Consider the following 60,948-nt stretch of genomic DNA (forward strand, 5'->3'; position numbering starts at 1 on the left):
GAAGTGCTTTCTGGGGGCAAAGGGAATAAGATTGGATGTTGGAAGAAGAGAGTTATTAATACTAGTTATTACTAATGAGAACTTGAAGAAACAAAGACTATAATCTGTAATTGTCATGAGTATTTCTTCTTCATTTTATTATGAATATATCGAAATATCAACAATCAGAGTGAACATTAACCCAGGATTTTGTATCTCTTTTGGCAGAAGGATAACCATTTTTTGGCTGTATGTATCATGTTAAGTGGATTTGTGTCTTTGTTATTACTGTTACTTGGAGATCAGTAGGGCTAAGGAAATTAGCATGGTTATCAAGTTGATAAAGAATGGACTGACAGCTAGTTTTATGTCAACATGTCCAGGCTATAGTGGCCGGCCAGCTATCAAACAATAACCTAGGCATTGTTTTGAGATACTCTGTAGAAGTGATTAACATCTAAAATCAATAAGTTTTAAGTAAAGGAGATCACCCTGTATAAGGTGGATCTCAACCAATTAGATGGAAGCACTTACAAGCAAAACAGAAGTTTTCCTGAGGAAGAAATTCTGCCTCAAGGTAACTTCTTCCTGAGAGTTTCAAAATCAACAGTGAGAAATGAACTAACCAACCTAGTTAGCAAATGTACCAAATACTTAAATAGATTTTTTATTACTTAAAGGAATATACAGAAGTCAAATAATTGCATAAGAGATGCTCACCACCATCTGTTATTAAAATATAAATTGAGAGAGGACAAGATGGCGGAGGAGTAGGGAGACACGCTCGCCCTCTCCCACAAACACAACAAAAAAAGCACATCTACAGAATAAATGACTCGCACAGAACAGCAACCAATCGCTGGCAGAGGAACCTAAACTCCAAAAACGGCAAGAAGTTCATGACATTATTGGGCAGAATGGGAGAAAAGAGGAGAGTGAGAGAAGGTGAATCTGAGAGGGACGAGCGCTCCTGAAAGGGAACTGCGGAGGAGAAAGGGTTCCCACACCCTGGAAAGTCACCTACCGGGGAAAGATCAAACAAACCGGAGAAATCTCCAGATGCAGAGAAGAGTGTAGCAGTAAATCGGAGTACGGAAAAGCCGATCAAGAACCCAACGGGCCATCTGAACTACGGGCACAGTCACCAAAAATTGAGATGCCTGGGTGGGGGCTGGGCACCGAGACCTCAGCTCCAGAGGTTAGTCCCCGGGCTGGGGGGGGCGGGGTAGAGCGGAAACTGCTTGGGAGGTCTAGAAACCATTTGACCCGGCAGAGACTGCCTGGGAGACTAGAAAACAAAGCTGTCACAGACGAAGGGAGCAATACTCTGGGAGCGGGGAAGTGGAAAGCCGCATCAGAGGGAACCTGGGAGAAGAGCCTGGTCTGCGCCCGTGCTGGGGAGGGGAGAGAAGAAGGGGTGGGTCCCCATAGAATACCCCCCACACCACAGCAAGCTTACAGGCCCGCTAGCTAGCTGAAAGCTGTGCTTGCCAGTGCATCCCCTCCCCCCACCCCCGCCACTCCCTAAGGTCTCACCAGACCTGGGGCTGCCTGCCATCCAGGAGGGCTGGCCTCAACAATTGCCTGAAGCCTACCACCACAGGGGCTGTCCCTGCACAGGCCTGCTTGCCCTTTGGAGGGGATACACTTCCACAGAGCAGCACCAAACACCACCAGCCCCCGAGAAAAGGCCTGCAGCCCAGAAAAGCTAGAACAAGCTTAGCCAGGCTGTGAATAGATCGGCCTAATTCTCGGACGGTTTTTCTGAGTTGGGTTGCCCCGGGGAGGAGCCTCTTGGGCTTCCAACGGCCCTGCTCCTGCCCAAGCCCCCAGGAGGTACTCTAGTGTATCAGCTGCATAGGACTGCCAGCTCCAGGCAGGACCCCCTGCAGCCCAGAAAAGCTGCAACAAGCTCGGCCAGACTGTGAAAAGATCCACCTACATTCTCAGGCTGTCCTTCTGAGTTGGGCTACCCTAGGGAAGAGCCCCTTAGGTTCTCAGTGACCCAGATAGCTGCTCCAGCCCCCAGGGGGTGATGCACTCCTGAGGAGCAGCTGCCCAACACTGCCAACCCCCTGCAAGAACCCCACAGCCTAAAAACACCAGAGCAAGCTCTGCATGACCAAGTGAAATCTGCTACCATCGTGGAGTGGACCTCCCAGTCCTGTCTGCCCTCAGGAAGTCCTCCTTTTCTTCAAAGAAACACTGTTAGCCCCATCAACACTCCAGAAAAGCCACACTGCCTCAAAAAAGATTGACCAACAACGCCAGCCCTCAGGAAACATTCCTCGGCAGTGACAAGGCAAACACTGCCTGATAACAGAGAGTACAACTCCCTCAGGAGAAAGAAAACAACAAGCAAGATGAAGAAGCTGATAAACCACCCCCAGTCAAACCAACAGGAGAACTCACCTAAAACAGTCAACAATGAAACAGATCTCTGCAGTCAGACAGACCTGGAGTTCAAAAGAGAAATAGTGAAAATACTGAAGGAATTAAGAGAAGATATGAACAGTAATGCAGATACCCTCAGAAAGGAACTAGAAAATATAAGGAGGAGCCAAGAAAAACTAGAACATTCATTTGCAGAGATGCAAACTGAACTAGGGGCAGTAAAAACCAGAATGAATAATGCAGAAGGACGAATCAGTGATATGGAAGATAGAATAATGGAAATCACTCAATCTGGTCAACAGACAGAAAACCGAATCAAAAAACTGGAAAGCAATATAAGAGACCTATGGGATAATATAAAGTGGGCCAACCTATACATAATAGGAATTCCAGAAGGAGTAGAAAAAGATAAGGGGATGGAAAATATATTTGAAGAAATTATCGATGGAAACTTCCCAAATCTAAAGGATACTGGGTTCAAGATACAAGAAGCACAGAGGGCCCCAAACAAACTGAACCCAAACAGACCCACACCAACACACAGCATAATAAAAATGGCAAAAGTTAGTGATAAAGAGAGGATCCTAAAGGCAGCAAGGGAAAAACAGAATGTTACCTACAAGGGAACCCCCATAAGAATATCAGCTGATTTCTCTACAGAAACACTACAGGCCAGGAGGGAATGGCAAGAGATATTTAAAGTGCTAACAGGAAAAAATATGCAACCTAGAATACTCTATCCAGCAAGAATATCATTTAAAATAGAAGGGGAAATAAAAATTTTTCCCGACAAACAAAAACTTAAAGAATACAGCAACACAAAACCCAGGTTAAAGGAAATATTGAAAGGGCTTTTCAAAACCAAAAAGAAAGGAAGGAAACGGAAGAAAAAAGAAAAGAAAAAAAAGAAGAAGAGGAAGAACTAGGACTGAGGAAACCGCAATAAGAGAGCAGTCACTCAAATAAGCCAACATAAAGATTTAATCATGAACATGCTTCAAACAAAATAAAATTAAAAAGAATAAAATAAAAAAGAGTCATCAAAACCATAAAATGTGGGCAAGGGATGTTAGGAAGTAAATAACCCATTTTGTTTGTTTGTATGTCTCTCTTCTTAATTTTAGTATAGTAATGAAGTGTTTGAACTTACAGGACCGTCAGGCTAAAACACACAATTATGGGAAGGGGTTAGCATACTTAAAAAACAGGGCAACCACAAGCCAAAACCAAATATCGCATTTTCAAAAAATGAAAAAAAAAATACAGTCAAGCAGATAATAACAGGAGACCATCAACCAAAAAAAAAAAAAAAAAAAAAAAGAAAGGAAGAATGGAGAACCATAGAATCAACTGGAACACAAGGTTCAAATGGCAATAAATAATCATCTATCAATTATCACCTTAAATGTCAATGGACTGAATGCCCCAATCAAAAGACACAGAGTGGCTGAATGGATAAAAAGGAAAAAACCTTCAATATACTGCCTACAAGAAACTCACCTTAGGACAAAAGATACATATAGATTGAAAGTGAAAGGGTGGGGAAAAATATTTCACGCCAACAGACATGACAGAAAAGCAGGAGTCACAACGCTCATATCAGACAAAATAGACTTTAAAACAAAAGACATAAAGAAAGACAAAGGAGGACACTACTTAATGATTAAGGGATCCATCCAAGGAGAGGATGTTACTATCATCAACATATATGCCCCAAATATAGGAGCACCCAGATACATACAACAAATATTAACAGACATAAAGGGAGATATTGATGAGAATACAATCATAGTAGGAGACCTAAATACCCCCCTCACATCAATGGACAGATCCTCTAGACAGAAAACCAATAAAGCAACAGAGATCTTGAAGGAAACAATAGAAAAGTTAGACTTCATTGATATCTTCAGGACACTACATCCAAAAAAAGCAGAACACACATTCTTCTCAAATGCACATCGAACATTCTCAAGAATCCACCACATATTGGGACACAAAGCGAATCTCAATAAATTTAGGAGCATAGAAATTATCTCAAGTATCTTCTCTGACCACAATGCCATGAAATTAGAAATCAACCATGGGAAAAGGAAAGAGAAAAAACCTACTACATGGAGACTAAACAACATGCTACTAGAAAACCAATGGGTCAATGAGGAAATCAAGAAGGAAATTAAAAACTACCTTGAAACAAATGATAATGAAGACACAACCTCTCAAAATCTATGGGATGCTGCGAAAGCAGTGCTCAGAGGGAAATTTATAGCAATACAGGCCTTTCTCAAAACAGAAGAAAGATCCCAAATTGACAACTTAACCCTCCACCTAAATGAATTAGAAAAAGAAGAACAAAAAAGTCCTAAAGTCAGCAGAAGGAAGGAAATTATGAAGATCAAAGAAGAAATCAATAAAATAGAGACTCAAAAATCAATAGAGAAAATGAATAAAACCAAGAGTTGGTTCTTTGAAAAGGTGAACAAAATTGACAAACCCCTGGCCAGACTCACTAAAAAGAGGAGAGAAAGAACCCAAATAACCAAAATTATAAATGAAAAAGGAGAAATCACAACGGATACAGCAGAAATACAAAAAAACATAAGAGAATACTATGAACAACTATACAGCAACACGTTTGACAATCTGGAAGAAATGGACAATTTTCTAGAATCTTACAGCCTGCCAAAACTGAATCAAGCAGAAACAGACCAACTGAACAGACCAATCACTAGAAATGAAATTGAAGAGGTCATAAAATCACTCCCTACAAATAAAAGTCCAGGACCAGATGGCTTCACAGGTGAATTCTATCAAACATATAAAGAGGAATTGGTGCTCATCCTCCTTAAACTCTTTCAAAAGGTTGAAGAAGAAGGAATACTCCCAAAGACATTCTATGAGGCCACCATCACCCTCATTCCAAAACCAGACAGAGATACCACCAAAAAAGAAAACTATCGCCCAATACCATTGATGAATATAGATGCAAAAATTCTCAACAACATCTTAGCCAACCGAATCCAACAACATACCAAAAAAATTATACACCATGACCAGGTTGGGTTCATCCCAGGTGCACAAGGATGGTTCAACATAGGCAAATCAATCAGCATTATACACCACATTAACAAAAAGAAAAGTCAAAAATCATATGATCATCTCAATAGATGCAGAAAAAGCATTTGACAAAGTTCAACATCCATTCATGATCAAGACCCTCGCCAAAGTGGGTATAGAGGGAACATTCCTGAATATAATCAAAGCCTTTTATGATAAACCCACAGCAAATATAATCCTCAATGGGGAAAAACTGAAAGCCTTCTCACTCAAATCTGGAACAAGACAGGGATGCCCACTCTCACCACTGCTCTTCGACATAGTTTTGGAAGTCTTAGCCACAGCAATTAGACAAACAAAAGAAATAAAAGGCATCCATATAGGAAGAGAAGAGATCAAACTGTCACTGTATGCAGATGACATGATACTATACCTAGAAAACCCTAAGGACTCAACCCCAAAGCTCCTTGAACTGATTAATAAATTCAGCAAAGTGGCAGGATATAAGATTAACATTCAGAAGTCAGTTGCATTTCTGTATACCAGCAATGAAACTTTAGAAAAGGAATACAAAAATACGATACCTTTTAAAATTGTACCTCACAAAACCAAATACCTCGGAATACACCTGACCAAAGAGGTAAAGGACCTATATGCTGAGAACTATAAAACTTTAATCAAAGAAATCAAAGAAGATGTAAAGAAATGGAAAGATATTCCATGTTCATGGATTGGAAAAATCAATATTGTAAAAATGGCCATACTACCCAAAGCAATCTACAGATTCAATGCAATCCCTATCAAATTACCCATGACAGTGTTCACACAACTAGAACAAACAATCCAAACATTTATATGGAACCACAAAAGACCCAGAATTGCCAAAGCAATCCTGAGAAACAAAAACCAAGCAGGAGGCATAACTCTCCCAGACTTCAAGAAATACTACAAAGCCACAGTCATCAAAATGGTGTACTACTGGTATCAAAACAGACAGACAGACCAATGGAACAGAATAGAGAATCCGGAAATAAACCCTGACACCTATGGTCAATTAATCTTTGACAAGGGAGGCAAGAACATAAAATGGGAAAAAAGAAAGTCTATTCAGCAAGCACTGCTGGGAAACCTGGACAGCTGCATGCAAAGCAATGAAACTAGAACACACCCTCACACCATGCACAAAAATACACTCCAAATGGCTGAAAGACTTAAATATACGACAGGACACCATCAAACTCCTAGAAGAAAACTTAGGCAAAACACTCTCTGACATCAACATCATGAATATTTTCTCAGGTCAGTCTCCCAAAGCAATAGAAATTAGAGCAAAATTAAACCCATGGGACCTCATCAAACTGAAAAGCTTTTGCACAGCAAAGGAAACCCAAAAGAAAACAAAAAGACAACTTACAGAATGGGAGAAAACAGTTTCAAATGATGCAACTGACAAGGGCTTAATCTCTAGAATATATAAGCAGCTTATACAACTCAACAGCAAAAAAACCAATCAATCAATGGAAAAATGGGCAAAAGACCTGAATAGACATTTCTCCAAAGAAGATATTCAGATGGCCAGCAAACACATCAAAAAATGCTCAACATCGCTGATTATAAGAGAAATGCAAATCAAAACTACCATGAGATATCACCTCACACCAGTCAGAATGGCCATCATTAATAAATCCACAAAGAACAAGTGCTGGAGGGGCTGTGGAAAAAAGGGAACCCTCCTGCACTGCTGGTGGGAATGTAAACTGGTACAGCCACTATGGAGAACAGTTTGGAGATACCTTAGAAATCTATACATAGAACTTCCATACGACCCCACAATCCCACTCTTGGGCATCTATCCAGACAAAACTCTACTTAAAAGAGACACATGCACCCGCATGTTCATTGCAGCACTATTCACAATAGCCAGGACATGGAAACAATCCAAATGTCCATTGACAGATGATTGGATTCAGAAGAGGTGGTATATATACACAATGGAATACTACTCAGCCATAAAAAGGATGACATCATGCCATTTGCAGCAACATGGATGGAACTAGAGAATCTCATCCTGAGTGAAATGAGCCAGAAAAACAAAGACAAATACCATATGATATCACTTATAACTGGAATCTAATATCCAGCGCAAATGAACATCTCCTCAGAAAAGAAAATCATGGACTTGGAGAAGAGACTTGTGGTTGCCTGATGGGAGGGGAGGGAGTGGGAGGGATCGGGAGCTTGGGCTTATCAGACACAACTTAGAATAGATTTACACAGAGATCCTGCTGAATAGCATTGAGAACTATGTCTAGATACTCATGTTGCAACAGAAGAAAGGGTGGGGGGAAAACTGTAATTGTAATGTATACATGTAAGGATAACCTGACCCCCTTGCTGTACAGTGGGAAAAAAAAAAATTATGTGGCGTTTTTATAGACTTTATATTGGAAAACACAGTTTTAAAAATTAAATAGCATCCCAAATATTGAGTGATCAGATCATTAATTTTGTTTATGATAAAATAGATTAAATAGAAAGACAAAGACATTGCTATCACTTGAAAAAAAAACCCAATTTTTCCCTCAAGTTGTCTTACATGACTTACGAAATATATACTTGTGCAATAATATTAATTTGTAATTGATTATAATATAAAATAGAATGAGGAGGTGAGGTGAAAATCATCTCAATTGGAAGAAGGAAATTAATGACACAGTCAAACATAAATTCAGATTTTGCATTTTGAGTTTCAGATGACTAGCAAAATTACAATCATATCTTCAGAAACAAAGAATATGATAATCCATAACAGAAAATGGAGACTAAGTAGTTTTTTTTCTTAAAATACATTTAATAATAATGAAAAATATACTTCACATTTTACAAGTAGAGCAATTATAGGTTTTGTTTTTATACAAAAGTTGAAACACTGTAAAGAATATAATCCTGTTTTACATAAGAAAATAAGGGCCAATGAAAGTGGAATAAAAGTAGAGCAGATTAAATCATTCCCATAGATGAAATATGAAGAAATGGAAGCAGAGAAAAATGTGACCACAGTGATGCAATTTGTACTCCAGGGATTTTCTGACCTTCCAAACCTCCAAGGGTTACTCTTTGCAGTGTTCTCCATCACTTATGTCATTATCTTAATTGGAAATAGACTCATAATAGTAATAACTAGGCTTGATGCTACACTCCAGAAACCCATGTATTTTTTCCTGGCAAATTTTTCCTCTTTGGAAATCTGCTGTGTGTCTGTCACTCTCCTTAGGATTCTAGTTAACATTTGCACTCAGGATAGAAGCATTTCTATGCTGGCCTGTGCCTCTCATATGTGCTTCTTCCTTATACTGGGAGCCACTGAATGTTTCTTCTTGGCTGTGATGGCCTATGACTACTATGTGGTCATTAGTAACCCTCTGCACTATTCTCTAGTCATGAACCACAAGATATGCATCCAACTGGCTGTTGGTTCCTGGATCAGTGGAATCCCCATGCAGATAGGACAAACCTGCCAGATTTTCTCTCTGCACTTCTGTCATTCTAACCAAATAAATCACTTTTTCTGTGACATTCCCCCCATTCTGAATCTTGCATGTGGAGACACTTCTGTGCACAACTTGCCAGTCTATGTAGTGGCCCTGTTGTTTGTTTCTGGCCCTTTCATGTTGGTACTTGGCTCTTACAGCAAAATCATTTCCACTATTCTGAGGTTTCCAATAGCCAGAGGTCAGACCAAAGCCTTCTCCACATGTTCTTCTCACCTGCTGTTTGTGTTCTTATTTTTTGTATCTGCTACTATTACCTACTTAAGGCCCAAATCCAGTCACTCTGCAGGAATTGACAAACTGCTCTCTCTTTTCTACACCACTATGACTCCAATGTTTAATCCCATGATATGCAGTCTTAGGAACAAGGATGTGATTGCAGCATTCAGAAAAGTATTACTTAATAAATATTTGATGAATTTATTCATAAATGTTTTAAGATACTTTTTTTAAAAAAAAAAATTGTGTGTCTATTTAGGGCCACATCCACAGCATATGGAAGTTTTCAGACTAGGGGTTGAATTGGAACTGCAAATGTTGTCCTACGATGCAGCCATGGCAATGCCAGATCTGAGCTGCATCTGTGATCTACACCACATGTCAGGGCAACACTTGATCCTTAAGCCACTGAGCAATGCCAAGGATCAAACCTGCATCCTCATGGATACTAGACACATTCTTAACTCTCTGAGTCACAACAAGAAATCCTTAAGATACTTTTAAATACGTATCCAAAATTTACTGTGCTTAAGTATTTATTAAAAAAGTATCTGTACTACTCTATGCCTACATGATAATCCTGTCTTATGAATAAATCAAGATGTGCATCATATTTTCATTAAAAAAACACAATTCAATCTGCTAAGATCTTTGTATTAAATTGTACCTAAACTATTGCCTATATCTTCATACTTGTATTTATTGACATTCTTTGATTCTATAACATGAAAACTGGCCAAAAGCTGTAAAAGTAATGAATGTTTGAGGGAGGGATTGAATGAGTGTATGGGCAGATGAATATTGCTATCACCTACCTCAGGATCCGGAAAAAATATCTAGGGCTTTCAGAGAACTAATAAATATTGGGAGCATGTTTATTTAGCCCACTGTATACTCATGTGGAATTACTCAAATCACAATACCAAAAGAAAAGCTTTCAGGTACTTAGTTCTCTTCCTAAGTGAATGTTATACCAGAATCTTCCACCTTCCACCTGTCTCAACCTATTTACTCTGCACATATCTCTATGCTCCACCTAGCAATTTTGGCCCCATATGAATTTATTTTGAATCTTTTCATCTTTTTCACCACTGCACTACAAACTATGCTATGCCAATTTATAATTTTAAAAAAATCTATTAATTTAAAAATATAGAAATGTTAGAAATTATTTTTAATGACCCAATCCACACAATTGCTTTACATTAATGTGTCTTATTCTCCCATGTCTTTAACCCTTTCCATAGGGTTTAAAATATTTAAATTTTTGAACTGATATTATCAATGAAAATTGATCATTTTCAATTAGAATTATCAATACTCTTCTTCCCCATTTCATTCTAAAGGACTGTGGTCATCTCCAGAACTTGAGAATGATGTTTGACTGGCAGCAAACAAGGAAACAAGGTCTTCAGTGCTGGAGCCTCAAGGAACTAAACACTGACAATAACCTAATTGAACAAGAATAACTGGATCCCCACTAAAGCACACAAGAAGAAATGCAGCCTTGCCAACACTGATTTTTGTCAGTGAGACCCATTTTGGACTTGTGGCCTATAGTGCTGTAAGTTAATAAATGTGTGCTGCTTTAGGTCACTAAATTTGTGGTAATTTATTACAACAGCAAGAGAAACTAATACAGAGATTCACATAAAAAGATGCAGATGATGTTGTAGACATGTTGAGGATAGGCAAGTGTAAATCTTCCATCTCCAAATGGATTGGATTGAGCATTTGCAATACTCAATCCCCCAGCCTTCATTACAGGTGAGTGTGAAGAGATGGCTCAATTCTTTCTAATGAGATGGATGCAGATGTCAGCAAGTGCTCTGTCCTTTGCTTCCCCTAATTTCATTCTTGGAAGGATGCAGATGTTATACCTGGAAAAGCAGGAAAATATAAGAAGCTTAGCCCTCTGATGTTACTTTAAAAGCATAGGACAATTCCTATCATCCCACCAGAAATTTTGCTGTGTGAAGTAAATAAATGTTTTAATATACAAGCTTGAATATGATGCTAAAGGAGAAAGTTCTGTATTAATGTTTTATGATGTTTGGTTGTGGATACTTCATTTTTAGCATCTTTTCAGTTGAGTCAGGAAGTTCTTTTGTGGGAAAAAATTTTTGTCAGCAATGCATGTTTTGATACTTTTATTGAGTGTAGTATGACTGGACACATTAGGTGTCCCAAGAGTGTTTTCTTTGCTGTGTATGTATAAGGACTCTTATGGCTATAGACAGTACAGACACATTTCATTAGGACTTCACAGGAATTTAATATGCTCTGCATAACAATGGGAGAGTAATAAGAAGAAAGGCTGTAAAATGACCTACTGATATTTCAAAAAAAAGTTGCCTGCTCTGTAGTTGTGGTTTTCATAATTATGATATTCTACAGCAAGCTATTGGAGACTAGTCTTTGCACACATATCTTACATTTTAAAAATGTCACATTTGGTCATCAACTTTGTTGCTGCTTCTATATGATATTGACATTATAAAGCATTATTAAATCTTCAGGTTTTGTGTATTTTCATTAGAAGTTGGACATCGCTTGAAATAGTATCTCAGAGTTGGGAAAACTGTCTCAAGAGGTTATGATTAATAATATCTATATCAGTACTGATATCTGCCTATGTTTCAGATTTTCCTTTGAACATTCATACAATCAGGATAATAAATTCCTCTAAAATTTTGTCATTAAGATAAAGTCTGCTAATTATTTATAAATAACCTTTAAAAAAGAATGAGTTGTTCTTCCATCTTGATGTGTTTTAATTTGTTGTTATTGAAACACAGCACTATGTTACAGCATTGTGCAAATATTGTAACATTTGCAACATAACAAACAACATGTTATTTTTTCTAAAATCATTGAATTTTGTTTATATGTCCCTCTCTATAATTTGTATTAACCAAAAGCATGAGAGTGTCTGTGATGAACAGATGATTCTGGGCAGCAAACAAGACCTCCTATCGTATCTAACTCTGACTATTTCAAAACATGCAGGCTGACCTTGGAAATGGAATTGTCAAGGGAGTTTGGTTGGTAAATGAGGATGAAGTACACCCTTTAGACTGGATCAGGGTAATGGCCATGCGTAACATCCTAGTGATGCTTTGGTTAATTGATAGCATTTTAAAAAGTATTTTTAACTTACATATGGTAAATTATATATTTACTTGTAAATTAAAATGTACTATTTAGTTTTAAGTTCTGTGAGAACTTTAACAAATCCATACAGCTGTGTAATGAAAAGCAGAGTCAAGACACAGACAGTTCTACTGTTATCAAGTCCAAACTCATTCTGCTCACCACACAGCAAGCCAGTAAATTGGGAGATGGGGTGTTGGGACAAGAAATAGTGACTGTATTTGGAAGGAAAGCAGACTGAGAAGATGATGCATGAGTGTCTTAGGAAGCCATTTTACCCAAGTCAGAATTCAGGCTTCTTTTATACTAAAGGGATGAAGGGGGGTTCTTGTTGCAAACTTCTTGGTGTCTCAATCCTTTTTTCTGGCAGCTGTCCACTTAGATCATGTCATGATGTTCCTATAAACCACCACCGAGACAAATGTTATTCTCTGTTGTGCAACTTTTTATCTCTATACAATTGGAAAACTGTAAAACCCTTAAAATTCAGAGGCTTGACAAACAGTAACCTTGTATATGTCAGCCTGTAGGAAACATATTTTTTAATTTAATTTATTTTTTTAATTTTATGTTGGCTGTATAATGCCATATTAGTGTATAGCAAAATAATTCAGTTATATGTATGCATATATTAATTATTTTTCAGATTTTGTTCCTATACATTATTATAGAATATTGCATAGATTTCCCTGTGCTATATAGTAGGTCCTTGTTAATGATCTATTTCATATATGGTAGTGTGTATATGTTAATCCCAAACTCCTATTTTATGCCTCCCCACTTTTTCCCTTTAGTAACCATAATTATTTTTTGAAGTCTGTGCTATAATTCTGTTTCAGCTATATAAATAAGCTCATTTGTATCATTTTTGTAGATTTCACTTGTAAATGATATCATATGATATTTGTCTTTTTCTGCAACATTCTTAATGTGAAGCAAAAGAAATAAAAAGCAAGGGTTAGATTACAAGATCTAATATGGAGTCAAATATGTTCTCTATTAAAGTTCTGAATTGTTAATCCCCATTCCACAATCTTGTGGGGGGGAAAGGGGTGATGCCCATTCTTGCTACTTCATGTTGAATCAGGGTGATGAGGGGGTGATTTTGGCATGGAATTAACCAGCCCTGAGCAAGGAGCATTGATTAAATTCTTTATTCAGTAGTGCAATCTTCTTTCCTTCTTTTTCTACAACAGCTTAAACCTGAGGAAACTCCTTAGTACTTTGTTGAACTTGGGGTTTTGGTTTCAGTTCCCAATACATATCCATTAATTTTACCATTGACTATGCCATTATCACATTCTTTTGCTATTTATTTGGATAAGATTAAACAAGCTGACCCTTTTCCAGCTAAAATGAAATTACAATCTCAATACTTACTTATTTAAAGAGTGACCTTCCATGCTGTACAGTAGAAAAAAAATTGTATTGGGGAATAACAATAAAAAAAAGTGACCTTAAGTCATCTAAAAGTTCACAAACCCTTCCCTTAACATTATTCTCAGGAGTTGGGCTATTTTTTGATGACAATGGTGCTGCTTTAATCTGAGTATGATGAGTCTGTGTATTTACCCTAGCTAACTTGACAGATGAGTGCGTAGTAATAATACCATCTGTGGTCCTGTCCACTTTGCTGTCAGCTGGTGTTCAAGCCCTTGTTCTCTCCAGATTTTAAGGAGGACTCAGTCTCTAGGTCAGATGGGATGTAAAGCTACTTCAGTTGCATAGGAAGACATGTTGGAGGCAAACTCATGAACAGATGTTATTAGACTGCCCAGAGTTTTAACATAATTGGCAACAGCTCAGTATTTCAGAGCATTTATAACGTTCCTTCCTGGGCAGACACCTACAATGACCTGCCATATAATATTTCAAAGGGGATTAATTTCAGTTTCTTCAGGGAGCCACTTTTATCCATAGCAGCACAACTGGCCAGACTTTAGCCCAAGTTAAGTTAATCACTTGACCTATTTTAGTAATGTTTCATTTTATTATATGAATCATTTTCTCCACTTTTCCTGTTGATTGTCATCTCCAGGATGAAGACTAATTTTCAAATTAATCCAAATAATTTTAAATATTGTTAGGTTATACTCAAGACAAAAGCAGGCCCACATTGAAAGATGTTAGCTAGTCCAAATCTGGGTATAATTTCTTCAAGGAAGGCTTTAATCACATTAAAGGCTTTTTCTGTGTGGGTAGGATATGATTCCATTTATCCTGAAAAAGCATTCACAAACACTAGCAGGTATCTGATATTTTCTGTATCTTGGGGCACTTGAGTAAAGCCCATTTGTCAGTACTCAGTGAGGCAGGTTCATCTGTTGGGTCCTCATCTGGGGGGAGGTGAGATAGTTTTGGCACAAATCATGCAGTTCAGGATGACTCATTGGATGGTCATTTGTAGCTTAGGAACATTATATGTTTTTGAATCCATTGTAAGGGGGCATCTCTCCTGTGATCGGCACTATTGTGAAGGTTATGCACACAGTGTCCAAGAGCACTTCAGGGATCAACACAATTCCTTGTGTACTGCATTTCCAGTGAGGTGTGATCCAAGAGACACTCCAATCTCTCTCTATTCTTTTCTAAATACACAGGCTGGTATGTGGACAAGTCAATCTGGGGTAGAAGTGATCTTGCTTCAGGATGTTGTTTTAGGTTAGGCATCCTAGTATCCCTTTCTGATGGAATTCATATTGTCCATGTGTTTTTGGCTGGGAGGTGGTTTACCCTTGGGTGCTGTCATTCCACACACCTAGCCTTAATTTTTAGAGACCTGGGGGTGGGAGGGAGAACTCTGTCCTTTTCTGGGATTTCCATGTGCACCTTCTATAAACTTAATGTGAGGCCTGTGGGACACTTATTTCAAGATTTCTGGCAAAAAAAAAAAAAAACTTACTTGAGCATTTAATTCAGAGAAAATCTCAACACAAAATAGGGTTTGGACATTCTGGCATATAATAAAAACTATTTCACAATAGCCAAGGCATGCAAACAATGAAATGTCCATCAACAGATGAAGGGATTAAGAAGATGTGGTGCACATATACAATGCAATACTACTCAGCCATAATAAATGATAAGATAATGCCATTTGTAGCAACATGGATGCAACTAGAGATTCTCATACTTACTTTGTGCCGTAAGTCAGAAAGATAAGGACAGGTACCATGTTATATCATTTATAGGTGGTATATAAAATATGGCACAAATGAACCTACCTACAAAACAGAAACAAACTCACAGAGGAGAGACTTGTGGTTGTCAAGGGGAAGGGGGGAAATAGTAGGATGGGTGGGAAGTTTGGAGTTAGTAGATGCAATCTATTACATTTAGGATGGAAAAGTGATGAGGTCCTACTGGATGGCACAGGGAACTATATCCAGTCTCTTGGGATAGACCTTTATGGAAGATAAAAGAAAGAGAATGCATATATTTGTATGACTGGATCACTTTATTCCACAGCAGAAATTGGCACAATATTGTAAATCAACAATACTTTAATGAAAAATACTTAAAAATAGTACAATATATCTCTATAGATATAACTTGTGGATCAAGAAATAGGGGAAAAACAAAAAAAAAGAAACTGTGTTTCAGAGTGAGTTCCCCTAGTTGTCATTCTAGAGGTTTTAAGAATGAACATTTTGTACCAGTCCAGAAACGTCCATGACTGGCATGTATTGAAGTGTTTTCTGTGCCACCTTGGTGTTTACCATGAAAAATGTTTCACTCTATCAGAAAATAAATCAAATCTTCTCAATATCAAAGTTACCTGGGGCACCTGAAGGGAAATTGGAATTTCTTGCCTCAAGTCCAAGGAGGCCCCTAGGCCTCATCATTACTCATCAGAGTCATCCCCTCTCTCTAACATAGGAGAGCACCCATTTTCTTTTACTGTTTTGCTTCTTATCTTTTAACCTAGAGCAGTTATTTTCTTCAATAACCTTCCTCCTTACAATAAGCATGTTGTTTCCTCACCAGTGGTGGCTTACCTCTTTTTGGGTTACTTACCTTCTGAGAATCCAGGGCTGTTGCCAGAAAAGTAGAATTCCTTTTCGCATCTTCTATCTTCTGTCAAAGTTTCCTGATGTTGAACACTTTAAAAGCAACATCTACCAAGTGAGAAGGTTTCATGCCAAATGTACCATCTCACTTTTGTAATTTTCTTCTTATATCCGGGATACTTTTCCCAATGAGTTCATACTTAGTACTCTAATGTAGAGCCCTCAGAGTCTGCATCCGTGTAACAGCTATTAGCTTGATAAATTCTTTTTAAAAACTCTGATGGACCCTTATTGGATTTTTGGTGTAACTCCCAAATTGTGTTTAAGTTCTTTTGCCTAGGTACCCTCTTTCAAAGACCCACTAAGATATATTTCCCATAATACCCTAGGAGTGGAATATCATCAGTATTAGGATTCCAGTTAGACTTAAGAGGAGGAATTTATTTTAGCCTGTCATATTCCATAAATAAGGGTTTATCCTCTTACAAGGAATTTGCTAGTACATTTTTGCCTTGATTTGACAGTTTCTCTAGGACTTATTTATGGTTAAATTATCCTTAGCCTTTGCTAGTTTGATGCTTGTTCTAGAACATGAGTTCAATTTTAAATCAATTGTATTTAACTGGTCTGCTATAAAGTTACTCCAGGCCTACTGGGTTATTGATATCAAGTGTGAGAAATATAGAATCAGGGCTTTTGGTTTGGTGATGGTCTATTGGAACATGAGAGTCAGATCTTCATGTGCAAGAGAGAAGACTAATGACAACTTACTGAAGTATCAAAAGTGTTTCTTTAAAGAAAATTTAAAAATCTAGAGAACATATATTCATAATGAGAAAAGAACGCTGTCTAGCATAATTAGATATCCTGATTACACTAAAGATCCTTAGGAACACTGAAAAAATAGAAAATTCTTCAAGATTAATTGAGATTTCCCTACCAACTGGATGGTTATATATTTCTATGGTGCCATCTAGCTTCTGAAAGATATAAAAAAGTCTAGGTTTTAGGCCAAATGGGAAGTATTTAAACAATTTTTTATATAATTTTATTGTGATTGATTTACAATGTTCTGTCCATGTCTGTTGTACAGAAAAAGAGACCCAGTCATACATATATACATACATTCTTTTTGTCACATTATTCTGTTATGTTCCATCACAAGTGCTTAGATATATAGTTTCCTATGCTATACAGCAGGATCTCATTGTCCATTCACTCCAAATGCAATGTTTTCAGCTACTAACCCCAGACTCCCAAGCCATCTCACTCCCTGCCCCACTGGAAAACCCAAATCTTTTCTACATGTTCATGATCTTTTGTGTTTTGTAAATCGGTAATTCATGCCAGATTTTAGACTCCACACATAAGTGATAACATGTGGTGTCTGTCTTTCTCTTTCTGACTTACTTCACTCAATATGAGAGTTTCTAGTTCCATCAAATGTTCCTGCAAATGGCATTATTTTGTCCTTTTTATGGCTGAGTAGCATTACATTGTATATATGTACCACATCTTCCTAATCCATTCATCCATCGATGGGCATTTAGGTTGTTTCCATGTCTTGCATATTGTGAATAGTGCTTTGTAGAACATATGAAATTTTTGTCAGGATATATGACCAGGAGTAGGATTGCTGGTTTCTGTGGAAGCACTTTTAAGTTCATTCATTTTTCAAGCAATGCCAATGTGAAAGAGCATTTGTTGGGAGCCTGTCTTCTTAAGGCTGGTTCATGGTGATCATTATAAGTATTTGGGTAACAGCAGCATGTATTTTTCTAATGATCTCCTATATCACATTTGTTATAAGTTCCAAACAAAAGACCCTTAATATTAACACTCTTGGCCTTGTCAAATTCATTATTTTTAACTAATTTTTTAAAAAATATTTTTTAAATAAAAATAATTTTTTAAAAAATATTAAAATAACTTTTAAAAATGTTAAAAATAAGGAGTTTGGCAGAAAGTGACAAGGTCAAGAGTGTTAATATTAGGGGTCTTTTGTTTGGAACTTACAACTAATGTGATATAGAAGGTCATAAACACCTTCTGCAGCTCCATACCGAAAAAACAAAAAACACTATCAAAATATGGGCAGAAGATCTAAACATACAGTTCTTCAAAGAAGACATACAAATGGCCAAAAAACACACAAAAAGATGTTCAATATATCTCATTATTAGAGAAATGCAAATCAAAACCAGTATGAGGTACCACCTTACACCAGCCAGAATGGCCACCATCCAAAAGTCTACAAACACTGAGTGCTGGAGAGGGTGTGGAGAAAAAGGAGCCCCAGTACACTGTTGGTGGGATTGCAAATTGGTGCAACCACTGTGGAAAACAGTATGGAGATTCCTCAGAAAACTAAATGTAGAACTACCATTTGATCCAGCAATCCCACTCCTGGGCAACTATCCAGAAAAAAACATGACTCTCAAAGACACATGTACTCCAATGTTCATTGCAACACTATTTGCAATAGACAAGACATGGAAACAACCTAAATGTCCATCAACAGAGGAGGAGTGGATCAAGAAGATGTGGTACATAAACACAATGGAATATTACTCAGCCATTAAAATGAACAAAATACCAGCATTTTTAGCAACACGGATGGACCTAGAAATTATCATGCTAAGTGAAGTCAGCCATACAATGAGACCCCAACATCAAATGCTTTCACTGACATGTGGAAATATGAAAAAAAGACAGACTGAACTTCTTTGCAGAACAGATGCTGACTCACAGACATTGAAAAACTTATGGTCTCTGGAGGAGACAGTTTGGGAGGTGGGGGGATGTGTTTGGGTTATGGGATGGAAATCCTGTGAAATTGGATTGTTATTATCATTATACAGCTACAGACGTGATAAGTTCATTTGAGTAATAAAAAAACAAAAAGAAAACTTGAATGTTAAAAAAATACAGTTGATTTACAATGTTCTGCCAATTTCTACTGTACATAAGACTGACACAATCATACATATATTAACATTCTTTTTTATCATATTGTTTGCCATCATGTTCTATCCCAAGAGATTGGATATAGTCCTGTATAATTGGACCTCTTTGCTAATCCATTCTAAATGTAATAGACAATTCCTATTTTTAAATATTCAATGTGTTATTAAACATATTCAACAAGTTGCTATTCTAGATGTATTTTTCAACTCAATTTGAGTTGGCCACCATGGTGAGCCCCTGAGAATATGGGCTTTCCCAGAGTTTTTGTAAGTTACCTGACAGTTACCTAGCACTGCACTGTCAAATATGGAGATGGAAGGAACCTCAAACAAAAGGTAGAATTTGTATTCAATACATTTTCTAAAGTCAAAGCTTCAACATGCAACAGACTAATAACACTAAAAATATTGGAAAATCAAAGTGAACCACTCCCCCCCTTTTCCAGTGCTTAGAATACAAAGATCCATGTATGGGGTCCAGAGAATAAAATAGAAATATATAATACTCAATTTTATTCTTTCTAATGATTCCAATTCTTTGCTGAATGTCCCCACACTCTCATTCTCAATTTTTAAAAGTTATTATTAGAGTTATTTTTAGGTCCTTACTTCCCAACTCTAATTTGTGTTTCTACATACTTTTGCTTTTAGTATTTAACTGGTTGTATATTCTTTCCTGCTCTCATGTTTAGTACTCTGTCCATTGGTTAACTGCCTGCAAAGAAAGATGTTCCAGATGACTTCTCTAAAGGGAAGTTTCATCATTTCTCTGATGAAAGCAAGACTAATAAACTTCTTCCAATTAGTAATTGACCCTTATGATTTTGGAAAGATGCCTTGTCCTCCAATTCACCCCTGTTACGAGGGCAGATAGATCCCGAGCTTTCCATTAAGAAATAGAACTGTCTGTCCTGCAAGAAGTGGGTGAAAAATCATCCTCTCTTGTGTTTCAGAGATTTCTAGCTTATATATTTAATCTCCCACCTCAAGCAACTTAAAAGTTGGCAAATGTTCTGAAAGGAAAAGTACTGTGTTTTTGAGTCCATATGTATCTCCAGCTTATACTAAGACTGTGTAATAACCAGAAGTTCTGCCAAATTCTGAGCCCGGCAGAAGTCCTCGTCTAGGAGCCATACCTGCATTCTTAGATGGTAGATGTGCCTAAATTCTCAGAGAAATGTGGTTTATGATTGTTACTGTCAATAATATTTCCCTGAAGAGTATTACAGTTTTCTATTTTATTCATAGGACCCCAATATACGCTAAGCACTGGAAAAGGGGAGAGTCGTTAACTTTGTTTTTCCAATATGTTTAGTGTTATTAGTCTGTTGCATGTTGAAGCTTTGACTTTAGAAAATGTATTGAATACAAATTCTACCTTTTGTTTGAAGTTCCTTCCATCTCCATATTTGACAGTGCAGTACTATGTAACTGTCAGGTAACTTACAAAAACTCTGGGAAAACCCATATTCTTAGTGGCTCACTATGGTATCTAACCCTGAGTTACAATCTCTGCTGATTCCAGTTAAACCTATCTTTACTGGAGCTATATCTGGCAGTCTGTTTGTTTCAGGTCAATGCTTGCTTTATACCAGGTAATGTGGTATTAAAAAGTTAAATTTCAACTGTACCTGTATGCCTAACAATGGTGATTTTCTAGAACATGTGAATAATGAGTACAATAAGCTTACAAGACAGAGGTATAAGAAAGACCCTTTCCTCCTACCTTGCTTTCTATTTCTTCTGAATACTATGTCAGGGCCTTTTTTTTCCATTTTAAAGCTGCATCTACTGCATATGGAAGTTCCTGTGTTAGGGGCTGAATCAGAGCTACAGCTACAAGCATATGCTACAGCCATGGGTACACCAGATCCGAGCCACATCTATGACCTACTCCACAGCTTGCAGCAATGCTGTATCCTTAACCCACTGAACCACAATGAAAATTCCTATCAGGAACATTTAGAATCACAATAAAGAGTGGTGAAAGTCCTAGATTTCATACAGATATTCCAAGTGTTTTTCTACAGAAGCATGTATGTATGTATGTATTTCTTTATTTTTAGGGCTGCAACTGTGGCATTTGGAATTTCCCAGGCTAGGGGCCCAATCAGAGCTGCAGCTGCTGGCCTATGCCACAGCCACAGCAGCCTGGGAACCTGGGATCCAAGCAATATTGGTGACCTATACCATAGCTCACAGTAATGCCAGATCCTTGACCCACTGAGTGAGGGTCATCCTCACGGATGACCTCATGGATACTTGTCAGGTTCATTTCTCCTGCACTTCAATGGGAATTCCCCTCTAGGCTGTTTTTAACTGGCAATAATGACGACATGAAGCCATCTAAGTCGTATGAGTTTCAAAAGACTAAATATTTTATTTTATTTTATATTTTTTTGCAGTATCATTTTCTTATTATTAAAACACCTAACAAATCCCAAACATTACTATAACAAAATTCTAGATAATAATATTTTCTTTCAATTAGAAGTTAAGTGAAAGAGTTATTTTAAATAATAGATTTGATCCTGTAATAGATACTGAGCATCTTCTAGTGCTCAGTTACTAATGCTCATATAAAACAAGTGTAACCAAAGTTTAAAAAAGAACAATGCAAAACTTATGAAGACAAGAATTTAATTCATCAAATGACCATGAGCGATCCATGAGATTTTTTTTCCTGAAGGATATAGCTCATTCCCATTAATAAGATTTTCTGATTTGCATAAGAAGTTCAAATCAGACTATATCTTTCAAATAAAACCCAACACAGAGATAGGAGCAGTGGCCCTTACGTGGACTTATTGTGTGCTACTGTTTATAAAATACTTGAATAGTCCTTAATTGCATAACATTTCCAACTTGGACAGGAGGACCATGCAGGGTGTGCTTTCAGGCAACAAACAATAGATGGTTTCACTGCCTGGAGCTCTGAGTTGCATTCCAGGACATGAGGGAAACAGACCACCAAAGTAAATACCAAACTACAGTGGCAATCAATACAGGTCAGTGATTATGAAAAAATAGCACATGATTCCATTTAGTTTAACCAAGCAGTTCTATAACTATCAAAAGAAAATGTTCAACATGCAGTCTTGACTTTTATGCTTCCACTAGCATTTGAATGACTGAAGAGAACCATTGCTTCTATGCTGTATTGCTTAATCAAAAACACTTCCAGAACATTTTAAAAGTTCCTTTGCATTAAAACATAAAAATGCTATAAAGCCAGCAGTCAATCACCCTGGTGGCTATTTAAGTAACTTGAGTACTCACAATAAACTAAAAATTCTCATAAAACCCAGGTAAATTATACATGTCATACCTGTACATCATAGGTCTATATATTAAATATTTGCAAAATGAAAACATGCATACACAAAATATGTCATTTTACAGACATGATTTGAATTAAAATTTACTTTGACAACGTACAAACTTCTTTCAAGTACCTTAAATTAGTAATTCTGTAATTCTCCATAATTCTGAAATTTAGAGGTTTTCTTCTTAAATTTCTAGGGTGTAAATCTTGAAAGACCTGGGCAAGAAATATTCTAAATTTAGTTTTTGGATTTGTGTTCAAGTAAGAGAATCTGCCTAGAAATAGGTTATGTATTCATAATTGAAAAATTCCAAGACTATAATAAAGAATTAGCCACATTTAAGAACTATAGAGCTGAAGTTGGCATTTTAAATAAATGCCAAATGGTTTCTCAGCATTTTGCCCATAATTCAAAATACAGCTTAGTAACCCGAGAAATGTAGTTTAAAACCATGATAATTCATCTTTTAAAGCATTTCATGGGGAAAAAAATGTCCATATTGGCTCTTAGGATTATATTTGAAGTTATGGTTGAAAAACGAAATCTAATTCTACTGGGGGGGGGAGAAATATAATCTGTAAACTTAAATGTGTGAAGTACAAGCATAAATGGAGATGTATTTGTCCTCCACTAGAAATTGCCCAAAGCCCCTTGCTCATTGCTCTCCACCTTGGCAGCAATGACCCAATCTTATCACATAGCACAACATGTCCCAGGGCCCTCAAGCCCCCCGTGAGGAAGTAGACTGGGGTCTCAAAAGCACCATGGTTTCTCCAGAGGTACTGTGACATTTACAGTCAGCTTGGCCAACTCCTCCACCTACTTGGGTGATCTGTCCTTTTGAGGCCCATATTTTGAGAGTCCCTGGGAAGCCATGGGTCAGTGGGCACCAGGGTTGCCAGTTCCTTGGTTCTCAGTGGCATGTGTGATGTTTGGAGAATTCACCTTGCTGAGCAACAAATCTCATTGATCCTATCCAAACACTTTGCTTATTCAAAACTTGAAGATCCTTTTTTTTTGTATTTTTGTATTTTTAGGGCCAAACCTGTGGCATATGGAGGTTCCCAAGCTAGGGGTCTAATCAGAGCTGTAGCCACCAGCTTGCACCAGAGCCACAGTAATGTGGGATCTAAACCGAGTCTGTGAACTACACCACAGCTCATGGCAACTCTGGATCCTTAACCGACTGAGTGAGGCCAGGGACCAAACCTGCATCCTCATGGCTCCTAGTTGGATTCATTTCCGCTGCACCATCACAGGACTTCACCAAAGTTGCAGATTCTATGTGGTAAAATAATTCTTGTATTACTCTTTATAGTGTCTGCCATCCTCCAGCCAACATCCCTGTGGGAGTCTGGCCCTTGAGTGTCAGCACACTTTCACTCTCCTCCCTGAGAACAGAGAAGACCCTTGCCATCTTGCCAATTGCTCAAAAATGTTTTAAATGAGTTTTATTTTTTCCATTATAGCTGGGTTACAGTGTTCTGTCAATTTTTTTCCTGAACAGCAAAGAGAACCAGTCACACATACACATATACATTCTTTTTCTCACATTATCCTCCATCATGCTCCATCATAAGTGACTATGACTTCTTTCTGGGCTACAGCTTAACCATCAAATTGGTCTTCACCTCAGTCATCAGTTCATCATCAGAGCAAATACTGAGAACATCTACCAACATGTCTGTTACTTTTTCTCCAACAAATGGCAAAGACCATATCAAGACATCCATAAAATTGAGCAAGCAGTAAAGGTGTGGAGAAGAGTTAAACTGTTGAATAGTCATCACATTATTTTCATCCTTTAATACAGCAGCTTTATTATCATAGACATCTAAGCAATTAGGTACTGAAAAAATTGTCATTAATGATGGGAACCATGTAGTTTGACTTTTTCTGTGCATTCTATAGCTTCAAAACAAATAGCCTGAATCTTGAGCTTCATGAGTTCTAATAATCAATCACAAATTATTGTTTTGCAAAAATTCATACACCACTGGATAGTTATAAAAATAAGAACATCCTCAAACTGTATTGTGAGTAAAATGCTCTCTTGCATTTTTCCATTTCCAAAATCCTCAGAAGGATTAGTCCAAATGCAGGTGGCTCTTTAAACTATCTAGTCTTCTAATATCATCCAGTGTGGGTATTTCTGGTGAAAGTCTGCCATGAAGACAAAACAATTGTTGGTTTAAAAGTGCAGCAAGTGGCAGGCTGCCAAAAGCTTCTATACAAGCTTTATAGACTCTTTCTGAATATTTGATTTTACATTCCTGCTTAAAAGTAAAATATCCAGGAAGGTGTCTGCATTCATGGTTGCCTCTCAGAAGAAATAATGTGCTTGGGTTTAGAATCTTCAGGACCCACAAATATAAGACAAACTCTATAATAAAATAGCATCTGTCCACACAATCAGCAAGAAAAAATGTATCTTGTATAAGCAGGTGATCATCCTCATTCAAAAAATTTTATTGGATCAAAAATTGACCATGGATTTCACCACATATTGTAATTGGAGCCTCTACTTCTATCATGGTTTTCTCTCCCTGAAGAAAGGCATCATCCTCATTGGTGATTCTAAATACAATTTCTTCATCACTTGATATTCTTTACAAAGTGGTTTTTCAGAACATCAAGTCTGGGTAACCCATCCAGGTCAAATATTTCTTCAGATGTCAAATGATTTGTTTGGGGGGAAGGGGTAGCTTTGATGAAGCGGTCAGCCCTGGGAAGTGGCAGCAGGGCTGTGGCAGGGGTGGTGCAGCCCTGGCTGGCTCTGGGAGGGCCAAGGCTTTTCTGGGCACTGGGCTCTGCTAGGTGCTGGGTCTGGCAGGGTTGAGGGAAGGGGCATTGGTGGGGGCAAGGGGGCAGCTAACAGAGCCAAGAGGCAGCACAACTGTGGAATATGCTGCTACCCCATACACTTTTAAAATGACCATTTAGCTCTCAGTCCCATATTGAACTCCAGTTGGAAGAGATGAGCACAGTCTCAAAATGGAGGTAAAACTTCAGCCCAGTCACCACCAGCCTGATGTCCAGCCCAACTCCAGCCTTCACTGCCTTCACAGGGGGAAAGAGGGCAATGATCCAAAGGAACCAGAACAATGGAGAAAACTGTTTATTTGTGGTCTAAACTTTGAAACCACAGATGATAGTTTAAGAGAACATTTTGGGAAATGGGGCACACTTACAGATTGTGTGGTGATGAGAGACCCCCCCAAATAAAATGTTCCAAGGGATTCAGGTTTTTGACTTACTCTTTTGTTGAAGAGGTGCATGCAGCAATGTGTGCTCCAACATACAAGGTTGATGGACATGTAGTAGAATCAAGGAGAGCTGTTTCTTGGGAGGATTCTGTAAAGCTTGGTGCCCATCTAACAGTGAAGAAAATTTTTGTTGGTGGCATTAAAAAACATACAGAATAATAAAATTGGGGAGACTATTTTGAAAAGTATGGCAAAATTGAAACCATAGAAGTTATGGAAGACAGGCAGAGTGGGAAAAAGTGAGGATTTGCTTTTGTAACTTTTGATGACCATGATACAGTTGATAAAATTGTTGTTTAAAATACCACACTATAAATGGGTGTGATCGTGAAGTGAAATAGGCTCTTTTTAAACAAGAAATGCCATCTGATGGGACCACAGAGAGGTCTTGGGGGTGTATCTGGCAACTTTATGGGTTGTGGAGGAAACTGCAGAAGTGGTGGAGGCACTTTGGCCATGGTGGAAATTTTGGTGGAAGAGGAATTTATGGTGGTGGAAGTGGTGGCTGCAGGGGTAGTTATGGAGGAGGTGATGTTAGTATACTGGATTTGGAGATGATGGTGGAAACTCTAGTGGTGTTCCTGGTTAGAATAGTAGAGGAGGCTATGGTGGTGGTGGACCAAGATATGGAACCCAAGGTGGTGGATGTGGCGGTGGTGGAGGATATGATGGTTACAGAGAAGGAGGAAATTTTGGAGGCGGCAGCCGTGGTGGTGGTGGTAACTATAATGATTTTCAAAATTATATTGCAGAACAACAATCAGATTATGGACCCGTGAAAGGGGGAGCAGTTTTGGTGGAAGAAGCTCAGGAAGTCCCTATGGTGGTAGTTATGGATGTGGTAGTGGAAGTGGTGGATATGGTAGAAGAGGTTTTTAAAAACAGCATAAAAGGGCTATGGTTCTTAGCAGGAGAGAGAGTGAGGAGTTGTCAGAAAATCTGTGAGTTACTTTGAGAAATCCATCCCAAATGCATTAGAGGCACTGTAAGTATCTGCCACAGAAGGAACAATGATCTATAGACAGAAAAGTTACTGCAGCTTAAATAGGAAATCCTTCTTTTTCAGGATGTCATAGCCATAGTTTGCAAAAAGTGCAGTTCTTGAAATACATGTACATTCCTGAGGTCTTTTACATGTTGCAGCTTTTTCTTTTTCTTTTTCTTTTCATTACATCAGAAATATTGCCCTGTAAATTGTGGTAGTGATACCAGAAAAAAAATTGGGAAATTTTTAACTTTTCAATATTTGTTATTCAGTTTTTCCATATTTTAGTACAGAAACTCTAAAGAAAATGCAGTTATGAAGGTGTTTCCTTGTGAGTTAACAAGAAAGAAGATCATTGTTAACAATTTTGTATTAATTTTGGTAAAGTTAACTGTAAAGAAACACCTGCTGACTTTCAGTTTAAGGGGATCTGTTCTCCCCATTTCCAAACCATGAAATGAGGTGGGCTCTGACATGTGAAGAGAAGATATATTTGTATGTTTGCAGTGTGTGTTTTAGATAATAGAATTGGGTATTTAAATTAGCATGTTTGTGAATTTCATAGCAGTAAGATTTACCTTCAGATGAAAAATCTCAAAATTCCTATTTGGTTTTTGTGCATTTTCTTTCAAAATGTAATCATATGATTTTAGTGCATTAGCTTTGCTGAGAGTCCTAGCTGTGTTTAGAACATCTCCATTCTGCATTCACCTTCTTCACCTAAGAACTGCTGCCATAGTATTATTTGGGTGTAAAGGATGTCTGCTGCCCTCTGTTTAAATTTGGGAAAGAGGTAGTGAATATTTTCCCTTTCCTCCTACCTTATAAAACATTTTAAAAATCTTTGAATACAGGACCACTAAGCCTGCTATATTGAACAAATTCGTGGCTACTTTCTTCCCTCCTTTTTAAAGCACAAGAGGCCTGTATATCTTCAGTTATTTTCCTTGGAGATAGATATATATATTGGTATAAGCTCTCAGAGCAAGAAAATAAAAATCATGCATTGTTGAACTCTTAGCTGGCTGACATGCTTCCCTGGATGCTTTCCTTTCATTTTACTGGATGAAACCAAGGATAGTCTAGATATAATCATCACAAATAACTGCATTAGAAGTATAGCATGGTTATTTAATACAAATAAGCTTTTCACTTCCCAAAGACCTGAATTCAAATTTGGATAGGCAGAGTTGTAGTCACTTAAAATCCCAAAGAACACATTGATATTCCATGTGTATGCTTGAACCTAAATCATGTTGGTATGAGTTAACAATTTATTTGGAAGACCCTGGTTGAGAAGAGTTTTAGATAACAAGGTCATGTATATAAAAACCTACTGTTTTGCACCAGCTAGTGCTTACAATCTCATTTGAGCCCTAAGTATGTGCCCTGTGCTCTGTTGTAATTAGTTCTTTGGCAGTTGAACATTGAATTTGAGATTATTATTTTTGTTTTAAGAAATACTGAGCAAAACCAGCAAAAAAGTTGGGATGGGGCTTGCCCAGTGTCTGAATATGCTCTCTTGTTGCTCTAATTCTGTGCCTCTGTACATTGATATTTGGATGCATGCAATGCCAGCATGAAAAATTGGTCTTCACAGATTTTGCAGTTTTCCAGAAAACACTCACCAACCAATAAACATAACAGACAACATTCCATTTGTTAATGGACATGTGTGAATAAGCCATGTAGAAAATAGGCTAATTATTAGAAAATTGTTAAGCCTAACAACTTCAAGAGTGGTTATATAAATGGACACTGTCAATGCACATAACTTAAACCTGGGTACATGGTCAACATAATGCTTGGGAAACATTAAAATTAAGCTAAACTGTCTCATGTTATTTTATTCATGTAATAAAGTTTGAAGGAATGGGGAAGATTCACATTTCCTCTTTCTTTGTGAAATTGTTTGACATAACCTTGACAGTATACTTTAATGTCATATGAGGTTATTGTGCTGTTAACAAACTTTCTGTGTTTTGGAACTGGTTTAATAGTTAAAATATTGTCCGTTAAATTGATGTCCACAACATATAAGCTGGTGAAATCTTGTGTATGTGACCTGTTTATAAGCTGTATTAGCTGAGTTCTTGTGAACAGTCTGGAAAAGTTAAGACATGAGGAGAGCAATTTAATCAGCTTTAAAGGACCTAAGATGTGCTCTTTAAGCACAGAGTGGATCAAAGGAGACTCACTAAGATAGGACTTCAGCAGCCTTTTGAGTTTGCAATGAGGAGACAGCAACAAGAGCTTCACCTACAGAGAAGTGAAGGCATATGATTCTATGGCTCTAGTGAGAAACTTTCCAAAAGCTCATTAAATCTGCTTATTACAACTGAAATATCTAAGAAAGTCTAGCAGAAAGGAGCTCTTTGCCTTTAGGAATGTCAATTAGAGATAGTTGGCCACAGTCACTAGGTATAGCATTTAGACATGCAAGGAAGAGCAATATGCATTAGGTAAGGCTTGAATTTGAATTTTTTAGGTAATTAAAGAGTAATTTTTTGTAAAGCAAGGTAAGAGTAATCTTCTTGATTTGAGTTTGAATGATTGAGGTTGAATGAGAACCCTACTTGCCTAAATGAGGAATGTCTTTCCTACCATCTTAAAGACAAAGGTTACTGAGTGGGTAATGTTTGTACCTCACAGTAAAGCCTGTTGGCACCTGTAATAACCATAAGCATTCATCTTGAGAAAGATATATACAATTCACTGTCGGTGTCTCTAGGGTAACGTCAAAAGGAAGATAGTATGACCAGATTTTTTGGAAGGGGTTTTGTAATAAGCATGACTTGTAGTAAGCATTAGGCTTCCAATCCTCCCCCAAGGGGAAAAAAATGAAATGAACTTTCAAAATTGTCAGATCATACAGATATTCAGGTGGACTCATACAAAAATAAGTTATCTTGCATATGACTTCAGGTAAGTATTTGGATTAATAGAATAAAGTTTTGGTTCTTTTCAAAGGTTTTTTTTGTGTTTAACCTGTTATCCAGAAGCAGTGGGGGCTACTTATACTAAAGCTCCTTTTTCAAAAGACAACATTTCCCAAAGAGTAGTTAAATATTACTCAATCATTATTCATATCAGATGCTGATTGTTCATATGGGCTATTAGTGCTGCCTCAGAAGGGCTTGTTAAAATTTGAGATTAGATATTAAATCACTTGAAAAAAGTAACATTGGTGGGGCAGAGGGTTAAAATAAAACTAGTTTTTAAATTATAAATCAGTCAAGATCTTACATAAACTGGAATTCTTTGACACAGGTTTTATTTTCAGAAAATGATTGGTTGAGTCTCTCTCTATACCTAAATTAGAACTGAATTTCTACACATCACCAGAAAATGAAGTGTTCAATAAGGTAATAAACAGCCTTGTAATGACAAATTATTTACAACATGGTGTTTGGTAAAGCAAATTTCCTAAGACAGAAAAAGTTTTTTAAAAGTATTTTTCTGTTCCAGTCCAACTCATTTCTTTATGATTATTTCACTTTTTTGATTTTATTTAAATGTAGTTCCACTGTTATTGCTGAAAAAATGCAATGCTCCTAAGTCAGCACCACTAAACAAAAGGAAGTTACACAAGGGGAGATGGTCAAGGCAAATCTTAACTGATTTTGTCAAATCAACTTTTAGATATAGCTTCCCATACATATCTTCCCCAAAAAAGGGACAAATAATTTATATTCATTTCCTAAAAAAAAATGAATTTTTTTTAGGAACAATTGAAATACACTTGGATTTGAGAGTTCTAATAGTAAGTCACAATTTGAAATATCTAATGCTGCTGTCTTTTGGAATTCTGGTAATTCATGTCACGAAGTAGTGAGTAAGCATGCTAATCTGCAGGGGTAATGTAAGGATATAAAAACAAGGCTACTTTTAAATTTCAATGTTTTACTCTGATTTTTAAGACTTAACAGGTGGTCTGTAATGGATTAAAATGCTTCATTTGTACTACAATGAAATGTTTATAGAAAGATAACTTTTTCATTAAAATATTTTTAGAAAGAAAATGACTGTTTTATGTGGCCTGTTATTATTCAAAGAAGAAACTCATAGATTCCCCTTAGAAATTAATATCAAATTGATTGGCCCTCCAGTAAGCAAAACATATAAAAATGGGTAACAGTAAATAAAAATTGTATTACAACTCATCCAAAGCATGGCAAGATGTGATAATTGGTTACTAACTGTTGGTCAGGATGCAAACAACCATGGCTTTTACCCATTCACATTAGAAAGAAAATTGAAACTGTTTTCTCCCATTCAGTAAGTTGTCTTTTTGTTTTCTTTTGGGTTTCCTTTGCTGTGCAAAAGCTTTTCAGTTTGATGAGGTCCCATGGGTTTATTTTTGCTCTAATTTCTATTGCTTTGGGAGACTGACCTGAGAAAATATTCATGATGTTGATGTCAGAGAGTGTTTTGCCTAAGTTTTCTTCTAGGAGTTTGATGGTGTCCTGTCGTATATTTAAGTCTTTCAGCCATTTGGAGTTTATTTTTGTGCATGGTGTGAGGGTGTGTTCTAGTTTCATTGCTTTGCATGCAGCTGTCCAGGTTTCCCAGCAATGCTTGCTGAATAGACTTTCTTTTTTCCCATTTTATGTTCTTGCCTCCCTTGTCAAAGATTAGTTGACCATAGGTGTCAGGGTTTATTTCCGGATTCTCTATTCTGTTCCATTGGTCTGTCTGTCTGTTTTGATACCAGTAGTACACTGTTTTGATGACTGTGGCTTTGTAGTATTTCTTGCAGTCTGGGAGAGTTATGCCTCCTGCTTGGTTTTTGTTTCTCAGGATTGCTTTGGCGATTCTGGGTCTTTTGTTGTTCCATATAAATGTTTGGATTGTTTGTTCTAGTTGTGTGAACAATGTCATGGGTAATTTGATAGGGATTGCATTGAATCTGTAGATTGCTTTGGGTAGTATGGCCATTTTTCCAATATTGATTTTCCCAATCCAGGAACATGGAATATCTTTCCATTTCTTTACATCTTCTTTGATTTCTTTGATTAAAGTTTTATAGTTCTCGGCATATAGGTCCTTTACAAAGACAAATACCATATGATATCACTTATAACTGGAATCTAATATCCAGCACAAATGAATATCTCCTCAGAAAAGAAAATCATGGACTTGGAGAAGAGACTTGTGGCTGCCTGATGGGAGGGGGAGGGAGTGGGAGGGATCGGGAGCTTGGGCTTATCAGACACAACTTAGAATAGATTTACAAGGAGATCCTGCTGAATAGCATTGAGAACTATGTTTAGATACTCATGTTGCAACAGAAGAAAGGGTGGGGGGAAAACTGTAATTGTAATGTATACATGTAAGGATAACCTGACCCCCTTGCTGTACAGTGGGAAAATAGAAAAAAAGTTAGAAAAAATATATATAAGAAAGAAAATTGACCCCACACTTTGAAAAACTGTAAGCTGTTGCTAATGTAATGGATGTATACATTTCCTATGACTCAAAAATCTCATTTGTTGAATTATATCTGAGATAAATTAATAAACATGACCACAAAAGATACACAAGAAATATTCTTAATTGCATTGTTTCCAACACTATGGAACTGTAAACAATTCAATTTTTTAAAAACCCTTTAAATCAAGACTTAAACTTTTCCTTAAAGTGTTAACTAGTATTTATTTTAGTGTTTGGAGTTCATAAACTCTATCACAATCTCTCAGGGTTTCCCTGTATCACAAAAGCAACCATGAATAATACATAAATAAACAGTGTGTCCAGCACCAATAAGACTTTATAGGTCAGGTATACTGACCCCTGCTCTAGATTAGATAAGCAATATTATGATAAGTGTGTACCTAGGAAAAATACCCAACAATGAGGATAAATGAACTTCCTTGGCATCAAAAAGTATAGAATAAATTCACAAAAAAATAAGTCAGAAATAAAAGTGTAAAAACCATATAATTTTTCTACTCTATACCTCAAAAAATACCCAACCTAAAGTATTATATTGTACATTAATTTTTGGTGGGTGTGGGATTAATTTCTGAGATGCTAGAAATGTTTTGTTCCTTTGGACTTATTCTGAGAGCAGGAATCTTTTAACACCTGAGAATTTACTCTCAATATATATTCATAGATGAATATTTTCTCTATTTAGAAAATTTTCTAAACCCTAACAGGGGTTTTCATGAACAAAGTATGTCCATTATTAAAATGCATGCAACTGTTAATTTTTATTTTTTAACTAATACTTTCTTGTACAAAATGAGTCTTGTTTATATATTTGTGAATATGATGTGCATAATTTCATAATGCTTATTAGGATATTATTAATCTTTATGTTATTAAAAGAGTTTCCTTGCTTGTGGAACAACACTGTCTTTATCCACCCACAGACATTCCCAGTCATTCGCCATGCACAGGTGAGATATAATGAACTTGGGTTTCCTATCATGCAGTGAAATCTGTACCGTAATACTCAAGGTTTGAAGAACACCCAACTATATTCTGAGAAAGTACTCTTTTTGGTAGACATTTGCCTGTACAGAATTGTAGCGTCACCAGGGGGATCAGCAAATCCCTACATATAGGTTGTTTTCTCAATCAGCTTGTATCTGAGGAAAATAGTTTCTCCATAAGACATGTTTTTCAGTTTTTTAAGATCTCCATTTTTAATGAAAACACAAATCTCATCAGAAGATAATTTAGGTTATCCAACTTTGAAAGATAAAATAGCTACCCAAACTCAGGATTAAATTTTTGGGTAGGGGCGCTTTGAAGGAGAAGCTGTGTTAAAATGCTAAAGCTGGGTTCTGGCTGAATAAAATGTAACCCAAGGGAATTTTGTATCCCAGAAGAGAAGAAAAGTACCCAACGGGAAGATAAGTTGGATATGAATAGATTTAAGTGACTAAGGACTACTCTACATACATCAAATGTGTACCAGAGAGAGAAATAATGATAGGGAAACATTTTGTAACAAAACTGCATCAGTTTCTTAATTTTAAGTGGTAGAAATTTATTAGCAATTAATTGTGTGTTTTGAGCTTTGCTTCAACAATGTCTCCACAGGAGTAGAGTTTGTATTTTAGCATTGGGACTTCCACACCAAACATGACCATGATATATAAAAAGGCCTCATTATCCCTATGAAATATTTTCCCAAAGTACTTAAAAAGGTACTTATTACATAAAATTCAGCTTGATATCTTTCCTAGCTTTTCAGAAAAAAAAGTAGGCAAAGCAAGAAACAGATTTCAAACAATCAGAAGAGTAAACCAAACAAATAAGAAGAAAATCAGCGTTCCTATTAAATTCCAAATGAGCATTAAGATGAAACAGGAGAATAGACTTGTGGTTGCCTAGGGGGGAGGGGGAGGGAGTGGGATGGGGTGGGAACTTGGGGTGAATGGATTCAAACTACTGCTTTTGAATGGATTCACAATGAGACCCTGCTGTGTAGCACTGAGAACCATGTCTAATCACTTATGATGGAGCAAGGTAATGGGAGAAAAAAGAGTGTATACATGTATGTGTAACTGGGTCGCTATGCTGTACAGTTGAAAAAAAATTGTTTTGGGGAAGTAACAATAAAAAAAGATGAAACAGGAAGTTAGGTATGATCAGTATTTTTTTAATTTTAGGCCATTTAGCAGATGCTGTAACTTTACGGTCATTTCCCCTACTAAATAATAAATAAAATGCTGAATAAACTATTTTATATGACCTTATGATTTATACATCTTCTCGGTGGGGCTATATGTTCAGTCCTTTGTTTAATTTCTATTGTTTGTTTTATTATTATTCTTGACAGCTCTTCATATATTTGGGATACAAGTTTTTTGTCAGATACAAGGTTCTCAATGATTTTCTTCACTTTTGGGGTATATATACATAAGAATAAAAATAAATGTTTCTAAAATATTCTCTCTGATGTGTTTACCAACACTGTTCTAGTCACCTTTTGTTACACAAATAGTAGTGCAAAACTACATGACTTTAAAATAATGACCATTGACTCATTATTTTATTCTTATATTGACCAAGGTCACATGAAGTATTCAGTGGAAAGATTGGGTAGACTGTAAGGTCATTCATATCTGGCACAGGATGAGAATGGTTAAAAGATAGACTCAGATTCTCCACTTCTCACTCCACATAATCTCAGTACCTGCCACTTGGTTTATTCTGGTTAGCTGGACTTCCTACATGATACCTCATGGCTTTCGGATATTGTTTTCTTAAAGGAAAGACTGAGAAGTGACATACAATATTTCTGCCAATTTCTGTTGGTCAGGCAGCTAAAGCAGATTTCAAAGGCAGGATAAATATCCACTGAATCTCTAAGGAAAACGTGCAGAAAGTGTACAGCTATCTTTAATCTTCCCAAACTATCATTAGCCCTTTGGAGAACACTGTAATTTCTAATTCCAGGTGTATTTATTAATAGCTTTAATATTTTAATTAAATCTGTGAGCAGGCATACCATCTCTTTTAAATTTTGTTGGGCATATACTTACAAAGTCACTTTGTAATTGGCAATACTTGAACAGCACACATGTAGAAGGGAGAGTGACAGACATTTTGATCATTCAGATCATTGTGAAAGGAGAATTCGTTCTGGGACTTTGGAAAGTAGCCCAATCACACTAGATACCAAAATGGTAGACCAAAGTTTTAGGAGTACAAAGAATCCCATTGCTATATGTTGGGGAGGATTAGGGGAAGACATGAAAAGGCAGAATTCTGTCATTTCTTAATTCTGGCATTTCTTAATTTTGCATAGAACTGATGTGATAGTAGCAAAAACTTATTTTAAGAAAAAATATGAAACTTCTAATTTCAAAAAATCATCACCCATGAACAGTTTTTTAAGTGTCAACTTTGCACATGTGAGTTGTATCAGTAGAAAAATCCCCAAATAGAATATTTGTCTTTTTTACATCATTCTCCACTTTAATAGACAAAAGTACTTAACAATGTATATTTAGAAAGCACTACCTTTCAAATCTTTTAACATGCTTTTTAGAAAACACAAAACAAACACGGATTCTATTCCTGAGGCTTAAATCTAGCATGAGCTATGGTGAAATGAATAAATACATTTCAGAGAATAGTGTTCTATTGAGAGAATGAGAAGAAGTCACAAAGACCTTTAACTGTCTTCAAATCCATGGTTGGAGGATGGGAGTGAGGCAACGTGTGATGATGAAAGCAACCTTGAAAGGCAGAATTGACGAGAATATTATAGCATCATTATTTATAATAAAGGGTAGAAGCAAAGTTCATCCAATGAAAGAAAAGACCAGTAAAGTGTGTTGTGCCCACAAAATGAACTATTACTCTGCCCTGTGATGAAACAAAATTCAAACACATGCTACAACGTGGATGAATTTTGAAAACCTTTTACTGAAGAAGCGTGACAGCAAACGGACATATATTGGATTGGATGATTCTGTTTCTATGAGATGGCTGAAGAGGAAACCACATAGAATCAGAAAGTAGAATAGTGGTTGCCAGGGTTGGGGGTGGGGGAGAAGGAGAGTGACAGCAATAAGTATGGGTTTCTTATCGCAGTGATCAAAATGTTCTCAAAGTAGATATTGGTGATGAAATATATTAAAACCAAGTAACTCTACACATTAGGAGTTTGACTTTTTTGGCAAAAGTATTATATTTCAATAAAAATATGATCCAATGAGTTGTGATTTTCCTAAATGAGGTAGTGAAGGAGAATGTTTCAAAAACAGTGAACTATCCGAAGGAGCTAGAAAAGATTAAGCAGGGAACTGTTTGATGCTCATTATATTTCCTTTGACTAGAGGCGAATATTGATGGAGGGTAACTGTGAAATAAACCATAAAAACAGGTTGCAGTTTTCTTTCTACTATAGATCAATTTGGTTACCATGATGAAGATTCCATGATCAGCCTTTGCTAATTTGTTTCTAAATTCAGAGGGGATGATAACAAAGCAGAAATATAATTAATGAAGTGTTTGCATAACATCAAAGCCTAAGGGCAGTAGTACCTTTGGATAGTTAAGTCCCAATGTGCCTGGTAAAATAAAAAGCCACCAGCCTATTGTTCAGGTACTCAAGCCCTCCTTATCTCAGGTAGGTTTCAAGGTCCTAATTTAAGGTTCAGAGTAAAATTTTCCTTTCTGGCAGGGGAGAGAGAGAGAGTTTGGTGACTGAATATTCATCAAAATTGGTATTTAATGGCTAGAGATGATATTTTCTTCTCAGAACAGGAAGAATCTGTCAGAACTTATTAACATCCTCAATAATATTTATTTATTTTATTTTGCTCTTGGTTCATGGGATCAGCTTCCCTATTTGTTATTGGAAAATGTATATATTAAGTTAAGGTATATTTTGTTTTGTTTTATCGGAAAACTAGTGTAGGTATCACATTAAAATAAAAACATGTAAAATTCATTTTCAGGTAGACCATTTGCATATATACTTAGGTCGAAGGAAAATGTCCACTACTTACATTCTATTCTCTTATACATTAAATATATGTACACATGCAAATATATGATACAGGTGAAAATTCACACAATCACAATGGAAAGAAGTCTATGCATCTTAGAAGCATTTATTGCTGTTCACTTCATTTTTATTTTATAATATAAAAAACTATTTAAAATTTAAGGTGATGCCAATGTGTATGGTAAATTCTGTTGTTTGAATTTCTTTTTTTTTTTCCTTTATTTATTTATTTATTTTTTTGTCTTTTGTCTTTTTTGTTGTTGTTGCTATTTCTTGGGCCGCTCCCACGGCATATGGAGGTTCCCAGGCTAGGGGTTGAATTGGAGCTGTAGCCACCGGCCTACGCCAGAGCCACAGCAATGCGGGATCCGAGCCGCGTCTGCAACCTACACCACAGCTCAGGGCAACGCCGGATCGTTAACCCACTGAGCAAGGGCAGGGACTGAACCCGCAACCTCATGGTTCTTAGCCGGATTCGTTAACCACTGTGCCACGATGGGAACTCCTGTTGTTTGAATTTCTCTTAGCTCTTATCTTCCACTAGTAAAGGGATTCATCTTTTGACAATATCAACTCCACAAAGAGGTAATAAGTATTGCAGAAAACTGAATAATATACTTCTAGAAAACAGGTCAATAGTGCATATTTCATGTCTCAACAAATACTATAATACAACATAAACTAAAACCAGTGAAATATATGATTTTTTTTATTTAGCACTGGTCAGTCACTATTTCTGGAATTACGCAAAGACTCTTACCCCAATCATGTCTTTGAGAAACAAAAATTGTAAACATTTTGTGTATCCATGTGAATGTTTTCATGTAGACAAAATTATTAGTTCTATAACTTAAGAGCCTAGTGTCTCTCTCACTGGTGTCCCTTCCATATTATTTTGAAGGGGAAAATAAAGTTAAATCCATCCACATTTACTCCCTGAGTTAAGGCAAGTAAAGCTAGTGAAGAGTTGTAGAAATTAACATATCTCATGAATGACATCTAGATTTAGATAAAAATTTCTCAACTTTCTTCCTCAGATAATTTTTGCTATTGGGGAATAGAGAACAAAACCTCTTTAAATAGTGGATGCATAACAGAATAAATTTATGAGTTTAAAAATACACTTAAAAACAAAATCATGTTCTCCTTTATGATATTTTGTATATGTACAGGAATGTTACACATACATGTGTCATCTTCTCAGAAGTTTGGACCAGAACAGAGGAGAATGGATAGAGGGAATTGCTCCAACTTCACTGAATTCACTTTCTTGGGAATTACTAATAACATGGAGAACAAAGTGACCCTTTTTTTACTACATTTCTACTCATTTACCTCATGAATCTTCTGTCAAACCTTGGAATGATCACTTTAATTTGAATGGATCCCCAGCTGCACATACTCGTACTTTTTCCTCAGCCACCTCTCCTCCTGTGACCTCTGGTATTCTTACAGCAATTGAGCCCAAGATGCCTGTGGACCTATTTGCCAAGAACAAGTCAATCCCCTTCTATGGCTGTGCTCTGCAATTTATGGTCTTCTGTATCTTTGCAGATTCTGAGAGTCTACCACTGGCAGTGATGGTTTATGAACAGTACAAGGCCATCAGCAAACCCCTTGCTATACACAGTCAGCATGTACAGCAGAGTGTGCTCCCTGCTCATGGCTGGGGTTTACATGGTGGGAATGGCAGATGATTTGACACACACAACAGTAGCGTTCCACTTATGCTTCTGTGGGTCTAATGAGATAAACCATTTCTTTTATGATTTACCTCCACTTTTCCTCCTTTCCTGCTCTGATATACAGGTTAATGAGTTGGCATTATTCACTGTTTTTGGCTTCATTGAATTGAGTACTATTTTAGGAGTCCTTGTCTCTTATTGCTATATTATTCAATAGAGAGATTGGCAGTTTTGAGGGCCTGGACAGTGGAGGAAATGGAAGATGTTTCTCAACGTACATACATTTTCTGCTATTTGATGAATAAATTCTGGAGCTCTAATGTATAGGGTGATTCTGGTTAAAAATGCTTCACTGTAAACTTGAAATTTGCTAGAATATTATATCTTAACTGTGCTCGCCACACACACACACCAAATGTAACTATGGGAATCAATGCATTTTTAAAGTGACTTTATTGCAATAATCATTTCACAATGTATACATATATCAAATCTTCAGGTTGTATACCTTATACATGATATTTGTCAATTTTGTCTGAATGAACTTTGGAAATAAAAGGAGAAAAGAAGGTTGTGAGGGCCAATGGAATAAACTTTGGTTAGGTACATCACTGTGCCACTATTATCAGTTATCAATTCTTCTGCCCCTTCCTCCACGATGATTTCCTCCCATAAATAATTCTTCTTCTCAGCCAGGATTGAAAGACTCTTTTTCTTTTTGTGGATCATAATCATCTATGTAAAGCATGATTTTATTTCATCCTGTCTGTGAGCATTCTTTGCTAAAGGACTGAGCATTCTATTCCTATTATTCAAAACACTCCATGTTGTCTGGAGCACAATAGGAAAGTAAACAAATATATAATAAATTAAAATATCAGATAACACTTTTGAGTGTCCCTTATATCAGCAGCAAGGTACATAAAATGGTGTGGATACTAAAATACTGGATCAGTAAAGATATGAATATTAATTACACTAGGAGTAAGGAGCTATAATTCTTGGTGTTTGAGTATTTTATATGCTTTTATTCTTATAAAATATTATATATGACCTTGCATTTATACATCTTCTTGGTGAGAATATCATTTCTTCTGTGATATTCCTCCTCTCCTACTGCTGTCTTTCTCAGACACACAGGTCAATGAGTTAGTGGTATTCACTGGATTTGGCTTAATTGAAGTGAGTACCATTTTAGGTTATATTATTCTGTCCATCTTGACAATCCACTCAGCTGTGGGAAGTTCAAAGCACTCTCCACCTGCACGAACCACCTAACTGCTGCGGCAATTTTCCAGGGAACGATACTCTTTGTGTATTTCAGGCTGAGTTCTTCCTACTCTCTAGATCAAGACGAAATGACCTCATTGCTTTACACCCTTGTGATTCCCATGTTAAACCCTCTGATTTACAGCTTAAGGAACAAGGGTGTGAAAGAGGCCCTGGAAAAACTGAAACCAAAAGGTGGTTTTAAGTGTTTATACTACACACACACATATACACATTGTGTTCATTGCATTTGATAAATTAATTTTCATGATTCAAGAAAAGAAATAATGTCTAAAATGCTTTAATTGATAAAATGCATATTTATTTTAAAGCCCAATCTTAATAAATGTTTCAATACCCCAAATATGTCATACTTCATTAGTTGTCTAGAATTTATATATATTGTTTCCTCTTTGTAGAGGCAACAATTATTATGTTGCCAATTTTTTTTGGTTCATTCTTTCATTCAAACCATAATTTGATATATTTAAATTTATTGTGGATTTACTAAGTGAACTTGGAACATTTAAGTGCTTTATATTAAACACTTAATACAAAATACATTAAGTTGTATCCATGCCAATGAATCTCATTATCTATTTGAAGTAACTCACATTAATTAAGTACTAAATAATTCATTGTAATCTCAATGTCATCATGAAGTAAATACAGTGGGTATTAAATCAAAGGAAAGTTTCCAAATCTAGAGTAAAAAGAGTCTTCATTGAATGGAGATTTTCATTCTCAAATGTAAAAAGATGCATGGTAGGATAGGAATATATAACAGGTAGGAGAGTTTGACAAATCAAGGGGTCTGGAGGTGGCCAAGCCTCCACTCTGGAGATAGATTTTTAGAAGTAATGAAGTTTTGAGGAAGGAAAAAAATTAATTCTACCCTCCTATGTTCTCTTGGCTGATCTAAAATTAAATTTATATGAGATAGCTTAACAAAAGAAAAAAAACGTTTTAATTATGTACATAGGAAGAATCCCTTAAACATGAGAGATTCCAAATACAGCAAAAATGAGGTATATATGTTATCTTTCACAAAAAATAAAGGGGTAGGGGTCTAAAAGTTAAAAGCGCAGGAGGCACTTCAAGGAAGACAATATAAACAAATGTTTCCTTGACTGTACAGAGACAATGAGGCATAGAGAGAAATTTAATTAACTTTGCTAAGTTCCTCCCTGTCTACACACCTAGTTCATATTATTATGTAGATATCTGTGGTAATATTTCCCTTCTTGGAACAGATCCTCTATCTAAATACTTTTAGGCAGTTAAGGGATAAGTAAAAAAAAAAATTCCTGAGTTGTCTGCTTCTTAAAAATATACAACTCAAAATAATCTTCATAAAAAGGAGGCATATTTTGGCATGGAAAATTTGGTCCCCTACAAAATCATGATTACAAAAACATGGATGGTCCTTTAGGGCATTATGCTAAGTAAAATAAGTAAGATAAAGAAAGAAAAATACCATATGTTTTCCATTGTATAAGGAATCTAAAAGAGTTGATCTCAAAGAAACAGAGTAGAATGGTGGTTACCAGGGGCTGGAGGACTGGGGCAAAGAAGATGGTGATGTTAATCAAATGGTGCATATTTTCTGTTGCAACATGAATAATTTCTGGGGATCTAATCCACAATGTGCTGACTATAGTTGACCATATTGTGTCATACACTTGAACTTTGCTAAGAAAGTGTACTTTATTTTATTCTATTCTATTTTTTAGTTATTATTTTTATTGAGAAGGTTTATAGGAAAAAATTAAATATTTAAAACCAAAGGCCAATTCTTAAGTCTCATTAGTTGTTTACTCCATTCATTTGTATTAAGCATACCTTTTATCTAATGTCTTAATAGCTTTATCAAAAAATGAGTCAAACCTGTGAAAACACCTGTGTACAGTCAACATCATTTTTATATATTTCTGTTCTGTGATGAAAAGATATTTTAAACACTCAATAGTTTATCAAAGGGCTAATTCTTGCATAAGCAGCATGTTTTGTTTTCAAATTCAGAGATTTAATATACTGACTAAGACAGTCAAATTTGAAAGACAAAATCAGTCTCATTCAGCAGTGGTCCATCCTTATGTTGATCATTTAGAATCCCAATTGGCCAATATTTAAAGTCTATTACCCCTGATTCCATGAATACATTAAATTTTTTAACATTGAAAATAATCCTTTTATCACTTTTGATAAATACTTTGTCAGATACCCACATCTACACATTATCTACATATTACCATCTTCTGGCATTACAGTGGGGACTTTTCCATAATTATAAAGGTGGCCAGATTTCCTCTATCAGGATTTTATATGGGCAAAAGCAGTCAATAAATGTCAATTCATTATTATAAGCCAAACGGGCTTGTACTGAACCCCAATCTTTCCCAAATTTTTGAAGTTTTGACGTGCTGATTTTGTTCTATCCTTAAGATAAAATGTATCTATCTACACACAGTGTCACAGAGTTAACACTAAAACTACAAATAGATGACATTTCCCAAGCAAAGCAGAGAACTATCTGTTCCTTCAGTGATTTCTTCCCTGAATTCTGACTTTCACTGCTCTGTCATACCATCTGGCTGAACACTGACATTTCATAGTTTTTAACTGTAAAGATACCTATTTATATTAATTTAAAAATTGATCTGGACAAAAGCAATAAAAAACTTTATATATAACAAATTTGTTTTTAAAAATACAAAAATAACATCTGTCACTCTTGTCGTGCTGACAATTTGACATATATACACTTGAAGGAGAAAAGTTCTGGTTCAGTCACCTGGACAGCTGAAGCTTGGGTATTTTTAATATGATGAACACACTGCCACCGAGTGTTCACACTGACAGATGTGTACTCAAAATATTTCATGTACTAAATACTGCAATAGTCTCTACATGTATAAATGCCAGTTATAATAGTTTCTGTTCTTCTGGATTAAAAATATGTCTTTTTTTTTGTCTTTTTTTTTTTTGCCATTTCTTGGGCCACTCCCATGGCATATGGAGGTTCCCAGGCTAGGGGTTGAATCAGAGCTGTAGCCACCAGCCTATGCCAGAGCCACAGCAACGTGGGACCTGAGACATGTCTGCAACCTACACCACTGCTCACAGCAATGCCGGATCCTTAACCCACTGAGGAACCTCATGGTTCCCATTGGGATTCATTAACTACTGAGCCACAACAGGAACTCCTAAAAGAATGTCTTAAGCTAACATTGAGCCCACCCTAAAAACTACAGTTCAAGAATCTGTAACCTTATATAAAGAAATCCAATGTACAAAATACAACTATAAAAGCAAGGGACACTTACTGCCATGCAAAAATTTAAACTAAAAACTGCAGAGAAATGCAATTTAAAATGGCACACTCAAATTATGTAACACTCAAGATTAAAAAGGTCAGCAGGAAGTTCTACCAACACAATGCTTGCAAGCATTTAGAAAAGGAAATACATTCTCTTTGCTGGTATAATGTTTTAAATCAGATCTTTAAATCCATGGGTACAAGTCAACTGTCTTTGTCCTCTTTCTCAAGAAATCAGCTCTTTTTCAGTTGTTTTTATGAACTGCTTTCTTTCAGTTAAGTCATAAGCAGGGTAATTTTCATATACCTCTTGGCAAATCTGCTTTATTGTGACTTCCTCCAAGTTAGCGCTGGCCGATAACTTCTTTACTGTTTCCTTTAACTCTTCATCTGTAGGAGGGTTCTTCAATTTTTTAATTAGAGGTTCATCATCTGAACTATCTTCTGATTCACTTTCTTTTTTGGAACTGATTTGATTCTTCTTGATGGTGCTGCTATCTGCCTTTTTAACATTAGCGCATTTTACGGATTTTTTACTTTTAGAAGTCGCTTTCTGTTTGGGTTTTTCTTTTTTGGGTGTCTTCTTTGGTGGCTCCTCTTCACTTTCTTTATCTGCCTCATCTGAAGACCCTTCCTTATTTTTCTTCTCGTCTTCTTCACTGCTGGATTCATCAGAAAGAATTTCAGGACATTTGGTTTGCTGAGCTTTCTTGGCCATTCCAGAACAATTCCATTCTTTTTTGTTGCCTTTGCTAGAGGTTTTTTTTTTTTTTTTTTTTTTTTTAAGATTTTGGCAATGGTTTGCCAGAAGGCTCTGGATGCATTAAGAAATTCAAGATCTTTTTCACCAGTTCACTATTTACACCTGATCTTTCCAAATCAAGAACTTTTCAGATACTCTTTAACATGGCATTTCTAATTTTTTTTGACATTTCTTCCTTCTTTTTATATTAGATACTTCCTTTTCCAAATGGAAAACCACTGAACTGACCCATATTCTTCTTTAATGAGGACACTGTGCCTGGTCTGTTATAAAGCAGCTTATGTAGATTTCTAAGCTCATCTGTTTTCTTCTTACTCAGAAAAAAATGTATCCTTTCAATTTCACAAAGTTTCTGCCCCTTCCCTTGTGCAATTGTAAATAGCTCTCTTTGTAAGAAAGAGACCTGCATTGTCAACCTCTCTACTTTTTACTTTTCCCTCTTGTTTTCCATGATTAGACTCCTTTCATTCTCTTCCTCCTCCTCATAGTCCTCATCCTCCTCTTCACTTTCCTCTCTTGGCCTGGCATTTTGGGCTCTTTCTCAGACACGGGCTGGGTGCGGGTTCCCTCTCCCTCTGCAGCAGGGCCTGAGGAGGACATGTTGTGGACTACGGGTCCCAGGTGCCATGGGCCTGGCACTCGAGGACTCAGAAAGACGCCTGGAGTCGGTGGTGGCAGGTGCCTCTGAGAGGGCTGCTTGCTTGCCTGATGCTCGTGCTCTCTGCTGCCCAGAATCAGCAAGATTTTCAAAAAAAAGAAAGTGTATTTTAAATGTTCTCAACACAATGAAAATAAAAAGGAAATTAGGTGAGGTAATCAATCTGTTTTTTAACCTTATATTAGCAACTTTTTCACAGACTATACATATACCAAAAAATATATTGTACAGCTCAAGGAAACTGAATGTTTTCAATTGCATCTCAATAAAACTGGGGAGCAAAAAGAAGGAAAAACAATTCCAATGGTTATGTTATAAACAGCAATGGAAAGTGCCTTGGCAAAATATACCATGGTGTTTTAATTACAACAATCAACTCCTTTATTACCCTTCTAGGAAAATTTACTTCCCTTCTTTCTCCTTCTGTAACTTATTTAAATGCTCCTTTTTTTTTTTTTTTGGTAATTTCTAATAAACCAACTCCTTTACGCATTATTTTAATAACACCTTATATACTAAATTTCTGACTTTGATATGAGATTGTGAGCATTTTTGCACAATGATTGGACATCCCATTTCTGTTATCCAAAGCACTGCATATTGTCTGGAACAAAACATTGGAAAACAAACAATTGAATAATAAATTTAAAACACCAGCTAACATTTTTGAAATGTCTGTCAGAAGTTAGTAACACAATTATGTATGTATAATTTTGACATACTTATACAGCTTGGATATAGAAATATATACATATATATACACACACCTAATATAGATTTTATATAATTTACGTATTTTACAATGTATACACATATTTTATGTCTTTTAAGAAAATACATAAAATGTTTCTGAATATTAAGGTAATTGATCTTAAAAACTTGCATAATAATTACACTAGAATTAAAGAGCATTCATCTATGTATTTTCTTAATATCTGTATTTCTTCTGCCTCTGCTCTAGTTTCTGATGATTAAAACACTGAATCAACTTGTTAAGATACATAGATATACCCATATATTTGAAGGATGAAATAAGACTCAGATCATTTTAAATTACACACTACAGTTTTAGACACTAAAATCTACCAAATGTCTTAGATTTTCTAGCTGCCATTTTTAAACACCCTGGTGTGAAAACATTTCAGAAAGGAAATAACTCCCAAGAAGCTCTTCTGTTTTTCAAGGGAGCATTTATATGACACTGTAACCTATCATTAGGTATCATACTGGAAAGAAACTATGAATAATACATATTTTTATAGCAGGCTTTAAGCGTTTCCACCTATACCATATACAATCAATTAACCAATATGCTTTAAATCATGTACATTTTAGGGGTTTTAGGCTATCAACTCATTGTTGTAAACACCTATGTTTGCCCATGTCTTATCCTAGAACATATATAAATAAGTGGTATTCCCCAATTCCAATAAATCTTTATGTACCAAAGTTTCCTGAGGGCATATATTAAAAACTAGTATGTCCCAATTCCAATAAAACTGTATGCACCATAGTTTGCTGACACCTGCCCTAGATTTGATAAATTCCTTCATGGTAAACCTGTGGTTGGAAAACTACACAGCAATGAAGATGAATAAAATACTTCCACATGCAACAATTTGGAGAAATCTCACAAACATACTACTGAGTACAATGAGCAAGAAAAAAATGGAAAAAAATGCAATTTGATTCCTATACACATCACAAAATTACAAACTAACCTATCATGTTGGACATCAACTTGCGATCAGTCTATGGGAAATTTCTGAGATGTTAGTCATTGTTCATTTTTTGGCCTGGTTCTAGTTGAAGGGACAATTTTCATTTCTGAAATCTTATTTACAGTGTACTTTATCAAATGAATATTTTATATATGTGTATTACACTCTAAATAGATTTTGAAAAGCATAGTTTTTCCCTTATGAGTTAAATATGCATTTCTCTATATAAATTTCCCTCTTTCCACTAAAATAATATAAAAAAGCCAAAGATGTATGAATAATTGTATATAAACCAGAATGTGGATGAAATAAATGTGTATATATTAATATCAAGGAACATAATGCCTCTTCAGAATATTTTATATGTAAATATACTTATTAAGATCTCATTTTGTTTGGAAATAAGGCAAGGAAATATGGTTATCTCTATGCATGGTGACTTGAGTTAAAATTTTCATTTTATTTTTTTTTAAGGGCCACACCCATGGCATATGGAGGTTCCCAGGCTAGGGGTCTAATCAGAGCTACAGCGGCCAGCCTATGCCACAGCCATAGCAATGCAGGATATGAGCCATGTCTGCAATCTACAACACAGCTCCTGGCAACACTGGATCCTCAACCCACTGAGCCAGGCCAGGAATCAAACCGACACCCTCATGGATATTAGTTGGTTTTGTTACCACTGAGCCAATATGGGAAGTCCTTTTTTTCCCCTGAGAACCAAATATTGAAAAACCCAGGGACTAGACACAGACATAGATATAAACTCTACGTTATTCCAGAGACAAACAACACCAAGTGGGCAGATAGAGACACAGCCAAGAAAAACCACAAGTTCAGTCACAAATACTAAAATTTCTGGAATGGATATTCATTTTTTTTAATTTGTATTAGTTACTTTACGATGTTCTGTCAATTTTTGCTATATGGCAAAGTGACCCAGTTACACATATACATACATTCTTTTCTCACATTATCCTCTATCATGTTCCATCGCATGATTTGATTTAGTTCTCTGTGCTACATGGTGGGATCTCATTGCTGATCCATTCTAAATATGATAGTTTGCATCTACAAACTCCCAACTCCCAGTCCATACCACTTCCTCCCTCTCGCACTTGGCAACCACAAGTCTGTTCTCCCTGTCCCTGAGTTAGTTTCTCTTCTGTAGAAAGCTTCATTTGTGCCATATACAAGTGATATCATATGGTATTTGTCTTTCTTTCTCTTTTTGACTTACTTCACCTAGTATGAGAATCTTTAGTTCCATTCATCTTGCTGCAAATGAGATTATTTTGTTCTTTTTGTGGCTGAGTGGTATTCCATTGTGTATAGATACCATATCTTAATCCATTCATATGTTGATGGACAATTAGGTTGTTTCTGGATGGGATTTTCTTATTTTTTTTTTTTTTCCTAGTCATTTTCTTCTTTTCATGAAAATAAATAATGTTACCTCTATTAAATAAACTTGCATCAAATATTATGGAGAACATATTTATTAATTACATATTTTTTACCACATAGTGAATTAGGGAAGACTTTAGACGTATAAGTGCTTAGTGCTATTGAACAAAACTGATATACCCTCTTCTATGGATTCAAAAAAGCAACACAGTATTGGCTATTTTCTATTTGAGAAAACTTTTCTTCAGTTAAAAACAGATACATGTTGTGAATTCCTGCTTTAGTACTGTGGGTTAAGAATCCAACTGCTGCTGATCGGAACTGCAGGTTTGATCCCTGGCATGGTTCAGTATATCGCATGCGCAGCTTGGATTCTATTCTATTCCTGGCCCCAGAACATCCATATGCCAGGGTATAAGTTATTTTTTGTAATATAGGCATGAACTCAAAATAAATGTTTTTTAGTGTTACTATATTTAATACATGTTTACCAATTTTAAAAGTAATCATTATCTGTTAAACTATAGTTGTAAATGATATTTGATATTGATATTTGATATTTATTCAATAGAATGTGTGATATTTATTCAAGAGAATGTATATATATGTATATTTATTCAAGAGAATGTGTGATATTTATTCAAGAGAATGTATATATATTTCCTGAATGGTATATTGTGTGTACCATAAAGGGATGACTATAAACATTATCCCTGCCAATTATTAAGCAGAATCAAAGGAATACAACATTGGAATATAACAGTTACATACATAAACCACATACCAAGAACTACCACCCTGTCTCCTTCACCTCAGTTCAACATTGTATCCATGCACATAAAAAACAAATTCACAAAAATGTATATAGGATACATGCACATATACACACACATTCATATAGTTTCTCAAAAGCGAAGACACAGCTTGCTGACATTATTTTTCTTCCAATGCCAAATGATAAAATTGCAAACTGTGTACAGATCAGTGGTATAGGAGTAATTTTTTCTCCAAACCCTCCTCAAGCTGTTAGTTTACTACTTGAATGTAATGAATCTAAACTGCTCTTACTGAAGTTCTCTTGTAGTACAGTGGGTTAAGGGTCTGGCGTTGTTACTGCTGTGGCACAGTTTCAATTCCTGTCCTGGGAACTTCCACATTCCATGGGTGCTGCCACATAAATAAATAAATAAATAAATAAATAAATAAATAAAATAAAATAAAAGATTGTTAAGGGAAATTAAATTCATGTATTCTTATTTATATAAATATTTTGTTTTTGACTCACTAAACAGAAAGGAAATTATAAGATGAGTCATACTAAGCATTTAATACTCATGAGTAAACCAATACTCTAAAAGTGAAGAGATAGCACAGGCATAAAGTAAGAACATGTCCCATTTTCCATCTCTAAAGCTTGTTTGTTAGTGGAATACAGGTATTTTCTCAAACCACACCTGTATTAACTATGAACGTAATTTAAGAGTTGAGAATAGTCACTGATTTTTTAAACTATTGGCCTTTCATGCATTGCTTTTGACATTGTTCATAGACTCTTAGGACAGGGAACATTCCTAAATGATGTGGGGAAGGGGAACATTTCATAAAGGAAGAAATAAAATAAATACAATGAAATAAAGGGAAGAAAATATAAATTACTATGTGGGGAGATTTTTCATGTTTCATTGGATTTCTGCTTTGACTAGATGTAGATATAATAAACTGTGCAGCTTAAAATAAAAAATAATTTGTGGTTTTCTTCCTGTCAGATCAAAGTCTTGACAATAGTGAAGAAATAAAGCTCAATTTTGCTAAAGCCATTGCTATATTTTCCAAGGGGAAATAGAGCACAGAAAATATAATTAATCACATATTAGCATACATTGAACCAGAGGGTGGAAGCTTCAGTTGTTTAGGTACCAAATGCTACCTAGTAAGATAAAATGCCACTTGTTTACTTTTTTGCCCTCAGTACCAAGTAGAGAATGACCTGCTCAGGTAAGTTCCTGATTTTCCAAATATAAGAATATAGGAGAAAATAGTTACATTAAAAATGAGACTTGTAAATTACTCATTTTGTGTCTACCTTTTCAATTTAATAAACTCATCAATTTAATGGTCAAAAAATATTTTCTTACTGGAACTGGAAAAATATGTCTCAATTTATTAGTATGTATAAAATGATTGATTTAATTATATTTTAAATCTAGATTCAAAGGAAAGCCTTTACTCTTTTACACCAGATTGGTATATATTTGAGTTTAAGGGTTTTTTTTTAATATTTGATTTTAGAAACAATTAAGGTACCACATTATAAATAGCCATATTTGCAAATTCAACTCCATGAAAACTACATGCCACATACATTCAAGTTTAAAAAAAAAAATCAGACATTTTTTTTTATTTTTCTTTTTTTATTTGTTTGTCTTTTTAGGGCCCCACCCATGGTGTATGGAGTCCAATCGGAGCTGTAGACACTGGCCTACACCACAGCCACAGCAATGCCAGATCCAAATCTTGTCTGAGACCTACACCACAGCTCACAACAATGCTGGATCCTTAACCCACTGAGCAGGGCAAGGGATTGAATCTGAGTCCATATGGATCCTAGCTAGATTTGTCTTCCACTGAGCAAGTATGAGAACTCTTTTTTTTTATTAAAGTATAATTGATTTACATTATGCTAAAATGTGCTATACAGCAAAGTGACCCAGTCATACATACATATACATTCTTTTTCTTGTATTAGCTTTCTTGTCTATCCCAAGAGGCTGAATATAGTTTCCTGTGCTATACAGTAGGACCTCATTGCTTATCCATTCTAAATGTTACAGTTTGCATCTACTAACCCCAAACTCCCAGTCTATCACACTGCCTCCACCAGCTTGGCAACTGCAAGTCTGTTCCCTATGTCTGTGAGTCTGTTTCTGTTTTGTATACAGGTTCATTTGTGCCATATTTTAGATTCCCCATATAAGTGATATATCCATCACTGACATTCTTATTCTTCTATCAACAGAGACATGCGTACATGCAAACACAACAGATACAAGTACACACACACATATGTATATCAGAAACACTTATTTTCCCTCATACTATTTTCACTTTTTTAAAATATAAAGTCTTTGAAATTAAAGATATGTAAATGTGTGTGTTAAATTCTGTTGTTTGCATTTTTTTTAAAAAAAATTACTTTTCTTTGCCAGATGAAGAAATGCATCCTTTGGCACAGGACCACTCCACAGAGACTTAATGAGTACATTGGCAAAGCAATAATATATATTTCTAGAGTAAAGTTCAATAATGCTTACTTCATGTCTCACCAAATTCTAAGGATAACTTAGAGCAAGACCAGTAACATAATCATCTTCATTATCAGTCACTTGTAGGCTCCTGGTTTCTAGAACTAAGAGAAAAGCATTTTTTTTCCAGCTCTTTTATTCCTTTTAACGTCTTAATAAAAGAAGATTCCTCAAACTTTAAAAAAATCCTTTGAAAAATACACAGTTTCAGATTATTTACATAACATATGAGTACAAGTTCCAATATCGTACATTGTCATGTTAACAGATACAGTGGGAAGGAATGATGTAAATTACTGCCTTTTGGATGGGTAACAGATACATTTTCATTTTCCAACTACTTTGTGCTTATTTTACTGATACATAAACTGTTAGGCACCTGAGAGGTTGGAAGTCTTCTGAACACCTTCTATTGAATTATTTTCAGAACTTACTACATTTTAAATCTCTTTATGTTTACTTCATCCATTACTAAAGATACGTTTATTGTCATTACCTTAAACATTCAAATATTGATCACATGTATTGTTATTGGGTACACAGATCCAAAAATCAAACCTAAAACTATGTAGCCAAGTGTATAGGATGTATACTCAAATCCAGGTAATTCCTTAGTGCTTTGTGAACAACCTAAATTCTATTAAAGAGAAGTGGCAATTCTTCAGTTTCCATGTTCTCAAATATTTTTGTATGTATTTTAAAAATGACAATAATTGGAATAATTTCTGCCATAAATTAATCAAGAAACCTAAGTTAAAAAATTCTAAATTATAGTTTTATTTGTATTTAAAAATACACTGGAAATTTTGCTTATGCTCATGATGAAGCTTATTTGCAATGCACATTACTTAAATTTTGATGACACAATTTGTTCTGACAATACCTTTTTCAAGCTGAACACCAAAATAAGGGAATGCCCATAGATTTCCACTTGCTCTACCTTGCTGATGATCTATGTTGCTTCCTTGCTAATGATGATGGATGAGTTTCATCTGCCTTTTAGCACCTGAACAGTTTGCCAACCATGATGATAGTATCTGTAAGCTGATGCAGCTGTGGTTAAAGAGGTAAAACACCACAGGATCTGAAGATAAATGCTGTCAGCATAGCTGAAAACTGGAGCTGCCAAAAAAGCTGCCATCAATATTAACTGGACCTCTGTGCTTACCTTGGTGATGAAGGTTGGTTTTAACCTGGCAGTGGTGTAACAAGGATTGAAATACTTAGAAAACGTTTGCATTGTTGGAAGTGTTCAATATCTGACATAAAAAAGCAGCAGCATTCACAATCCTATATCTCTCAAAATTACCATATAAGTGTAACCAGAATATGATCTTCATAGGTCAAGCTAATATGTAAGACACTGGTAAATATTTGAACAGCAAGTGGAAGAAGCGCATGTCCCAAAGCTGATTTTTGATTGGCCCAGTCTCAAGCAATAAATCCATCCAACAAATGAGTTAAAGCAAAAATTCCTGGTGCAATATTAAAATTTTCTTAGATAGTCAAATAGCCCAAAGCTGGAGGCAAGCCAATTCTCATCATTGTCAACATATTTAGGATTGTCCATGGGTTTTCATACAGGCTGTGATGAGGGCACTGGCAGGATCGTACCTACAGCTACGGACCTTGGCCACTATATCCTCTCAGGCATGGATGGGCACAGCCACCAGTGCCCCACCAGGCAGCCCAGGCAGCTGGATGTGGGAGGCAGAAGGGTCCCCTGCCTGTGCCCCTTGTCTGGCCTCGCTCCACTAGGTGCTGGACACTGGTGAGGCTAACTGTCTCTGTGACCAAGCCACAGAGAGTGGCAGGATCTCAGAAGCTTGGGGCACCAGCCAGCTGCTTCCCCATTGACCCCCCACTCCCCACACCTACAATTTCAGAGGATATCACCTCCTCCATGCTCCAGAAAAGCATTTTCAACCAAAGGTTAATTTAACTGTTTTTTGAGAAACATAACAATGGTAATCATTTTTTTTTTTTTGGTGTCCATGTGAATATTTTCAAACATAGAAAATGCTCAGTCTTATATCTTATAGCCTGGTATCTAACACTGGTGTCTCTTTCATGGTATTTTGTATGTAGAATGAGACACACATTCATTCAATTATACTTCTAGAGATAAAAAACCTTCCAGAAAAATGAAAAGTTCATAGAAAATTTTATACACCATGATGACATTCAGACTTAGATTAAAGGTTTTCAATGCATGTCGCAGTTTCTTACTTGTTCATTTGTTTTTATTAAGTAGATTATATTGCTTCTCTGAAAGAGTGGGTATATGGCTGAATACTTTTCTGCATGTAAAAAGACAGTTACAGAAAGAAATTGTGTTCTGCTTTACAGCTATTTTGTAGAGGTTCGGGCATTTGCCTATCCTTTTCTTGATCATTTTGTCCAAAATTTAGATGAGACAAAAAGGTAAAAATGGAAAAATAAAATTTCTCCTCTGTGACTGAATTCATTTTTATTGGGAATCACCAGTACTCCAGGGATGAAAGTGACCCTGTTTACCCTGTTCCTACTTATTTATCTCGTTAACCTTCAGGCAAATCTTGGAATGATCATTTTAATAAGAATGGATTCCCAGCTGTGTGTACCAATGTCTTTTTCCCCAGTCACTTTCCTGTGACCTTAGCTATTCCACAGCTATTGGACCCAAAAGGCTTTTTGACCTTTTGGCCAAGAACAAGTCAATCCCCTTCTTTGGCTGTACTCAGCAATTCCTGATTTCTTGCACCTTTGCAGATTCTGAGTGTCTACTGCTGGCAGTGATGGAGGGCCTATGATCCATACAAGGCCATTAGCAAACTCTTCCTCTATGCAGTCAGCACGTGTCCAGCAGAGTGTGCTCCCTGCTCAAGGCAGGTATTTACATGGAGGCGATGGCAGACTCTTTGATATACACAACATTAACATTCAGCTTGTGCTTCTGTACATCTAATGAGAGTAACCACTTCTTCTGTGAAATCCCATTTGAAATTTATTCTTGGAGTTCCCATCATGGTTCAGTGGTTAACAAATCCAACTAGGAACCATGAGGTTACAGATTAGATCCCTGGTCTTGCTCAGTGGGTTAAGGATCTGGTGTTGCCATGAGCTATGGTGTAGGTCACAGATGTGGCTCAGATCCCACATTGCTGTAGATCTGGTGTAGGCCTGCAGCTACAGCTCCAATTAGACCCCTAACCTGGGAACCTCCATATGCCACAGGAGTGGCCCTAGAAAAATCAAAAAGACAAAAAAATGTAATTTATTCTCTTAGGAAATTTTATCTATCATCTAGGTGCTATATTGAGCAGCATGGCAGGAGTGAGACTGATTCAGATTAAAGTTCAAGCAAAGATGGGTATCAGTCTCAGAGGTATAAAGATACCACCTAGTGCCACATTACACTCTGGAGTAATATAAAATATGATATGATATATGATACAATATAATATGACATACTGGGCATTTTTGTGTACACAATTTTTTCCTAGGGCTAATAATATATAATAATAAAATACTGACATTTCTATAATCTAATGATGAACAGACTTTCCTTTTGGAAAATATTTTTGATGTGCAATCTACAAGTAGAAAATACTTAAATCATAACTATACGAATTTACATTTTTGAAAATAATTACCCTGTAGTCAAGATCTAGATCAAGAAGTAAACATTTCAAGAATCAACAAATTCTTCTGTATGCTCCCTCCTAACCTGCTGGTCTCTTACCACCAAGAAGTAGGTATTTCTTAACTTTTATTATAATAAACTAGTTTTGTGTGTTTTTGAACCACACATAAGTGGATGCCTATGGCAGGTACCATTTCATTCAACCACATATTTGTTCATTCCATCTCTGTTGTCACATGCCGTTACAGTACATTATTCTTGGTGCTATATAATAATTCTTTGTGCAAATATATCATTATTTTTTATCCACTTTAATGTTAATAGACAGTTGAGTATTTTTTTTTCCTCTTTTGTATTACTGGTAATGCTAGTAATTCTTTTACATGTCTTTAGTTAGAGATACACACTCATTAATCTTGTGTGTATGAACAGGGTTTGAAAATGTATGTATACACATGTGTGTATAAAATTTAGATTTAGTAAATATCATCATACTTGTTTCCAAAGAAGTATGAAAATCCACACTTCAGCTTTCACGTTTTCAATGAGAGAGTGTTCTGGCTATTCCACATCCTAAACAATGGTTAATACTGTCTGTCATTTTGATTTTACTCATTAGGTAAAGTACATGATTTCTCTCCTAGTGAAAAATTTAGATATCCATTTTTTTAAATGTCGCTTAAAACCAAAGAGCAGAACAGAAGAATAGTTAAATGACTTCATCTTGATGGTTTAAAGGCTCCTGAAACTTCTGCTATTTTTCTGTCACCATTACTGCTTCAATTTCTGGTCAAATTGATCTAATATAGTCCTTTAGTAGATAGATATATTCCAAACTATTTTTTTTAATCTCCCCAAAGATAGAAGTAAATGTGTGCATTGATAGGACCAAATCAGTATAGGACTATCCAGTTCAAACCTTTCTTTAAACAGAACAGAAATATGCAAAACCTAAAATTTGAGAGTTAGGAGGGTGCATATAGAAGGCTTTGTTAATTCTGGAAATTTTTACTTTGACCGTCTCCTGACTAGGGGGGAAATTTTTTTGAAAATGTTTATAAATGTAGTTATTACTTAATTCCCTATGTACATTACATATAAAAAATATTTCCATAAGCAGTCTGTTCAGTATTAGATTACATGAAACTTCAGAATTTTATTATTATACATTGTTATCCCTAGCAGATTTTTATACACAAAACCCTATATTTTTATATTTTAAAATACAAGTAATGTATTTATATTGTGACTTTTATAGATTAGTGAATAATTCTCTCTCATTATTAAAAATGCAAGGATATCTTATTTAATCCTTGAACACACCTAAGGTTTTTTTCCAGCAACAAGGAGTCTTAAGGTACCGAGTTTTCATTGGTATCTTTATCATGCCTGAACTTACACACATTGGCCACTCAACTATTTTCTAAAAGTGGGTATTTATAAGTAGACAGTTGCCTATAAAGTTTCCATATCTTATCACAGTGGCAGAGGGGAAGTTGTGCAGACAGATTTTTTCTTTCTCAATTGCTTGTCTCTGATGTGTTAATTCCAGCTCTATGATTTTCTTCCATGATGTAAGAAAGCCAACTTAAGTTAAATGTAAAACCCTTTAGGGAGTTAATTATCCAATTTTCAATAATAATGTAGTCATTACAGCTCTTTCCCTCATGGTGGAGGGAAGTTATACTAAAAGTTCTGCAGGGGAGGTCATGTTTAGGAAGCTAAATTAGGTCTTGTCTGAAAAGAGTGAAACCCAAAGAGATTTATCACCCCAGGAGACAGAGAAGCACCTGATGGGAAAAGGAGTTTGGAAAAGAATCATAATAAAGGAAGCAAGGACAAACTCCATCCTTCAAATATGTAACCAGAGAAGCAGATAATGGCAGTAAAGCTCTCCGGTGGTACAAACACATTAGCCCGTTCAGTTTAACATGTGACAAATTATTATAATTACTTACTTTGAGCTTGGCCTCAACAATATCTCCTATGACATTTAAATTAACTATATTTGTATAGACATCATCACTCAAATAATTGCAATAAGGCAAAAATCACTACATTACTAAGGCACCATTTACCATATATTAAAGAATATCTTATTGTAATGATGATAGCCTACAGTGTCATCTAATATTATAAGACCCTGAAAAAAATGTAGGTTTCTATCTAGTACCCAGTGAAGTTTCAGAAGAAAGACAACCCCTGGAGTATTTGTAGATGTACATTGGCTTACGCTTATCACTTCATAAATTACTTTGCACACACACACACACACAAATCTTGCATTTACCTGTTTCAAGGTGAAGAAATAAATTGATTACAATAAGGCAGAACACACAGTTGTAAAGCATTATTTTCTGTTACATTCAGCAGTAGATTTTAATGAACACATAGAAATGTATGCTTGTTGGAAGCCTGAAATGACTTGTATATTATAAATTATCATTCAGAACATGACCAAAAAAGAGAGTATCACCTAAGGCTGCCATGTTGCACAACTACAGGGGCAACATTTTCTTCATTTTCCTTGCTCCCTGGAATTGTGCAGTACAGTATTTATTTGATACATTTATACACTGGAATACAATTACCACCATTTCTTTAGCTAACACCTGCACCAGTTGGACATATAATTATTGTTTATTTTTAGTGGTGAAAACATTTAACAGCTAATCTCTTAGCAACTTTAAAGTATGTAATTCAGTACTGTAAATTTAATCTCAATGCTGTTTTTCTCATAACTGTGAGTTTTAACTCTTTAACCAACATCTCCTCAATTCTCCCACCCCCAGCTCCTAGTCATCACCATTCTCTACTGTGTTTCTATGTATACAATGTAGCTATTTTGGAAGCAGATTGGCTATCTTTTTGGAAAGTGTTTTCCCAACACATTTTTTAGGAGAAGATGGCCCTTGTTCCTACGAACTATTTTAGTAGATAGAACCTTCAAACGCTGTTTACTTCTTATTTTGCTGAACATCTACCAGCCATATATCAACAGAGATAGAGAACATTCACCAGCCTGACAACAGGGAAATGTTTAATAACACACATTTAGTGAGTCATTACTTGTGGAAATCTTATGCTAAAGATTGTAGGAAAGTACAAAGACACATTTAGGCAGACCTCAGACACCCTGAGGGTTCAGTACCAGACCACCACAATAAGGTAAATATTGCAATAAAAGGAGCTATACAATTTTTTTTTTTTGGTTCCCAGTGCATATGAAACTTAGATTTACACTACACTGTAGATTATTAAGTATGCAATAGAATTGTGTTTAAAAAAATGTACAAACCATAACTAAAAATTATTTTATAGGGATTCCCATTGGGGCCCAGTGGTAACAAACCCAACTCATGTCCATGAGGATGTGGTTTTGATCCCTGGCCTTACTCAGTGAGTTAAGGATCTGGTGTTGCTGGGAGCTGCAGTGTAGTTCACAGATATGGCTTGGATTTGGTGTTGCTGTGGATGTAGTGGAGGCCAGCAACTGCAGCTCAGATTCAACCCCTAGTCTTGGATTTTCCATATGCCACAGGTGTGGCCCTAAAAAGATTAAAAAAATAAATAAAAATAAAAATATAAAATTCTCCTTTCTGTGTCATGAGGGTATAAGATACTCATTTTACCAGAAACAGACTGTAGGACCAAGTAACAAACCTTGTTACTTCTTTACTAATTAGTACCCTGAGCCTAAAATATTTTTTCCTGTCAATTCCTCACAAATGTATTGTTTTCTTGTCCAAATGGAAACAAAAACCCCCTTCTTTGGTCACTTTGAATGTCATTATTTTTATGGAATTGTGGTAAGGGCCCGCCCAGAACAAAGGGAAGGCAACTTGCACAATCAGCATCTATGCAGGCATGCACGGCTCTGCTGTGGTATGATATAATCAGTATGCCTGTGCAACTTTGTAGCATAGACCATCCAACCAGAATTTACAGAATGTATGTTACCTTATAAAGGGAACAAAGTGTAAAGGAAAAAATAATGGAGGGCATATAAGACAGTGTCCCCATTGTGTTTGGGCCTCAGCCTCTGTATATGAATCCGCTGAGCCAGTACTGGCATGAATAAACACTGCTTCTTGGCAAAAAGCCTTGGTGTCCTGTCTCTCTGTACTGAAAACATTTCCTTCAAAAAGTCTTTCAAGTTGAGCAGCTTTTCCTTCAAGAAGAAGGCAGAAGAGGGCCTTGAGGCTGAGGGCATGGCCAGCACCTCTGCCAAAGGCAGCAAGGACAAGGCCGCCTGCAGTTGCCACAGCTACCTGCAGGACAGGTGCAGCCTCCAGGATGCAGGCAGCACAGCCTGGCAAGGAAGTGTGGTGGGGGTGGCGTGAGCTGCAGGAGGCCAATCCCCAGGAGGCCTCTATCCAGCACTGGAGGAACTGACTGCCAGTGAGGAGGCCAAGGCCACAGGGTAGCCCAGCAAGACTGAGGAGACCAAGACCAGCGAGGTGCCCTCTGCTGCAAGCCTGGTGCCCCCAACAGAGCAGGATGTGGCCCCATGGAGGAGGCAGCCGCAGCAGCTGTGTCAGCCTGCACAGCCCCCTCACACGAGGCCCAGCCCAAGTGCAGTCTAGAAGCCCCCCAGCAGAGGCAGCAGAGTAAAAGGGCTAGATTATTGTGAGGTAATCAAAGAACTTTTCTCCCCCCAGTTTGTTTGTTGGAGTGGCAGTACATGATACATACTGGTTTTGGAGAACTTGTCTATGACTGGGGATTGATTTTAAAGATGTCTTTTTGGGAGTTCCCATCGTGGCGCAGTGGTTAACGAATCCGACAAGGAACCATGAGATTGTGGGGTTGATCCTTGGCCTTGCTCAGTGGGTTAAGGATCCGGCATTGCCATGAGCTGTGGTGCAGGTTGCAGACGTGGCTCAGATCCTGAGTTTCTGTGGCTCTGGCATAGGCTGGTGGCTACAGCTCTGATTAGACCCCTAGCCTGTGAACCTCCATATGCCACAAGAAATGGCAAAAAGACAAAAAAAAAAGTCTTTTTTTTGTTTTACTTTTTTTAAAAGCAGTAAATTTTATTTCTCCCCTCCCCACAGATCCCATCTCAGATCTTCCTGTTACCACCATTCCAACAGGTTGAGGAGAGCTTAAATACTTTCCTTAGCCCTGCTTCTTGTTTATTTTTAGTTTTTGCATCAGTATTAGTGATTTTTGTATACTTTGCATCTTTATTCTAAAATGTAAAGTTTCTTCATCAGTCTATGGACAATGTGCCCGTATATGAAGGAGATGGGTTGGTCAAAAAGGGATATCAGATGAATTGATAGAGGCCATAATGGGGAAACTTAAGTGGTACATAATATTGTCAAGATAATGTATCACTAGAAATGGTGTAAAGGCTTAGCCTTTTTTTTAAAGAAAATTTATTACAATGTATTTTGTGAGGCCAGTTTACAACATTACAAGTCTTGACTAAGAAGGAAAGAAAGGAAAAAACAAAAGCAGTAACAAAAAAACTTACCAGTACCCATATTTTTAAATAGACCATAATCTTGGGAATTCATTTAAACCATAGGAACTCTTCACTTATCTCATGTGAGCTACCAGTCAGTGATTAATTACAATTACAAGCTGTATAGGTTTTATTGATTATTGCTTGTTTATGACCTTAAGGAAGTGTAATTATGTATTACGAGCCAGGTGTTTTTAACTGTGACCATTGTAAAAAAAAACAAATCTTGATATCCAGAAGCACATGAAGTTTGTGCTTTCCATTCCAACCTGCCGATTTTTATAAAACTGAAATCATCTTAGACATTTTAAAAACAAATTTAAATTCAACCAAGCTATGATAAGGG

At 36.2% G+C, this 60,948-nt stretch overlaps 1 protein-coding gene and 5 pseudogenes across 1 annotated transcript; 3 read left to right on the top strand and 3 right to left on the bottom strand.

Annotated features, from left to right (window-relative positions):
• The first annotated feature begins 8,435 nt into the window (after positions 1–8,435).
• LOC146398916 (olfactory receptor 10AG1-like) lies at positions 8,436–9,431 on the top strand. The gene has a single exon (XM_084979558.1). It carries the CDS (start codon positions 8,445–8,447, stop codon positions 9,429–9,431), a length of 987 nt encoding a protein of 328 aa, XP_084835684.1. The 5' UTR covers positions 8,436–8,444.
• Positions 9,432–23,964: 14,533 nt separating this feature from the next.
• Positions 23,965–25,591, bottom strand: LOC100513724 (serine/threonine-protein phosphatase 2B catalytic subunit beta isoform pseudogene; annotated as a pseudogene).
• Positions 25,592–25,832: 241 nt separating this feature from the next.
• On the top strand, positions 25,833–26,797 carry LOC100513528 (heterogeneous nuclear ribonucleoprotein A3 pseudogene; annotated as a pseudogene).
• Positions 26,798–38,608: 11,811 nt separating this feature from the next.
• On the top strand, positions 38,609–42,227 carry LOC110258755 (olfactory receptor 5W2-like; annotated as a pseudogene).
• A 1,521-nt stretch (positions 42,228–43,748) lies between these two features.
• On the bottom strand, positions 43,749–45,016 carry LOC100511315 (protein DEK pseudogene; annotated as a pseudogene).
• Positions 45,017–52,492: 7,476 nt separating this feature from the next.
• On the bottom strand, positions 52,493–60,621 carry LOC146398917 (cardiolipin synthase (CMP-forming) pseudogene; annotated as a pseudogene).
• Positions 60,622–60,948: the final 327 nt, after the last annotated feature.

The sequence above is a fragment of the Sus scrofa genome, chromosome 10 (assembly GCF_054392235.1).
Source record: "Sus scrofa isolate SSC_HxYL_T2T_F1_AM1 chromosome 10, Sscrofa_HxYL_maternal_Yorkshire_Landrace_v2.0, whole genome shotgun sequence".
Lineage (NCBI taxonomy): Eukaryota > Metazoa > Chordata > Mammalia > Artiodactyla > Suidae > Sus > Sus scrofa.

Coding starts and splice junctions, on each gene's coding strand:
- LOC146398916 (XM_084979558.1), top strand. CDS start 8,445: ATGAAATATGAAGAAATGGAAGCAGAGAAAAATGTGACCACAGTGATG.